This window comes from Panicum virgatum, chromosome 5N (genome assembly GCF_016808335.1).
Source record: "Panicum virgatum strain AP13 chromosome 5N, P.virgatum_v5, whole genome shotgun sequence".
Classification (NCBI taxonomy): domain Eukaryota; kingdom Viridiplantae; phylum Streptophyta; class Magnoliopsida; order Poales; family Poaceae; genus Panicum; species Panicum virgatum.
The window spans coordinates 24,787,516-24,848,463 of record NC_053149.1 but is presented as its reverse complement, the minus strand read 5'-3'; the positions used below and the strand labels follow the sequence as shown (position 1 = coordinate 24,848,463).

General features: G+C 46.1%; 1 protein-coding gene across 1 annotated transcript; it reads left to right on the top strand.

The window, feature by feature from the left end:
* Nucleotides 1-17,958: 17,958 nt before the first annotated feature.
* On the top strand, nucleotides 17,959-31,267 carry LOC120673603 (probable chromatin-remodeling complex ATPase chain). Its single transcript, XM_039954528.1, has 25 exons — nucleotides 17,959-18,472; nucleotides 18,884-19,000; nucleotides 19,148-19,251; nucleotides 19,849-19,961; nucleotides 20,579-20,676; nucleotides 25,976-26,155; nucleotides 26,236-26,457; nucleotides 26,554-26,688; nucleotides 26,770-27,052; nucleotides 27,146-27,219; nucleotides 27,538-27,758; nucleotides 27,857-27,944; nucleotides 28,029-28,122; nucleotides 28,209-28,397; nucleotides 28,480-28,511; nucleotides 28,609-28,685; nucleotides 28,775-28,864; nucleotides 28,949-29,018; nucleotides 29,203-29,245; nucleotides 29,331-29,389; nucleotides 29,506-29,671; nucleotides 29,960-30,138; nucleotides 30,214-30,429; nucleotides 30,544-30,654; nucleotides 30,753-31,267. Exons 1-25 carry the CDS (start codon nucleotides 18,170-18,172, stop codon nucleotides 30,771-30,773), a joined length of 3,285 nt encoding a protein of 1,094 aa, XP_039810462.1. The 5' UTR covers nucleotides 17,959-18,169; the 3' UTR covers nucleotides 30,774-31,267.
* Nucleotides 31,268-60,948: the final 29,681 nt, after the last annotated feature.

Here is a 60,948-nt window from a genome sequence, read left to right as displayed (position 1 = left end):
AAGTTCGACCAAATCTATACAATAAAGTACTAGCATATGATTCCAGATAAGTATCATTAGATTCTTCATTAAATATAGTTTCATAGTATATCTATTTGGTGATACAAATCTTTGTAATATTTTCTATAATTTTGGTCAAACATTAAAATAGTTTGACTCACCAAGAAAGTTGGAATGACTTACAATTTGAAACGGGGAGTAATGGGGATCTTATAGCTAGTAGAAGTGCTTTGAAAAAGGAAGCATGTTATGCCTAAAAATTTATGCCATCATTGTTAATTGATAATTAAAGACTAGTTTCTTAGCACTTATAGATTGTACTAGTGCAAAACAAGGGTCTGCATGCTCCCCCTCTCCATACATTTTGAGATTTATTATTGAGTACTTCCTCTATTCATAATAAATTAAAGGATACTTCTGAAATTTATAGGACAGGCTAAGGAGCAATGAAATTGACTATCATGCCCCCTCAATCGAAATGAAGACTACAAAGATGCAATTAATGTCTTCCTTTTTAACTTACCAACCACTACGAGTAAATAACTGATGAGAGAGGAGAGCAATGAATTATGCTAGAATTGCTTGAGTTTGTGGATAAATTTTGAATGCAAGTAATGTTTAGGCCCTGTTTAGTTCCCAAAAATTTTCTTACAGTACCCATCACATCAAATCTTCGGACACATGCATGGAGCATTAAATGCTGTCGAAAAAAATAACTAATTACACAGTTCAACTGTAAATGGCGAGATGAATCTGTTAAATCTAATTAATCTATGATTGGACATTAATTGCCAAATAACAACGAAAGTGCTATAGTATCCTAACCCAAAAATTTTCACAAACTAAACACAACCTTATATTTGTAGACGGGGTACTTCTTAGTGCTCAATTAAGCAATATACCTTGAGTTTAGTACTAATGGCCCTCACATGATGTCAGACCCGGGACAGCGGGACTGCTTATAGGCATAGAATGTTCTAAAGTATAGCTCATGGATATACCTTACCCTTCTTGTAACTACCCAAATAGGCGTAGAACTAGCTGCAGTACAAAGGAAACTACCCGATCTTGCTGTAGAAGGACTCCAACTGTACTCGGTTAGGACTTTCCATGTAACCCTATCCCCCCGGATATATAAGGGCGGGTAGGGACCCCCTCAAAATACATCAACACCTAAGGCAATACAAACAACTACACAGGACGCAGGGTATTACGCAACTCGCGGCCCGAACCTGTCTAAACCTTTGTGTTCCTTGCACCATCGAGTTCGAGAGCAGTCGATCCCTACCTACAAACCTTACTGCTAAGGGTATCTCTGAGCAGGGTTAGCGGTAAACACCGACAGCTGGCGCGCCAGGTAGGGGACTCGGCGAGTTCATCGGCGATGTCGATGGCCACCTTCGCTTTCAGCATCACGGCGCCTCCTCAAGGCGCCACCTTCGTCTTCGGCTCATGGGTCTGCGTCGCCAATGGTTCGGGCGGCTTTGACAGCCACTTAACTAGTTCACCCAGGCTGTGGGCAACCACGTCGGAAGGCTCCCACAAGCTCGCCGGACCAAGCGATCATGGCATCATGCTGGTTCCCGCCCTCGCCAAGGAGATCGAGATGAAACTCGAAGACAACTCGGGTTCCACTCGGACTCAGATTACTCTTGATCTGAGTTCTACTCCGATTGGGACTCCTCTTGCTCAACCCATCTTTGGGTTGCGCAACACATCATCTACTTACAAATAGATGATCGGATCCATCTATGAAAATAGCTTGGATCATCTTCTCTACGTCAAAAACCACTCAGTCACTGCTGGCCGGGAGGCACCCGTTTTAGATGTATACCCCGATCCAGTCGAGTCGTATCACGACAGCCTGGACTTCATCACCAATGCACTGGCAAAAATTCAACTAAAGTCCTACCAGGATCATACACTTGCAGAACTACTCGACAACCTTCGAGAAGTTGCCAGCATTGATGATCTTCCGTTTCAACATGGTACTCCCCTCACAACTGAGAGGGAAACTAGGTCTGGAGAAACTGTCCTAGCAGATTATGAATCAAATCTGGAAAGTTTCTCCCCCGAACGTCTGGTTTCGGTGATCAACCAACAAGGTGGAGTGCTCCTAGTCACCACGATCCTAATGAGGCCTTGGATCAGATTTTAGAAGACAATTTGACCCAAGACGCTCCACAAGATGAGGATGAAGCTACTCGCACAGCTCGTAGGGCAAGAAATCAACGAAAAGGAGAATGCAGGGCTCGAGCTGCTGAGCGTGATCGCCTTCCCCCGCGCAACCTCAACAACGAATTCAACAATGTCGCAGATCCAGTCTTCACTACCCCAATTGCCGCGATGACAGAAGCAACCCTGCGGCTCATGCAGATGCCTCAAAACCCGGAGATGGAATGTGTCATACACCTTGCCAAAAATGTTGTTGTACAGCTCGAGAAACAAAACCCGTTGTCCTCACTTCATCGCACCCGGTCGAGGGCCACCGCAACAGTCATACCTCAAGCAAGTCGTACCCCCGGAGGACATCACCGACAACAATAGCTGGAGCATCAAAATCAAAGAAACCAAGAGGATCAAGAAGTCGCAAGTACCCATCGCCCCAGGGGTGGCCAACCACCGGCAAATCAAGCTCCTTGGCCTCAGCCAAGCCGCAACAACAACAACCACAGGCACAACAGGGAGGAAGTAGCCAATTCTATAGTGGACGCATGGGACATGATCAACGCAAGACGCAAATCACAACTTGCAGATAATTGCGACCGCTTCCCAGCCCTCAGTAGCGTCTTCGACAACGTCGAGTACCCGAAGGATTTCAAGCCAACGAACATCCAAAAGTACGACGGTAAGCAAGACCCTGCTCAATGGTTACGTTTATACTCGACCGCTGTTAGTGTTGCGGGAGGAGACACCAACACCAAGGTCCTCTACTTCCCGATGGCCCTGGAGCCCGCACCCCTCACGTGGCTCGAGAGCTTAGCACGCGAGTCCATACACTCATGGGATGAGCTCAAGAAAGCCTTCATCGACAACTTCCAAGAGTCGCTACATCGAGTAGCTACTCAACACGCCTTGTCTATGTGCAAGCAGGACCAAGACGAATCCATCAGATCCTACGTCAAGCGCTTCTTCGTCACAAGAGCCACCATCCCCAACGTCGCCGACGACGACGTCATCGACTACTTCTAGAGCGGCATTACTGTCCAATCTCTATACCGCGATTTCGGGCGCAATCGCCCCAAAACGGTAGTAGAGCTACGCGACATGATGCAGCGCTGGGCAGACGAAGAGGAGCAAGAGCGCAGCCGCTTCCCACGTCGTAACAATGACAACAATGGAAAGCGCCACAATGACCGTGGAGGCCCCAGTAACCAGCGGGATTCCGTGCGTAAGCGCAAACCTGACGATACTATCGGTACTATGGATCGCACCCCGCGTGGTAAGAAGAATGATAAGCCGCAGGATCAGTTCGACGAGATCCTTCACAACAAAAGGTGCCCAATCAACCCCAAGAGCAACCACTCGATGTGGGAGTGCACGATCCTGCGCAAATCCTTCCAGTCGGCTCCTCCAGATGCTCCTAAGAAAAAGTAGAATAAGGATGATGAAGACGACAAGAAAGACCCTGATGGGTTCCAATAGCCTCAAAACATCATCAACGTCATATTCGGTGGAGATCCCAGCTTCTCAAAGCGAGCCCAGAAGCTTCTACTCAGAGAAATCCTTTCAGTTGAGCCAGCAATTTAGAGGCCACTAAAATACAGCGAGGTCCCCATATCCTTCTCTAGGGAGGACCAATGGACCAGCTTCTCTGAACTTGGAAAGTTCCCGCTAGTACTCGACACAGTTGTCCAAGGATCAAAGCTTACTCGAGTACTCATTGATGGCAGCAGCGGGCACAACTTGATCTTCGCGAGTACATTGGCCTAGATGGGTCTCAACTATATGAGCCTACTCACTCCAAGCAAGGCCCCATTCTATGACATTGTTCCTGGAAATTCTTCTACACCGATTGGCTCGATCACCCTTCCAGTCACATTCGGTACAAAACAAAACTTCCGGACGGAGTACATCAAGTTCGAAGTAGCAGACTTCGAATCTTCCTACCATGCAATTCTGGGAAGACCTGCACTTGCCAAGTTCATGGCAGTACCACATTATATATACCTGCTCCTCAAGATGCCGGGCAATACAGGAGTACTTTCCCTCCATGGAGACCTCCTCAAGTCCTTCGAGTGCGACAAGGAAGCGATAGATCATGCTGCCACAATTCGAGTTCCTAGCTCTGTCAGTGAAATACTTACTGCTGCTAAGGAACTCTCACTCAACAAGGACTCAGTGCCATCCAAGAAGCCAAGCCAGTCGTCGGTTAAGCCAATTGGGGACGTGGGCACCAAGACTATTCAGCTACAAGAAGGAAATGACTCCAAAACTGCCGTCATCGGATCTGGTTTGGGCGACAAATAGGAACTCGAACTCGTCAACTTCCTTAGGGCCAATTGAGACGTATTTGCGTGGAAAGCAGCGGATATGCCAGGGGTGCCCAAGGAGTTGATCGAGCATGCCTTGAAAGTCGACCCCAAAGCCACTCCAAAGAAGCAACGGCTATGGTGTTTTTCCCCGGACAAGCGAGAAGCCATCAAGAAAGAGCTGGCGAAACTACTCGCAGCAGGGTTCATCAAAGAAGTCTACCATCCCGAATGGTTGGCCAACCCTGTGCTTGTCCAGAAGAAGAACAACAATGAGTGGAGGATGTGCGTCGACTACACCGATTTAAACAAGCATTGCCCAAAGGATCCTTTTGGGCTACCTCGCATTGATCAAGTAATCGACTCCATGGCAGGATGTGTCCTGTTATCCTTCCTCGACTGCTATTCAGGCTATCATCAGATCGCCCTGAAAGAAGAAGACCAAATCAAGACGGCATTCATCACCCCTTACGGGGCATATGCCTACAAGACCATGTCCTTTGCGTTGAAGAACGCTGGTGCTACTTACCAGCGTGCGATACAGCTGTGCTTCGCTGATCAGCTGCATCGCAATGTCGAAGCTTATGCCAACGATGTTGTCATCAAAACCAAGACCCAGGATCAATTCATTGCTGACCTGGAAGAAACCTTCAATAGCCTCCGAAAATTTCGTTGGAAACTCAACCCAACCAAGTGTGTCTTCGGTGTACCCTCTAGAAAACTACTCGGATTCATCGTCAGCAACCGAGGAATCAAGGCAAACCCAGAGAAGATCAATGCCATCATGGCATGGACGCCCCAGCTACTATCAAGGACGTCCAGAAGCTTATAGGCTGCATGGCAGCTTTAAATCAGTTCTTGTCTAGGCTTGGCGAACGGGACCTACCCTTCTTCAAGCTCCTCAAGCGACAAGACAAATTTGAGTGGACTACAGAAGCTGCGGAAGCACTCGAGAACCTCAAGCATCATCTCCAGTCACCGCCAATTCTTACAGCTCCACTATCAGGCGAGGAATTACTCCTCTATATCGCTGCGACTACTCATGTGGTCAGTACGGCAATATTAGTCGAACGTCCGGAAGAAGGCCATGCTTACGGCGTTCAGAGACTAGTCTACTTCATCAGCGAAGTACTCTCTGAATCAAAGGTCAGATACCCATCAATCCAGAAAGTTCTATATGGAATTCTAATCACCTCCAGGAAGCTTCGACACTATTTCGACGAGTACAAGATCAGTGATAACTGACTTCCCATTGGCGGATATACTCCACAATCGGGATGCCACTGGACGAATCTCAAAGTGGGCAGTTGAACTGGGAGCCTTGGAAGTCAACTTCAAGCCAAGGACAGCAATCAAGTCACAAGCACTAGTTGACTTCTTAGCTGAATGGCGGGAAAATCAAATCCCAGCACCTCATAACGTCCCTGAGCAATGGGAAATGTACTTTGATGGCTCACTCAAGCTCGACGGAGGCGGCGCGGGAGTTCTGCTCATCTTCCCCAAGGGAGAACAGTTAAAGTATGTGTTCCAAATCTTGTTCAAAGTCTCCAACAATGAAGCAAAATATGAGGCACTGCTACACGGGCTTCGCCTAGCAGTTTCTCTCGGCATCAAGCGACTACTTGTCTACCGAGATTCTCTACTCGTCGTCAAGCATGTAAATAAAGAATGGGACATCAACAAGGATACAATAGACGCATACGTCGAAGAAATCAGAAACCTCGAGAACAAGTTCGTAGGATTGGAAATCCACCACGTGGACCGTGACAATAACGTGGGAGCCAATCTCCTTTCCAAACTTGGATCTACTCGAGCAGCCATTCCACCTGGAGTCTTTGTTCATGAACTTCATCATCCATCAGAAAAAGTACAAAGCCATCAAGCTGCTGACGCGGAGGCCCTGGCCACAGTCAGAGAAGTACTGATGATCGAATAAGACTGGCGGATTCAGTTCATCGACTTCATCAAGGAGTTCAAACTTCCATCACACATTGATGCCAAGAGCGCCAAAGCTGCTCGCATCATCAGGCGAAGCAAGGGTTTCGTTCTTGTCGGCGACAAACTCTACAAACGCTCTGCCTTCGGCATCCTCATGAAGTGTGTTACCCTTGAAGAAGGCAAAGACATCCTCAGGGAGATACATGAAGGAATTTGCGGCAACCATGCCGCATCAATGACACTAGTCGGCAAGGCTTACAGGTCAGGGTTTTTCTGGCCAATAGCTGTTTCAGACGCAGAAGACCTTGTCAGATGATGCCCCGGCTGCCAATTCTTCGGCAAAAAGATTAACATTCTAGCACATAATCTGATAACAATCCCCCCATCATGGTCGTTCGCTTGTTGGAGTCTGGATATGATCGGACCACTAACCGTAGCTCCAGGAGGATTTAATCTTGTGCTGGTGGCAGTCTAACAAATTCACCAAGTGGATCAAGTTAAGTCTATCATCAAGATCTCATTAGATAGAGCAGTGGATTTCATCTCCGACATCATTCACCAGTTCGGATTTCCTCATACCATCATCACAGATCTTGGCTCTAACTTTACATTGCAGTCCTTCTGGGACTTCTGTGACAATTCTTGCATCGAAGTCAAGTATGCTTCAGTAGCTCACCCTAGAGCAAATGGTCAAGTAGAGCGCATTAATGGCTTAGTACTCGATGGCTTGAAGAAGAGACTCTATGACGCCAACACTAAGAAAGGTGGCAAGTGGATTCAAGAACTACCCCATGTAGTCTGGGGGTTGGGAACACAGCCTAGCAAAGCAACTGGACAGTCTCCTTTCTTCCTCACCTATGGGTCAGAGGCTATACTACCCGTAGATATCATGTGGAAATCTCCAAGAGTAGAAGCCTATCAAGAAGGAGAGGCAGATGAAGCTCAACAACTTGAGTTAGATTCAGTCGAAGAGGTCAGGATCAATGCTTTGACCCAATCGGCTAGATATCTTCAAGGAGTCAGACGTTATCATGATCGCAATGTCCAGCAAAGATCTTTCAATATTGGAGACCTAGTTCTACCAAGGATTCAAGATGAGACTGGATTGCACAAGTTAAATTCTAGATGGGAGGGACCTTTCATCGTATCAAAGGTCACAAGACCCGGATCATATAGAATTACTGATGCAGATGGCAATAAGGTACCAAATTCCTAGAATATTGAACACTTGCGTAGATTTTATCCTTGATCCAAGTAGCATGGTAATGTCAGTCGACCTTTTTAATAAAGCAAGAGATTTCATCAGCTTTTCGACTACATTAAAGGTAGTTTTTAGTCTGGCAGCATCATCTCTGACTACTCTCCAAAAGGTTTTCCAACCAGGATAATCTCTATAGATTCATACTGACTGGATAACCCGTTCAGGATAGCTTACACAGTTCTCCATCGGGATAACTATACAAGCCACGTCCTTGTCCTCGATATAAGGGCACAACCTACTCGCTAGCTCGAGAAGGAATATGGATACCTTTACTAGTTTGTCCATCTTGGGTAACTCGACGGAGTGCATCCTAACAGGTCAATTATGAGGAACTCCAGCCTTGCTTTAAAGGCAAAACTACTCGCTTGCTTGAGTATGGTATGGATACTACTGTTGATGCTCCTTAGAGCGCCAATTTACGTACCGCAAGCGCACGGATCGTGGTAGCTTTTCCCTTAGAGTACTCCCCCAAGGTTTATCAATTCGTGGATCGGAAGCGAACCGACTAGGGTTTACCATCTAATCTATCGAACCTATCCTAAACATGAAGCAAAGATTGCATATAAACTGAACAGTTGATAGATATGAATGAAGCATAAGTGTTCATCACACCCACAACCGTAGATGAGATAACACAACCAAGGAGCTAGGGCCTATCGTCTCTAGGTACAGTTCTAGTAAAAAAGGTGATCAAAACATAGATTGCATCTCAACTAAAGGTACACAAAATCATCTCTCAGAAAGGCGGCTCGCAAGCGGCCTACTTTCCCATGGTCGCCGGTGCGAGGTGCGTGTTAATGCCTAAGGTTTCCCAAAGCTTTACCCCAAATGCCCACCACATACTCTTACTCGAAGCTCTCCTCTTGGTGGCCGCGCCACGACTCCCATGATACTCGACATCGATCCTATTCCACATCATGTCGTCGCTAGGGCTTTTCCCTCCGCCATGCTGTCACCACACCGGGGTAATCAACCAACTAGCAAAAACACACTACCTCAACGTATCCGCAAGATATAGACTAATCACCACGAATAGATCTAATCTTACTATGAACATATGGATGCATCACATATGAGAAAGAAAGCATGCATTGAAGTAGACCAAAGTCGAGACAACTAGAATAAAGAGTAGATTGATATCACCATCGTGTGTGTACATACCCCGACGAATGTTGGGGTGACTCCCGAACTCCACCATGGCACAACCTCGCAGGGAGGCCATGGTGGCTAGGGGTGGCCTAAGCCATCTCCTAGGTACCCTCGAAGACTCGCGGCGGCCGTCAACCTCCTCCGGTCTTGGCCCTAGGTTTTCGTCGAGTTCTGGGTGGATTTATTCTCCGAGTTGAATAAGGTGTGAGCTATTTATAAGCCGAGGAAGCCACCGGTCGAAAGGGAGGCCAAATCGCCTCGAAAACGGGCTAGGCCGGCCGGCCCCATGGGCCTAGGCCGGCCAGCCTACCCCCTTTCGGGCTCGCCTCGGTCTCATCTTTCGCGTGTAGACTCCTCGCATCTTCTAGAGTTTATGTCCTTCACGATTGCACCCCTTTGGACGTCGTTATCTTGGAGATATCTTCGAGGAAAGGATAGGATAGGAAATCCTTACTTAAATCTTCATTTGTTTTTCTTAATCCCAAAGTATCTTGATCTCATATTTGTGGGCTCGGTCCTTTGGGCTCTCTTGGAGGATGGATGTGCGTGAATGGGCTTCGAATCAACATGGGCTTTGGTCCTCCCTTTGGGCTTTGGCCTTCGTCTTTCTCCATGTTAGCGCTCGATCACGGGCCTCGTCATTTCATGCTCCAAAATAGGCCAAAAACCTGCAAAAAGTTCCTCCAAAATATATGTGCAAGTGTGAAAATGATCAATAATTAGGCCGGGATTAGGACGGTTAGTGATTTTGATATTAAATTCATGCCATTATCAAGGATAAATAAGGGATAAAAGGGGTACTTAAGGAGCGCCAACAACTACTAAATTTTGTCCTTCTGGGGTAACCCGACGGGGTTCATCCTAACCGGTCAATCTTAGTAGTAACTCCAGTCTATAAGTTAGACACCCTATTCGCTAGCTCGAATAGGCATTGGATATTTCTAAGATGTGAAAGCATCTAGGCCCCTAGTGGGTTTTGGAGCATTGATTGACAATACGATTAAAGGACTAACTTATTTGCATAAGATTATGAGCAGGAATTTGATTAAGAAATTGGTATTAAATAAGATGGCTCATGTGTTGCAAGCAAGTGTGCTTATCCCATTGGCATAATGTATATGTTACAAGCAAAACAAGAAAAGGAAAAATAGAGCAAGGTATTCATGGTTGATATAAAGGCTCTAATATTTGTGAAGGCTTGTTAGACTTATGATGGGATTCCAAATGACAAGTAAAGGTTTTGTGAATGAGATGTGATATGCTTATGCATAGTCTCAAAAATGAAAGAACTTGTCACTCATGATAAAAGGTTGTTAACAAAAGAAGCAAGCAAGGCAAAAGAGAATGAGACATGAGTTTATGCAAAGATAACATCTCAAAACAGAAATCTTGCATATGTGATTGAATTAGGAATTCAAATTGATAAAAAAGATTTCATGCATGACATAAATCAACATGAGTTCAAGATGGACAGTTAGGATAAAGGTAGAGGACCGAGAGATGTGTTTCAAGAGGCTACGCAAGCGATGGCTTGGGGGAGCAAAGAAACCGATATGGGTCAAAGGCCGGAGATCCTAGAGTCATGGATAGCTCTATTTTGAAGAGTGTCATTATTCAAGTGAAGAAGGTGACTTGTGAATCAAAGTTGGATTTCATTCCTATGCAAATCGAAGATTCAAAGTCACTAGCTCAAAGCGGGCATGCTCAAAGAATGAAGATGTTGATGCCCTCACGGTATTGCTCGAAGAAAGGATGGCATCATCATAATATGAAGCTCAAGTGGTGATTGTGATAATTGTATATTTTGTTTTATGCACTTGAGTATAGATATGCCGTACTATCAAGAGGGATGCAACATCAGTGGATTTAGACAACACCAAAAGTGCTCAAAATAGTCCCTAGAGAGATTAGCCAAAGTGAGAGAGAGTTAACTGCAAAACCACTGAGGGACCGGTCTGACCAGTCTAGGTCTGAGCTGGCAGAGCCTCCAACGGCTAGTTTTCAAAAGTGACCGGTCTAACACAGACAGGGGCAACGACTAGTTTTTGAGAGAGGGGTATTTATACCCCATGACTTCACCCATTTGTGGGTGCTGATGCCTTGACTTCCAGAACACATTTGAGAGCCTTGTGAGCACTTGAGAAATCCTCCCCAACCTCTCTTTGCGAGAGTTACTTGATTCAAGTTGAATCCTTGAGTTGGGTTGAGTGAATCCATTCTTTGAGAGTCATTTGAGCAAGAGAGATTGAGCCCTAGCTTTTGAGCACTTGAGGTTGCGTCGGCCAACTCAATTGAAGCATTTGTTACTCTTGGAGCATCGGCTCCTTGACGGCTTGGCATCGCCGGCTAGCTCCCAAGGTTGTGGTGAGCAGCGGCAAGTTTGTTGCAGCGGCGATCGTGTGCCACAAAGGCGCATGGTTATATAGTGGAGAAGAGGAGATAGCTTGACCTTGGGGTCACTACAAGCTTCCTCAACAGAGAGTAGGATTCACACGTGGGTGCACGGGGTGAATCCGAACTTCGGTAAAACAAATCACCGTGTCTCCTTTGCATCATCTTCATTTCGGTTTGTTTTACGTACCTTGCATTTATAGTTTTGAGTTTGAATTGTGCTTCCGCTCGATCTACTTGGGTGTGCTCTACTTGTGTGTAGGGATCTATTTATATTGATAGAAATAATCTGCAAAATATATCTCTCAAGTTTCATATAGGTTCAAGCTTGAGAGGGGATTTAATCCCTGTTGTGGACTATCTGCCTGATTAGACCGGTCTGACCGTTCCAAGCAGAGTCAGCAGGGGTTAAGTGCTGAATTTTGAAGAAAAGCCTATTCACCCCCCTCTAGGCTTCGACATCGTGTGATCAAGGTCCTTTCAAGATGGTTTCATCTTGGATAACTCGACGGGGTTCATCCTAACAGATCTATCTTAAAAATTACTCCAGTCTGTGGTCAGGACAACCTACTCGCTCGCTCGAGTAGTTTATGGATATCTTTACAGTTGTTTCTATCTGGATAGTCCGACGGGAATCATCCTAACTGATCAACTACACAGATTACTCCATGCGAGCATTCTACTCGATTACTCGAGTATTTCATATTTATCCTACGGTATCAGATCATACTTCTGAAGATACACCAACAGGATAAAAGCAATATATACAAAGACAAGATCTTACAGAAGATGTCAGGAGTTGTTACAAGCAGATCATTCTGCCAAGTTGTTCTAAATCTCCTCAGCAATTACTTCTGACTCTTTACAATAGCTCTGGAATTTCTTATCAGAACAGTCAAGAGCTATTCCTTTAGCAATGGGAGCTAAATTACACTGAGGCTAGTAAGACTTGACAACTCCAATCATATGAGTCAAATAATTTTTGGAGGTGGCCGTCATGACATCGAAGAGTTTCTTGGGAGCCTCCTCTAGACGCTCTACCAAAGACTTACTACTCGACGACCCCTTTTCAGAATCTACCATATCTACAATAACCTGAGCTGCTGCTACTAGTCGATTATGGTCGCTTGGAGAGCTTGATGAAAGCATATTTTAGTAATTATTCAAATCATCGGTGAAACAATGTCAAGACAAGGGTCAAAATACTTATAGGCTTGAGCAGTCTGTAGTTGTTCTTGGAGTTTGGCTTTCTCTTCTTGAAGGCTCTTGATCTGCTGCCTCATATCACAAAGCTCTAGATGTTGCTTTCGGTTTGCTGCATAAAGCTTATTCCGTGCAGCAAGAGACTCATCAAGGCGTTTGGCAATTAGAGCATTCTGCTGCTCCAAGATCTTCCGATTGTCAACAGTCTTATACAAAGCATGTGACTTCAAGAAGGACCGATTGGCAACTTCCTACAAAGCAAGATTGGTCAGGCGCCACCAACTACTCGACATAAGCAAGTAGCAGCAAAAAAAGGTTTACCTTGGTATATTTAAAACTCCACTGCATATAGTCTGTGAGTTTCTTCACGTTGTCTATAGACAACAACGGATCATCAAAGAGCTCTTGACCCAATTCCTCCTGGGTAGATTGTGGCATAGACTGGAAGGGTACTACTCGAACAGCAGGATCTCTCGATCCTTTAGCTCTACCATTGTTAGTTCCACAGCACTTGAGGTACCTTCAGTCGCTGTAGGAGTAAGCTTGGGTGCTTCAGGATTTGGCTCATTTGATGTTCCCGGCATGTCTGTATTCAGTAAGTTGGCAGATGAGTTCTCGATCAACCTCATCACTGGTGACTCGGGGGGTTGATCGAGTAGTTCTTTCTGAATCACTCTGCATCCAGTTACAGAAATCTTGGATCTGATCCTTCTCATGCGCTGGGAGATATTGGATCCTAGCCAAGCGAAATTTGAAATAAGAAAGCTGAGGTAAACAAGATCTAATTAAAAAATGTCAGATTCTTACTGGCCACTGTCGAGACGGTGTATTTTCTGCTGCAACAAAGCTCCAGGAGCTACCTTTCGCTTCTTGCTATCATTAGAAGGAGCAACATCTTCTGGAGATGGAGGCATGCAATACCATGTCTTATAATTTTTCTGCACAGGATGCAAGGATTCATCAGAAGATTAAAAACTTTATCTACAAGTACTCGCTAGTATTCCTCAAACTCTTACCCAGGTCTTTTCGGGAGGATTGGCTGCCGAGAAGAGTGCTGGCAGTTTCAGAGACTTGTCGAAGTTATCGAGTACTTTACAACATCTCTTGACGCTTCAGAATGAGCCATTGCTTCTGGCAAAAGTCTGGTAGGATCCTTTGTACCTTCATATCGGAAGGCAGGGTGTTTCCGGTGCTGGAGAGGTTGGATCCGACGACTCACAAAGGAGAAGACCACATGATCACCAGTGACCCCTTTGTTCTTGAAATTGCCAATGGCACGAAGGATGCACTTGACCTGTTTGCCACCAGGTCCTGTACTTGACCAGCTTGCTTGGATTTGGGGCCCCAGCAACTCTTTTTGGAAGTGGAGATTCAAAGTTCACGACATGAAACCAGAAACTTTTCCATTCGACTCCTTTACCTGCTGGATTATAAGCTAAGTACTCGTCTCGGGTCTCGGGACAAAGTACTAATTCACATCCGCCGCCGACGGCGGGTTTGGCGGCATTTAGAACGGGTACAAGGGTGAAGAAATGTTGAAAAAGATGGAAATGGGGGAAGTATACCAAAGAATGCTTCGCAGAAATGAGTAAAAATAGAAAGATGCAAGATGGATTGGGGAGTAAGATGATGCAATTGGATTCCCCAGAATTGCAGAAGAACTCAGATACAGGAAGTGCAAGACCGCATTCCACAAAGTCACGAAACACAACGGTTTCAAGAGTACCTTCAAATGGATAATGTTCTCCTTCACCCGCATGCCATTGGATTACGGCTTGACTCTGGAGAAGACCCATATTCCCCAATTCTTGCACAGCCGCTTGAGACATTTTGCACTTGCACCAGCCCGTTGAAAGATTTGCAACCGCCTCCTCTTCAATCTTGGACTTGTTCATCTTGGGAGCCATCTCAGTGTCACGAGTTTAGCCTCGGGGGCTACGAGAGGGGTTAACGGATGCCACAAGCACTGGGAAAATATAAATCTGAATTTGACGACGGTCAGGAGTCAAAGAGGGTAAAACCCTAGAAGTTACTGCACGGATTTATATGGTCTCTGATGGCAATCTCGTGAATACCTGGAAGATCAACAGATGGTTTTCTCTTCTGGGAGGGTTTTGTCATATATTTTGCCACGAGTTTTTTATTCTTAAATCTAAATTGCGAGATTTAAATTCAAGACTCGGGGGCTGCGGGATATATGTATCAGAGATTTATTTTTCAAATCTTTCGGAAAATAATGAAGAAAAAAGACTGAAGTGACCCTCAACATGATTCTGCGATTCAACCTAAGGCTCGGGGGCTACTCCATATGGAGCGCGAGTACTTCGCGCACCATATATGATAAAGATTTCGGGGCTTGAACACCTCACAGCCTCAAAGCAACCGGAAGTACTTGGAGAACTACTCGATGTATCCGAAGGAAGGCTCAGAAACAACCATGAGGATGTTCTGACTACTTGAAGTACTCAACGACGCCCAGCCAAGTACTCGATGCCTGCAGGACTCGGCTATGAAGAGCTCGGGGACTTGTCAGACCCAGGGCAGCGGGACTGCTTATAGGCATAGAATGTTCTAGAGTAAGGGATAGCTCATGGATGTACCTTACCCTTCTTGTAACTACCCAAATGGGTGTAGAACTAGCTACAGTACAAAAGAAACTACCTGATCGTGCTGTAGAAGGACTCCAACTGTACTCGATTAGGACTTTCCATGTAACCCTGTCCCCCCGGATATATAAGGGCGGGTAGGGACTCCCTCAAAACACATCAACACTTAAGGCAATACAAACAACCACACAGGACGTAGGGTATTACGCAACTCGCGGCCCAAACCTGTCTAAATCTTTGTGTTCCTTGCACCATCGAGTTCCAGAACAGTCGATCCCTACCTACGAACCTTACTGCTAAGGGTATCGTTGAGCAGGCTTGGCGGTAAACACCGGCACACGATTCACCTGATGCTCCAATATGAATGTTCCCTGTATGCAGGGGCGGATCTAACGGTGGGTCTAGGTGGGATCCACAAACAATGGAGCCCCCCTTGAGCCTCCTCCCTCCTCCATTTTTTATGAGAAAGGAGGAGAAAGGAGAAAGAAATGAAGAGGAAGAAAAAAAAATCAGCTTCCCTTTAATCTATTCTTGGATCCGCCACTATCTGTATGGCACTGGCGCATAAACTGTGTTCCCTCACTAAGCATCATAAAAATTACAAATTATTTTTCGCTATCTCGATAATGTACCAATCCATTTTTCCAGCTGATTCTTACCACAAATCCAATCTTTAATTTGCATGGTGATCACATTCAGAATGATGTATTTCGAATGTCGACTGCTGAATAGTCTAAAGTTGCGAACTGCGGTGAAACAAGTCACTGACTATTCGGCATCACAACAAATTGTGGAAGTAGACGCTTTGAATTTGGTGACCTAAACAAAAGTCAGACACAAAAGGCAAAGAATGAATGCCAATGCTGAGTGGCTTTTTTTTATCTGTTTTCTCTTTCATACTTTTATCATTTATTTTGTCATCTATTCATAGCATCTATAAGTCATATGGCCACGCCTGTCCTTTGGGTTAGTGAAGAGCTAGGGGACACTTGTGTGGACTAACCTTCATGAACGGATAGTTCACAAAGCATATATCCAGAAGTCCCGTCAAGAACATTTGTAGATGATAGCTTTCCTGAACCTCTTATATGTAGAATTGCTGTGGATGAAGGAAGTTGCAAAGTTCATGAACGCCCAACCGATCGGAGGAACACTCGCACCCACGATTCACACCGGAGACTTGGGACCCCACTCTATCTCTCGCCTGTTTGTAACCCCCTACTGCAAACAAGTACAAGATACACGAGCTACCGTGAACTGGACATAGAGACATTCTGTCGAACTAGTATAATCCTTGAGTCTTCTTTGCAAACCATTAGAACCAGACATGCAAAAGCACAAGACACTACTACAGAACATGTCTTTGTTCCAGGCCATTTGTCCCGACTGCCTTTGGACCCGTGACAAAAGATGGCTTTTGTCCCGAGTCCAACGGCTAGCCGGGCCAGCAGGGGGGAGGGGGATAGGGACTTTTGTCCCAGTTGAAGTCACCAACTGGAACCAAAGACCCCCTTTTGTCCCGGTTGGAGCCACCAACCGGGACAAAAGGGGCGCCTTTGGTCCCGGTTGGTGGTTCCAACCGGGACAAAAGGGTTTGGCCTCCTTATCCCCTTCCCTCTCCTTCCGGCCGAGCCATTCAGCTCACTTGTTTTTGCTGTTCTTGGCTCGGGAGAGGGGAGTTCTTGCTCATTTCTTCACCACATTTCTGAAGATCTTTGATTCCCCCGTGCATCCATTGGCTCTAAAGGTTTGGGGCTTGTTTCTCTCTTCTTCCATTGCTTGTGTAGCTCATTTCATGCTTTAGAAATAGAGAAAATGTGTAGCTCATTTCTTGAACATTTAGATTGCATATATAGGTGTGTTTTACTTGTTTTAATTGATCCAAAGGAGTGTAGTATACTTGTTTTAGTTGATCCAAAGTGTTGATGTGATTTTACTCGTATAAATGGCTATATATTATAAATGAGTGTAGTATATTTTCTTTTAGATTTAGATGAGCACTGGCGGAGCTTTGTTAGGGCCAAAGGGGGCCACAACCCCCTGACTTTGATAATTTTGCACTATATAAACAGTGATTTTGACACTGTTCATCACTGTAGCAAAAGGGTGCCCCCTCATTCTTCTGAGATCAGAGATTAGGCTCTGCCAGTGTAGATGAGTATGTGGATAGTAGAAATTTTTAGAATGAGTGTAGACACTTCATGTGATTTACTTGTATATATGACCATATTGTGGATTGTTGATTTTTGTATTAATGAATGAATTAATGAAATAATAGAATTTTTTGTATTATGAATGGATTATTTTGACACTCTAGTGATGTATTTATTCAGGTCCACATTGAAACCATCTAGAAAATTAAAAAATCTTTATTTCGAAATAAGTATACGTCGTTAATCTTCATCCAATGTGGAGTGCCGGGGAGTGCATCCTCACCGTGGTCACCATGGTGGACAAGGCCCTCGAGGGAGGTCACCATGGGCGACGTGCACATCGGCCTCAGCTACGTCTACGTCCGCAACCGCATTGTGCAGGTCGATGCAGTCGACCTGCAGTGATATGTGCGCCGGGGACTGTCGGTGGAGGGGCGCGGGGAGGAAGGGCGGCGAGTGTACAATAGTGGCACAAGGAGAGATGAGGGAGGGAGAGAGAGGGAGGGGAAGGGGACGGGGAGGTAAAAAGAGAGAAAAAAATATCAGATGTGTGGGTTTCACCCGCGGTCGTTGGTATAGAGGGAGATATAAAATATGATGAGTGCAGAAAAACTATTTAGAGGAGAGAATTTTGATGACTATATAATTTTTTTTAGAGGATGAATATAGAGAAGATGAGCGGGGATAGCCTGACGCAAGCCAAATGAAACACATTCAAACCCAACAACGTTTCTTCTGTCAGGCCCAAATTCCAGGATGGCGGGAGGGCTCAAACCCAACCCTGAAGTTGGCGGGAACAAACCCCTCCCACTACCCGCGAAAAATTCCCCTGCAACCCGCGAAAAATCAGCCACTCCCGCCCTTTTTCACCCCCGAATCCATTTCACTCCTGAAACTCGCTCGATCAAACGATTCGAGACCATTCCGCACTAGAAATCCAAATCGCCACGCTCCGAAACCCTAACCCTATCTTCCCTCCCGCCACCGCCCGCCCCAATGGCGAAGCCGGTGAAGTACGACGACGAGGAGGAGGAGATCTCGTCCTCCGCCGAGGAGGAGGAAGACCAGTCCGACGCCGCTGGCTCCGGATCTGGCGAAGAGGGGGAAGAGGACGAGGAGGACGCCGCGGCACCTCCCTCGGGGGAGGAGGAGGTCGATGAGGAGGAGATCGAGGCCGTCACTACCGGCGCCGGCGCCGAGAAGGAGGAAGACGCCGGTGCCGCGGTCCCTGTGGAAGGCGACGACGAGTCCCAGTCCACCGAGGACGACGAGTCCGCCCCGGGTGACAACGGCGACGAGGTGGGCGAGCGGTTAGAGTTGGGTGCTTCCATCGAGTTTACAGAGGATTCAATTTATTACCCCCCCCCTGCCGCCGCCTTCGAATAAAATTTAGAATGAGATCTGCTTGTCGTCCATTGCTACATGTGTGTTGCACCTTCTGCATTCTCTGTAAATTTTATTTGCTTGTAGCGGTGCTTCTAATGTGTTGGACCTTCTGCGTCCTCTATTTTGTTTGCTTGCAGCGGTACTTCTAATTTTCTTTCATAGATGTGGCGGTCACTTTTTTATTGTCTCCACTCCATAATCCGCAGATAACTAGTAATATTGACAAATATATCTAATTTTGAGCTAGTTGTATCTTCTATTATTGTCCTATGGTTCAGGAGTGAGAATGTTGCATGGCATTGGCGCTAACTATTTCTGTTGCAGATTGATGCAGTGGTCGGGAAGCGTGAGAAATCCAGGCTAAAGGAGCTCCAGAAGATGAAGAGGCAAAAAATCCAAGAAATATTGGATACTCAAAATGCTGCCATTGATGCTGACATGGTATGTACCATCTTTAAAGGAATACCTTTATGCAAATGCATGGTTTGCATGGGATTAGTCATGTGCACATCATGTATTTTATTATTCATTTGATGCCAATATGTAAAGATTCTGTCACTGTTCGCTGATCTTTATATTCTTTGACAGAACAATAAAGGGAAGGGACGATTGAAATACCTTCTTCAGCAGACGGAAATATTTGCTCACTTTGCAAAAGGAAGTCAATCTAAAGAGAAAAAACCACGTGGGCGGTAAGATTGGTTTTGTTTGTGCCATCATTGTACTGTACAATTACTGGTCATCTGGCAAGACTAGTGGAGGTTGCTGTGTCCTTTGTTAAGCATAACATTTTTGAAGTTAAAATGTCAATATGCTTGTACCCAACTTTGATTGTGACCACATTATGAAAATTTTTTTGATACCACAAAAGGTTTTGACTAGCACTTAAAGCATGATTATAATCTGATGGAACTTTACACATTGCATGAACTCAAATTATGACCAATTTTCGATGTTCAAGCCTTGTATTTGAATCTTGTTGTAGTTTCTTTGTTGTCCTCTTGATCTGGTTAATTTTATTAAATTGTCAGTATTGTGTATGACATCTAATGTACAACTTGTTTCATATTATCATTTATCTGTGGAGTTAAGGAAAGTTCACATAGCAGTTGTAATTTCGAGTAGTTTATCCTGTGTAGTAATAGCTGTCAGTGTCACGATATTATAAGGAGCTGCTCGTTATTCTATGGAGGACAATAATAGGATTTACTTCCATTTACTTCAGGGACATTTTGTCTCAGGGTCAGTGCTTGCTTAATTTATGTGTTGATAAGTTAGTCAATCTGTAGGGGACGACATGCATCAAAGATGACAGAAGAAGAGGAAGATAAAGAATACCTTAAGGAGGAGGAAGATGCCCTTGCTGGTGCAGGGGGAACACGATTAGTTTCTCAGCCTTCATGTGAGCCCTTCTTTGCCGACTATTTGTGTCTACTTTACAAATGTTATTTTCTTGGTATGATAACCATCATAAGTTGATTGAACGCTTTTCTTTCTATGTAGATTTATGTTTTTTCCTTTGTTGTCATAAAAGTATTTAATGCTGTTCATAAGATGAGGAATGGAACCTGGCATTAATGTTGAAAGGGCATAAATGAAATTTGGCATTGATTCTTTCTGGTGAGGTGCAAACTGAACCAGCATTATCAATGACTGATTGTTGATAATTCTATTTTTGCAACTAAGATAAAATATCAGGAACCTTAAGCGAATGCATACCGTTTTTATCTGACAACTTCCTCTATACACTTAAGTGGTGTGTTAGCTTGTGTTGATTCTTATGAAATATGGAATATCTACTGATGCAATTGACATCTGTTTTCTGTTTCATTTCCACCAATGCCTTTTTTGTTTTATTCATTGTGGCGGCTGACTATTTCCCTAATTTTCCTAGTAATAGAATTGATCTGCATTCTCATAAAATCAGTCAATACTGTTAGGCTTTAATATCCTTGGGTTTACAATTCTCATTTCTGTCATATGTAAACTTCTAAATGGTTGAATCCTTACGCTTTGCAGGCATTAAAGGAAAAATGCGAGACTACCAGTTGGCTGGGCTTAATTGGCTCATACGGTTGTATGAGAATGGTATCAATGGGATTTTGGCTGATGAGATGGTATGTTTAATGTGTTAGATGTGTTGGTGTATATGTGAGCCCATGTATAGAGGCCCATGTATAGGATCTATATATCCCACCCTTCTAGGGTTTGGAGGAATACAAGGCAATTATTCTCTCCTACATGGTATCATTAGCCTAGTCTCTCTCTCCTCCCCCTCCAGCCGCCGTCGCCGGCCCTCTCCTCCTTCCCTTCCCTCTCCTTCCCTCCTCTCTCCCCTGCTTCTAGATCTGAGGCCGCCGGCCCCTGGCGCGCCTCCCCTGCCTCTGTTTCTACGGCCGGGCCCTGGCGCGACCTGGAACCCGTGCCAGCCGCCGCTGCGAGCGCCGCCGCTGCGGGCGCCGAGGGTGCCTCCGGCTCTGCTCAGACCGCCGGCCCCTGGTGCGCCCCGGCCGCCGCCGGCCCCTGCTCTGCTCTAGGCGGGGCCCCTCCTCCTAAACCTCCTTTGCCTGCTGCCGTCGCGGCCCTGGGCATGCGCGCGCCCCAAGACGCCGCCGCTGCCCTGGGTACGGGGGGCGCGGGCGCGAGCGTGCCCAGCGTCGCCGCCGTCGCCGGGCCCCTGCAGTAGGGCCTCCTGCCCGACGCCGCCGCCGGCCCCTGCTCTGCTCTAGGCGGGGCCCCTCCTCCTCCACCTCCTTTGCCCGCCGCCGTCGTGGCCCTGGGCGCGCGCGGCCCACGACGCAGCCGCTGCCGCTGCCCAGGGTGCGGGGGGTGCGGGCGTGAGCGTGCCCAATGCCGCTGCGGCCCTCGCTGCTCCCACGGCCGGTGCAGCCGCCGCTGCCGCTGCTGCCCACGCGGGCACGGCTGGCGCGGCCCTTCCTCCTCTGGCCCCGGCCTCTGCACGCGTGTGGCCCTTCCAGGCTGCTGCCGCCGCTGCGAGTGGCACGGGCGCCCCCGGTGCGTGCGCATGGCCGCCCCAGGGCGTCGGTGTCACCCCACCCGCCGTTCCCGGCACGCGTGTGTGGCCCTGGCCGCCCGCTCCTCATGCCGCCCTTGCCGCTGTCCCCGGGCAGGACGCGCGTGTGGGCGTGGCCCCTGCTGCTGGCCACTGCCCTGCCGCCCATTAGCGCGCGCCTGCGCCTTGTGCGGCCGGCGCCGCCTTGCTGCGGCCGGAATCGGGCGTCTAGCTGGCGCCCGTGCACGCGCCGCGTGAACCCTCTAGGGCCGGTGTGCCGCCGCCGCCGCCCTAGCGCCTCTCGCGGCCCCGGTGCCGCCCCTGCTACCGCGCATGAGCGCCCACAGGAGATACTGCGGGACCTTGAGGCCAAGCTCGTCCAGGCCGCGCAGGCCGTTGTGTCCACCGCGCACGCCGCGCGGGCCGCAGCCTCCCTCGCCGCCGCGTGCGCCGCGCAGGCTGCGGCCCCCGGCGCGTGGGTGCCCCAGGGCGCCGCTGCGCCCGCGATGGCCGCGCTGGCCATGGCGCGCGTGCCCGCACCCGCGCCCGCGTTACCTCCCGCTGTTGCGCCGTTCTGGACCCCACCCGCTTAGCCCAGCCAGCAGCCGACCTGGCCTGTGGGGTGGGACCAGGCCGCACTGGCGCAGTCCTTCAGCGCCATAGGGCTGACGCCGCCGGTCAGCACCGAGTGGATCGCCGACTCGGGTGCCTCCTTCCATACCACCCTAGATGCTGGTATCCTCTCTTCTGTTCGGCCCACACACCCCTCTTGTCGTTCGTCCATCATGGTTGATGATGGGTCTTGCCTTCTTGTCACCGCCGTGAATTCTGCTCCTGGTTCTTTTCGTCTTGTCAATGTTTTTGTTGCTCCTCAGATGGTTCATAACCTTCTTTCCATTCGTTAGTTTACAGCTGACAACTCTTGTTCCATCGAGTTTGACTCTTTTGGTCTCACTGTAAAGGATTCGGCCTCTCGGCATTCGCTCCTCCGGTGTGACATCATGGGGCCTTTTTACACCCTTCGCCTTCCGTCTTCCGCTGCACCACTCTTGCCTTCTTTGTCTGCTGCTTTTGCCGCGACGCCGTCTTCCACCACCTGCCACCGCCGTCTTGGTCATCCTGGCCGCGACGTTCTAGCTCAGCTCAGTCGTAGTACCGATGCTCCTGGTACTAGGGTTCCTGCTGAGCACCTCTGCCATGCGTGCCAGCTTGGTCGTCATGTTCGGCTTTCTTTTTCCTCTTCTTCGCATGCGACGCATGCCTTCGATCTTGTTCACTGTGACCTGTGGACCTCTCCTGTTCTCAGCCTCTCTGGCTACAAATACTATCTGGTGGTGGTCGATGATTTCTCACACTACTCTTGGACTTTCGCTTTGCGCGCCAAGTCTGAGACCTTCCCTACCCTCCTCCACTTCTTTGCCTAGGTGTCCATTCAGTTTGGCCTCACCATTAAGGCCGTCCAGTGTGACAACGGGCGTGAGTTCGACAACTCCACCTCCCGTTCTTTCTTCCTCTCTCGGGGTGTTCAGCTGCGTATGTCTTGTCTGTATACCTCTCCTCAGAACGGCAAGGCTGAGCGGATGATTCGCATGACGAACGACGTTGTGCGCACCCTTCTGATCCAGGCCTCTCTGCCCCCGCGCTTCTGGGCCGAGGGCCTCCACACCGCCACCTACTTGATTAACTGTCTTCCGTCCACTGGTTCTACTCCCACTCCACACCATACTCTCTTCGGGACCCCTCCTCGCTACGACCACCTTCGGGTCTTCGGGTGTGCGTGTTACCCTAACACCTCCGCCACTTCTCCTCACAAGCTAGCACCCCGCTCGACTCGTGTGTTTCTTGGGTACTATCCTGACCACAAGGGGTACCGATGTTTTGACCTCACCTCTCGGCGCGTCCTGATCTCCCGACACGTCGTGTTTGACGAGTTGGACTTCTCCTACTCCATTTCCTCCACACCTTCTCCTGACCCCGAGTTGGAGTCCTTGTTTTCGACTGACCCGGTGGTTCAGCCACCTTTATCTGTCTGCGATTTCCCTGCACGTTTTCCCGGCACACCGGCACCGCTTCCGATGATCCCTGTTGCGCCACGCGCGGCCCCGGTGCCCGCTGTCGCGCCACGCGCGGCCCTAGGAACTTCTGTCGTGCCGTGCGCGTCCCCGGGGTCTCCTGTTGTGCCACGCGCGGCCCGGTGCCTCCTCCTGCACCTGTACTGTACGCTCAACCGGTGCAGGTGTACCGGCATCGTTCGGCGCCGACACCGGCGCCGCTACGGTACGCTTAGCCGGTGCAGGTGTACCGGCGTCGGTCGGTGCCGACGTCGGCGCCGCCTCCGGCTCCGGAGGCTCCTGCGACGCCTACACCGGTGCCGTCGCCGCCACCGCCTCCGCCGACTCGCTCTCGAGTCGAGCCGGAGGTGTACCACCCGCCAGTCGTCTACCGGGATCCTCGGCATATCCATCCCATGGTGACTCTGGATGGCATCTCAGGCCGTGACTCCGCCACCGAGGGGGAGCCGCGGGTCTCTTCGGTACCCTCCTCTGTCCGCGACGCCTTGGCGGATCCTCACTGGCGTCGCGCGATGGAAGAGGAGTACGCGGCTTTTCTCGCCAACTAGACGTGGGACCTCGTGTCGCGTCCGTCTGGTTGCAATGTGGTCATAGGCAAGTGGATCTGGACGCACAAGCGTCGGGCTGACGGCACACTGGAGCGCTACAAGGCTCGCTGGGTTTTCCGGGGTTTTACCCAGCGGCCTGGAGTGGACTATGATGAGACCTTCAGTCCAGTGGTGAAGCCCGCTACGGTGCGCACGGTCCTCTCGCTTGCGCTCTCTCGCTCTTGGCCTGTGCACTAGTTGGATATGAAGAATGCGTTTCTTCACGGCACTCTGTCAGAGACTGTCTACTGCTCAGCCAGTAGGATTTGTGGATTCCAGTCGTCCGGATATGGTCTGTCGGCTCAACAAGTCCTTCTATGGTCTGAAGCAGGCTCCTCGGGCTTGGTACTCTCGGTTCGCCACGTTCTTGTTGACTTTGGGGTTCACCGAGGTCAAGGCTGACACTTCTCTGTTCATCTACCGCTGTGGGGATAAGACTGTCTACCTGCTGCTCTATGTTGATGATATTGTGATCACCGCCTCCAGTCAGCAGTTGCTTGAGCGCGTCATCTCCTCTCTGCAGCAGGAGTTTGCTATGAAGGATCTTGGTAAGCTCCACCACTTCTTGGGCGTTACTGTTGAGACTCGCCCGTCTGGCCTGTTTCTTCGCCAGCGGCAGTATGTACTCGACATTCTGGAGCGGGCTGGAATGACTGATTGCAAGCCATGCTCCACTCCTGTCGATACTCAGGCGAAGCTGTCTGCTGATCTGGGTGATCCCGTGGCTGATTCTACTGCCTACCGGAGCCTCGCCGGTGCCTTGCAGTACCTGACCTTCACTCGGCCAGATCTCACATATGCCGTTCAGCAGGTATGTCTTCACATGCATGATCCCCGAGAGTCTCACCTTGCTGCACTGAAGCGTCTCCTCCGCTACGTCTGTGGCACTGCTGGCTTTGGTTTGGTTCTTCATCGCTCTCCCACCTCTGAGCTGGTGGTCTACACCGACGCTGATTGGCCTGGCTGCCCGTACACTCGCCGCTCCACCTCCAGCTACGCTGTCTTCCTGGGCGGCAACCTGGTCTCCTGGTCATCCAAGCGGCAGCCGGTTGTCTCCCGCTCCAGTGCCGAGGCGGAGTACCGGGCTGTCGCTAACAGCGTGGCGGAGGTGTCCTGACTACGACAGCTCTTGGCGGAGCTCTACAGCCCGCTCGCCAAGAGTACGCTCGTCTACTGCGACAACGTAAGCGCCGTGTATCTCTCCATCAATCCCGTTCAGCATCAGCGGACGAAGCATGTGGAGATCGACCTACACTTCGTGCGCGACAGGGTCGCCGTCGGCGATGTTCGGGTACTTCATGTCCCGACTACCTCCCAATTTGCCAATATCTTCACCAAGGGACTACCCTTCTCGACCTTCTCGGAGTTTCGCTCTAGCCTCAACGTAGCAGGTGTCTAGTTGTGGCTGCGGTGGGTATTTGCCCTTTGTACTATCTTTTTGTCCAGTCTTGAATACCGCTGCGCCGGTTGTTCAGACCGCGGGGGGGGGGGGGGGTGTTGGCTTTCTTGTTGTCCAGTCTTGAACACCACTGTGCCGGTAGTTCAGACTGCGGGGGGTGTTGGTGTATATGTGAGCCCATGTATAGAGGCCGATCTAGAGGCCTATGTATAGGATCTATATATCCCACCCTTTTAGGGTTTGGAGGAATAAGGCAATTATTCTCTCCTACAAGATGTAATTAAGATCTTATTTCTGTTAATGTGGTTTTGTTTGACATGGAATGTCTATTATTCTATTATTCAGGGCCTTGGGAAAACTCTTCAAACCATTTCACTGCTGGGCTACCTGCATGAATTCAGAGGTATAACTGGTCCTCACATGGTTGTTGCACCGAAGTCCACACTTGGCAACTGGATGAAGGAAATCCAGCGTTTTTGCCCTGTCCTTCGTGCTGTGAAGTTCTTGGGAAATCCAGAAGAGAGGGTTAGTCTCAAGTCCAATCTTTAGTCATTGCTGAAAATATGCTGTCATGTTACTGATCTTCTCTTATTCTTTTGTGTCAGAACCATATAAGGGACAATTTGCTACAGCCTGGGAAATTTGATGTGTGCGTGACTAGCTTTGAAATGGCAATCAAAGAAAAAACTGCATTAAGGCGTTTCAGCTGGCGCTACATTATTATTGATGAAGCTCACCGGATAAAAAATGAGAATTCTCTTCTATCAAAGACTATGAGGATTTACAATACTAATTATCGTCTCCTCATCACAGGCACTCCACTGCAGGTAGGTTTCACTTTCCAGTACTGTTCTTTGATTTTTTTCTTGTTTCATATTCATTTCTGGTTAAATCTGATTTTTGACTGGTTTGCTATATGGCAGAATAATCTCCACGAGCTTTGGGCTCTCCTCAACTTCTTGCTACCTGAAATATTTAGCTCCGCTGAGACCTTTGATGAATGGTTTCAAATTTCTGGAGAAAATGACCAACAGGAGGTGGTCCAGCAGCTCCATAAGGTTGGGATACACCCATGATCAAACAATGTCAATGCCTTATTATTAACCCTATATAAATTCTCACTTACAATTTTTGTGAAGGTCCTTCGCCCATTTCTTCTTCGGAGGCTTAAGTCTGATGTAGAAAAGGGTTTACCTCCAAAGAAGGAAACCATTCTTAAAGTTGGAATGTCTCAAATGCAAAAGCAGTACTATCGTGCTCTGCTTCAGAAAGATTTAGAGGTTATTAATGCTGGTGGTGAACGCAAGCGATTGCTTAATATCGCCATGCAATTGCGCAAATGTTGCAACCATCCATATCTATTCCAAGGAGCTGAACCTGGCCCGCCCTACACAACTGGTGAACATCTAATTGAGAATGCAGGTATAGCACATTATATTCTTATTGCACAATTGTAATATGTTTTTTAGCATTATCTTATGGTTTCTATTAACCATTCTTTTGATATTTATGTAGGAAAAGTGGTGCTGTTAGATAAATTGCTGCCCAAGCTAAAGGAACGTGATTCCAGAGTCCTTATTTTTTCACAGGTGATTGTTTGCCACTACCTTGCAGATTTGAATGGAATTATGATAGCGAATTGCATATTAGGAAAAAACCATCATCCCATTAAAGCTCACTAAGTATGAAACTCTGTTTCAAATACTTGATGCTCTTGACCACTTAATTTCTTTTCAAATACTTGGCTCTTTACGTTTTCTGAAATGTAGTTTCCTATTCTTTCCCTCATAAAATACTACGAGAATGTCTAGACACATTTTTGGTCAAAGCTGCGAGTATTTAGAAACAAAGATTGGTACTGCTTCCACAGAATTTTGCATATTTTAACATATATTACCATACTGCAGATGACCAGGCTTTTGGATATCTTGGAAGATTATCTCATGTACAGAGGGTATCAGTATTGCCGCATTGATGGAAATACAGGCGGAGAAGATCGTGATGCATCCATTGAAGCTTTTAACAGGCCAGGAAGTGAGAAGTTTGTTTTCTTGCTTTCAACTAGGGCAGGTGGCCTTGGAATCAACTTGGCCACTGCTGATGTTGTGGTTCTTTATGACAGTGATTGGTACACCAGTTTCTATGTTAAAATCATATTGTGTTATTTACCCTCAAAGATAATTAGATAAATGTGATGTTATGTCTCTGATGCTCCTATGCCTTCAGGAATCCACAAGCTGATCTGCAAGCTCAAGACCGTGCACATAGGATTGGCCAGAAGAAAGAGGTTCAAGTTTTTCGCTTTTGCACAGAGGTTTGTTGATTCTAGATCAATAATTATTCTAGTTCCATATTTATATTGCTACCTGACATGAAAATGATGCAAACAAAATTACAGTATACTATTGAGGAAAAAGTGATTGAGAGAGCGTATAAGAAGCTTGCGTTGGATGCTTTGGTTATTCAGCAAGGACGTTTGGCAGAGCAGAAAAGTAGGATTTTAATACTTTATATTTGTCAAACCATTTTCTGTATTAGTTGGATATGTATTATTCTGATCACATTCTCATTTATTCAGCTGTCAATAAGGATGATCTTCTGCAAATGGTGAGGTTTGGTGCTGAAATGGTTTTCAGTTCTAAAGACAGTACAATAACAGATGAGGATATAGACCGTATTATAGCTAAAGGAGAGGAGACAACTGCAGAACTTGATGCGAAAATGAAAAAGTTCACTGAGGATGCCATTAAATTTAAGATGGATGATAGTATGTGCCTGTCCACTTTCTCCTGTGACCCTCACTGTTCCTATGTATTTTTCTTTCTGTTAACACTATTTTTCTGATGCAGATGCTGAATTGTATGATTTTGATGATGAGAAGGTAATAATTGATACATTTAATTTGTGATATCAATTGGAAATTTTGTTTGTAGTATTTGCTCACCACCAACTAAACCTTCTTTCTTGATTGATTGCAGGATGAAAACAAGGTTGATTTCAAGAAACTCGTCAGTGATAACTGGATCGAGCCACCTAGAAGAGAAAGGAAGAGGAAGTAAGGCACAACTTTTGTTTTTTATTGTTTGGGTTGTGGAGAACTTTACCTATACTTGTTTTGACATTATATTAACTTCTTTCTGGTAGCTACTCTGAGTCTGAGTACTTTAAGCAAGCGCTTCGCCAAGGTGCACCAGCAAAGCCTAGGGAACCAAGGATTCCAAGAATGCCGCACTTGTAAGTTCCTTCTATTTCGAAAATTCTCAATGATCGCAGCTTTGTTGCATCATATTACCAGCTCATCTTTGATTTGCATGTCAGGCATGATTTCCAGTTCTTCAACAACCAAAGGCTAAATGAATTGTATGAAAAGGAAGTGCGATACCTCATGGTAATTTGTCAACTAGATTGTTCTTTTGCAATTTCAGCTATCCTTTAAGCAACTTGTTAGGTCAACTTTGCTTCATTTTGTGCCTAGTTTGCCATTCCATTAGCCATTACTTTCCTTCACTGTGTAATAGTTTCGCCATTGTCACTGGTAATCTTGGTGCTTAACATCAGAGACTTTAATGCAGCAAGCGAACCAGAAGAAAGATACCATAGATGGTGAAGACGAAGGTATTATAAGCTTTTGCTTTTCCAGGTTTGTGTTACAGCATCCACGCGAGTTATGCTAACCATGTTATTCTAATGGAACCCTCAGATCAGTTGGAGCCTTTGACTGCAGAGGAACAGGAAGAGAAGGAGCAGTTACTAGAAGAGGTTAATATCACATGCAACACGAGTTCATCAATTTTTCATTGTTGCTACCTATCTGCTTATTCTTTTTACATGCTTGTGTCTAAGTCTGTTTATTGTTTCCATGGTCCAAATCTCAGGGTTTTGCATCATGGACAAGGAGAGACTTCAACACCTTTATTCGTGCATGTGAGAAATATGGTCGAAATGACATAAAAAGCATAGCCTCTGAAATGGAAGGGAAAACAGAAGAGGAGGTTCAGCGATATGCTAAAGTTTTCAAGGAGCGATACAAGGAATTGAGTGGTAAGGCAATAACTTGACATAGATATATAATTTTAACTCAATTTGTATATATATTTTAGAAACTGCACATTCACACCTCTAATCTGGCCTCTAATTTAATAAGAACTATTTTGATGGTCATGTTGAAGTAGTGTAATTATTTTTGGCATGATAATATTTCAGAACATAAAGTTTTACTATTTATCGCCATATTTTTTGTAAGTGCATATCAAAGATCAGCTGTGAATTGAGAAATGAGTACTTGTTTATACTACTGACTGTTTATGTTTCGATCCATTGTCCAACCAGATTATGATAGAATTATCAAGAATATTGAAAGGGGAGAAGCAAGAATATCCCGTAAGGATGAGATTATGAGAGCCATTGGGAAGAAGCTCGACCGCTACAAGAACCCATGGCTAGAGTTGAAAATCCAGTATGGCCAAAATAAAGGGAAGTTTTATAATGAGGAATGTGACCGTTTTATGGTATGTTCTCCCACTTTATTTTATATAGTTTATTCGAGTATATGGCATGATTAATAAGCTGCTGCTGTATTACAGCTTTGTATGGTGCATAAACTTGGCTATGGGAACTGGGATGAACTGAAAGCTGCCTTCCGCATGTCTCCCTTGTTCCGATTCGATTGGTTTGTGAAGTCCAGAACTACACAAGAGTTGGCTAGGCGTTGTGACACCCTTATTCGACTGGTTGAGAAGGAGAATCAAGAATATGATGAGCAAGAAAGGCAGGCAAGGAAGGAGAAAAGGCTTGCTAAGGTAAATTGTAAACTTTGCATTCCTCTTTCATGTAACTCTGCATTCTGTCATCCGTAATGTATGTATGGCTTGTAGGCAGTGATGCTAATTGTTTTACTGTTTTATTATTGACAGAACATGACTCCAATGAAGCGAGGGGCATCAAGAAATTCGGAGGGTGAGACAAGTCCATCAAATTCATTCAAGAGGCGGCGGCAGTCCCTTATGGATGATTACGTGGGCGCGGTAAGTCATTGTTAAAAATTTGTACTTGCTGATAACCCTTGTACATCTTGCCAAAGAGAACTGTGTATCCCACGGCTCACCAAATCTGACTGTTTCAGGGGAGGCGTAAGAGAGAGTGATGTGATGTTTGGATCCTGCTTTTGGAGTTTGCCAGGAGATGAGCAGATGCAGCATCTGCAATGCGCTTAAAGCCCATCCCTGGAGGCCTGGAGTGCTCAATTCCTCTAGCACCTGAGCTCAAAGCCTAGAACGCAGGCTTGACTTTGTAGTGTAACTTCTGCAATGACATAGGTTAGTTTATTCCGAAATTAAGTGGTATGTAAATGCTGTTGGGTCATTTAATGACCGCGTGGGTCGGTAGTCAACACATGATGTAGAGTGTTGCTGCCGTTTTGAAGTGGCTCGCCTTGGACCGAAGTTAAAATGCAACTGTTACTTTGCTCAGCAGGCTGAGAAGTATGGCACCTATGGCAGTAGTTGTGGACCATACCATTGTCTAGCAGTAGTAGTAGCAAAAGTGAACTGCCTGTGGCCACAGTATGGCACCAACTTTTGTAGTTGTGTGACTGCATATTTCAGTTCTATTGCAAGTTTGGAAATCGAAAATTGAACTGGAGCTTGCTTGCAAATCAATTGGGATCCGCATTGCATTCCTAATTTGAATTATATGCAAATCCCATCCAAAATTGTTCATGGCACTTCATTACCCAAACGATATACGGAATATTGCAGCAGCTCGTCTGTGTGATAGGATATAATCCTTTCGTCTCAAAAACAAGTTATTCTAAAAATTTTATGATAGATTAACAAGATATAAAATGATTTTATTTAGGTAAAATTAGATCCATACCACTAATAAAACCAAACTGTAGACATATATCATCAAAAGATTCAACTATAGATATATACCATCAAAAAATTGAATGTTACAGCAATTTATCATTCTGTTTGCTTCCGTTAGCTTCGCTTGTTACTTCATCGTTACAGCTACAATCCTGCGACTAGCCGGGCGGGGGGGAGGGGGGGGGCACTGTGGCCGACGCCGAGGACCTCCTGGACCACCTCCACCGCCGGCGCATGGCCGGTCCCGCGATCTCCAGCTGCGTCAGTGCCGCCCTCCGTGGCCCTGACATGAAGATGCAGTAGCTGCCGCGAGGCTCGACTGCGTCCGGTGACCAGGGTTAACAATTTCGGTGAAATTTCGGAAAATTTTCTGTTTCCGCTAGTTACCGGGAAAAGAAATTTCGGTATTTTCCGTTTTGAATTTGGAAAATTCAAAAAAATTTATAAAAAATTGGAAAAAAATATGATAAAAAACTAGGTGTTTTTCTAAGCAAATAGGATTAGAACACACTCAAATCTAAGATCATTTGCTAGGCTAAAATTAACATTTGAAACCATAATTTGAATGACTCGTCATTTCATGTGCAAAAATTTGTTTTCTCCCCTCGACTTCAACTAGACTTTGGTTTATCATGATGTTGGTGAGGTACCTATTCAATTTCATATGCATACCTACATCGGTTTAAAAGTTATTTCAATTGCTTGCTGCCTGTGTGGATATATCGGTCGGCCATGGATGGAGTCGTCACGGAGAGGAGCGAGGCTTCTTGTGGGTTTTTTTACAAGGGAGTGGCCTTGTTACAGCCCTGCAAAGAAAGGTTGGAAGGATGATGATCCATCGGTCGGCCCGGGTGGACTATACTCTCATCAGTAGACTAGTAGATCTGGTTTCCTCGTACTGTCTAATTAGGCTCGTCGTCAATCTTGCTTCGCTTTTGCCTTTTGCATCTGCTTTTATATTATCATCTAGCAGCTCTTTTCTTTTGTAAATAGCGGTGAGATCGAATGAGATGGCAGCTAATGCCCTCTGTCTGCTGTAGTCTATTATTCTTAACCAGGCCCTCGATCCGGCTCTTCTAGCTTTGTAGCCGGTAACTGTGGAGACTTGGGAGTTTTTCACTCAGTTAAATTGGAACCGTGAGTATAACATACCCAGATGAATTTGGTGTGCTGCAATATACTGTCGTTATAACTGTTTTGCTTTGCTTTTCCTTTTTTTTTTGAAGTTGTGGCCATTGCTGATACGTGTTAAATTCCATTGGCAATTCTTCTCCATTGGCAACTGCAGATTAAATCAGTTGTGGCCTTTGATCTGCCCCACTTCGTGGAAGAAAGCTTTGCATTGCAATAGTAGGTCGGTGACTGTAACCTTGATTCCAGTGAATTTATAGGCATATCCGCAATAACAAGAATAATAAAAGTCCGGTTTAGGCCTAAGAGAGAAAATGGAAGTTGTCACATGAAATGACAAGATTTTTAATTGGTAGTTTTTGAAATAATTAAATAACTTTCAAACCATTGCTCAAATGAAAAAGTTTGTAAAACAAAAGTTGTAGATCTCGAAAAACTGAACAAAGTTGGTATTCAAAAGTTTTTCATTTGACCTCGGGAACAGTAGGGAAATCACAAATTACATAATTTTCCGGTCGAAAATCACCGAATTTCGGTCGAAATCACCGAAATTTCGGTCGGAATTCACCGAAATTTCGTTTTTTGAATTTGAATTCCCTTTCCGTTCGGAATTAGCGAATTTCGGTGAAATTTCGGTCGAAATTTCATTTCCGGCAAACGGTGGGATTCGGAAAAAAAAACGAAAAGGTAAACCCTGCCGGTGACGACTCGGAGCGGCCGCAGCTTGGTAGTGCAGCGGGATGCGGCTTGGTCGTCACGCGCCTGCTTGCCTGCTCGCGCCTTGCCGCCAACAGTCCCGCGCGGGGGCGCCGCCGCCCCTCCCGCGCGCGATAGCCGTCTCCTGCCCGCTCCAGTCCGATCAAAGCCGCGAGCCGCCGAACGTTGACTGGCCGGAACTCGTTGGTGGCGAACCCAACGACCGTGGAAACAATGGGAACGCGCAAGAACATGAAGAGCATGAGTTTTAGAGCATCCTCTAGGTTCGATTTGAGCCGTTGGTGGGCGGAAATGGTGGCCGGAGGTAGGAGATCACGCCGACAGCAATGGCGGCTCGGGAAACTCCAGTCCCGAGCCGGCCGGTGGCCAGGGCCCATGCTAGAGCTGCCGAAGAGGAAGCTGGGAAGGTGAAGAAGGTGCACTTGAAGTTAATTTAGATTTGATGAAGATTTTATGCCGGATGTTTTGCTTGCCAGCTCGGCTGTTTGGGCAAGTTTCTCGTGTCCTCTCGAAAGGGGGCGCAGGAGAGAGCGAGAAGAGGAGGGAGCTGAGCAGGTGGTCCGGAGAGGATAAGGCCGACTGGCTGAGCTCGGCATGGGCCCGAGGATGGCCGGGGCTGCGCTGCCGGAGGCTGTGCGTGGCCGGAGCTGACGCTGATGTCCTGATTAGTCTCGTGGGTAGAGCCCAACCATGTTCAGGATCTGCGCCCACGGAGCCAACAGAGTAACGATGCAAGTAGAAGCAAACATAATGCTAAATAGTTATAACGTTCAATCTTTTAATGATATATATTAATAGTGGGTTCTTTTGATGGTATATATCTAAAGTTTGGTTGTTTTAATGGTATGATCCAATTTGGCCTTTTATTTATCTCTATAGTCATATTCAGGATCAGTTGACTTGACTGTTGCTTGCCATACACATCATTATCATGTTCGAGTCAGACGGAATCATCTTTGAAATGATTAGAGTCTAGAATTTATCAGTGCGTTGCGCAGCTGTCATTTGGATCGTGTATTGTGTTGGAGTCCATTAGAGACGTATCTAGGGTTTCTCGGATGACCCTAAACCTTTATATTCAATAACCATCGCTTAAGGTTAGGGTTGAATTTTCTTATATTAATCTATCAAAAAATATTTTTGCCGTTATCGGTTTATAAGACTCAAATTCTAGCGCTTAATCTACTTTTAGCAATCTTGTTGCGTATTTTTCTTGTTCTTGCTTGTATTCTTCGATTCATGGGCAAAGGATTAGCCTTCATGGTGAGGTCAAGCATACAGTCGATAACCAAGAGATGGCATGGTGCATCGGAAGCCAGATCAGTTGTGTCGTGCCGTCAGCCTAGTTATTCTCATGATGAAAGTCAGGCACCCTTGCCTACCCATCAGGTGGTAATCAAAGACTTAGGTATATCATTAGGTTTGCACTTCCACCATCCTTATTTTCGCCTTCGTCTCATTGTTCACAATCAGCCCTAATTTGTCGCCTTCGATTTCGCCACTGTTTTTAATCTTTTTCCTATCCTATAACCATCCTCTTTAGCCTTTGCATAGTTTAGTTCAAACTTCGAGTGTTGACTTCGTGTCCTAGGTTGAGTTTGGTTGCTGGTTTAGATTTTTTTTTCATCCATCAATTCATTGATCCATACATATGTCCTATCCCATTACTCAAACCCTAATTGTAATTGGAACTTGTTTGCTCAAAACTCAAACCTCATGGCCGAATTTTGGAGTTTTAATTTTTTTGTTGAAATGACAATATCAGTCACAAACTGGAGGAAAATTTTCTGAAAATGTTCGTGAAAAAGTTGCCAAATTTCAAGCCCGTATGCTAAAGTTATGACTCTTTTATAGAAGGACTTCCAAATCAAAATTTTGAGCCCGTATACAAAAGCTATGACTGTTTTATAGACCAGAGCTTACATCCAAATAGTAAATGCGCGCGGAGAAAATAGTGGTAACTGAAATACGAAAGCAATGGGGACTGAAATGCATGTATCACATCATGACTGTACATATATTACAACATGCGATGGTGTACACGAGGATTAGTTTATAGCTGCATACAGTAGTATAAGATGTAATGAAAGTGAGTTGCATTTGCCTTCTCTTTTTATGTGATATTACGTGCATGTAATCACTTGATATATCTGTAGCAGACTCTGTGATGTCTACTAAGGCGGGGTTGGCAATGCACAAAATGTCGGCGGTTCACTTGGAGTCTGGCAAGTCGGAGGCAGTACATTCGGCTGGATGTACGACACCAATCAACAACATTGCGTATGTGGAATTGGCTCATGTTTCAGAGGGTGGGTCAGTTCGCTCGTGCTAACTACTCGTATTCTACCGATGGAATTTCTACACCAGATGAGTTAGTGATGGACAAGGCCAAGAGGCATGCTGCTACTAGGAATCTGGACAGCTCGACAGCAACTATGCACAGGACTGCAGGGATACCTCCTTCGGCAGGTAATCTTTCTCAAATTTCTGCTGTCAAGTTACCAATGGATGCTTGTGTTGCAAATTTAAATTTGATCGGGATTTCTTTGGGTAGCATCTCCAATGCGATAAATGTCTCTTTTAATGCTCTCAAACGAATCGAGGTTGATAGGGATGCAGTCCAGCCAAAAAACAGGCGAGTTGGTTTTGAGGTCAATCCTTTTGATGTAAGTGATGAGGAAGACCCTGAAAATGATAGCGGCCTTCTTTCTCACTTGGTCAAGGATTTACCTCATGTGGATTTGGATAATACGGATCTGGTCACAAGAATTTGTGATCTTAAGGTATCCGGTCGTAAGTCTAAATCATCGTCTAAAAAAAGATAAGGCACGAAAAAGATCCCAAAAAACCAAGTGTGTTTCCTCATGAAAGGATTCTACTGGAATAGTAGAGGTCTTTCAGACTTGGCTAAATACCGTTATATATCAGAAGCGATCAGGGATCACAAGCTCGACTTTGTCGCCATCATGGAAACTAGGAAACAAGACATGTCTAGATCGAATCTTAACCGTCTCTCAGGGGGCACAGACTTCTTCTGGCACTGTCTTCCCCCAAGGCGGCGGTCGGGTGGTATACTCTTGGGAGTTAATGCCACTGTCCTTGATTTATTCATCGTAATAGAAAGGGAATTTTTTATTAAATTCCATCTCCGCAATAAAAATGATGATTTCAAGTGGTACTCATGATGGCAATATATGGTCCAGCACAAGATGATTAAAAATCTGCTTTCTTGTCGGAACTCATTCGTACTTGTCAACATAATCCATTGCCAACCTTAATTGGGGGAGACTTTAACACTATGAGACATAGTAAGGAAAAGAACAAAAATAATTTTAATCCCCGATGGCCATTCCTGTTCAACGCCGTCATTGATAGCTTTGATCTTTGGCAGATTGATTTGGAAGGGAGACAATTTACTTGGGCAAACTCTTTATCGGATCCAACCTTTGAGAAACTTGATAGAGTTCTAATGACAACAGAATGAGAATTTAAATATCCGATAGTAACAATACATGCGCTGGACAGAGGAGTCTCATATCATACACCGCTAATATTGGACACTAGTGACCCATCCTATACAGGGCATGCAAAACAGTTGAAAATGAAACTTAGTTGTCTAGCTCATGAGGATCAAAAGGAGAACCTCCAATCAGTAGTAACAAACTTAGACACCCTAGCTGAAACTAGATTGCTCACCAATGGGGAAAGGGAACAGCTTGAAGCTCCTCACGATGACTTGACACAACTCCCGCGAGAAGAGGAACTCAGGTACTATCAACGGACCAAAGCGAGTGATGTTCTCTTGGGGGGACAATAATACTAGGTACTTTCAGATGATTCCTAATGGTAAACATTGAAAGAAACGTATCTTCTCCCTAGAACATGAAGGGGCAAAAATTGAGGGGCAGCCTAACGACCTTAAGGGTTATATCACCCAATTCTATAAAGAATTATTTGGACCGCCGGAGGATAACCATTTTACCCTAAGCAATAGGACGGATGATATTCCTCAAGTCAGTCAGCTCAAAAATGAATTCCTCATGGCTCCATTCACTGAAAAGGAGATTCGAGATGCAATTTTTGACATGGAACATAACAAAGTGCCAGGCCCAGATGGCTTCCCGGCTGAATTCTATCAGCAGTTTCAGGAAGTGATCAAAGGAGACCTGATGCCCATGTTTCATGATCTACACAAAGGTGACCTTCCCCTCTTCGGTCTGAATTTTGGTGTCATAATGTTATTGCCAAAAACACAAGAAGCCACCAAAATACAGCAATACATACCCATTTGCTTACGTAATGTGAGCTTCATGATCTTTATGAAAGTGGCGACAATCCGTATCAACTCGATCGCAGACCACTTAATTAGCCCTACACAGACAGGGTTTATGCGAGATCGAAATATTTTAGAAGGGATTGTAATTCTACAAGAAACAGTACACGAGCAACATCGCAAAAACCAGAGTGGGGTAATTATTAGAATAGATTTCGAAAAGACTTACAAAAAAGTGAGATGGAATTTCCTATTGCAAATGCTTCGGTCGAAAGGCTTCTCACCCAAGTGGATTAAGTGGATTCAGTCTTCCATTTCAGGCGGGAGCATAGCTGTAAACGTGAATGATGAGGTTGGTCCTTTTTTTCCAAACAAAGAAAGGACCGAGGCAGGGTGATCCACTTTCACCCATCCTTTTCAACATAGTTGATGACATGCTCACACTGTTCATTAACAAAGCAAAAGCATAGGATTGGTTGAGTAGTGTGGTGCCCCACCTTGTTGATGGTGGGCTCTCCATACTACAATATGCTGATGATATAATTATCTTCCTACATCATAACTTGGAGCAGGCTCAAAACATGAAAATCATTCTTTGTGCTTTTGAGCAGCTATCGGGTCTCAAAATTAATTTCCATATGAGCGAAATCTTCTGCTTTGGTAGCAAAGAACTGTGAAAGTCATTACCTAGAGTTGTTTAGATGCAATCCAGGCACTTCCTAATACGATATCTAGGCATTCCGATACACTATAGGAAGTTGTGTAATAACGATTGGATGAGGGTCCAACAAATGTTTGAAAAGCGCCTTAGTAGTTGGAAATGCAAAAATATTTCAACTGGAGGTCATTTGATGCTTATCAACTCTATTCTTAGCAGTCTATCCATGTACATGATGTCCTTCTTCGATATCCCAAAAGGTGTTCGCAAAAAAGTTGGATTACTTCAGTTCTAGATTTTGTTGGCAGTGTGATGAACACAAAAGAAAATATCGGCTAGCCAAGTGGGATATCCTGTGTCAACCAAAAGATAAAGGGGGATTAGGGATACACAATTTAGAACTAAAAAATATAGCCCTGCTCAGTAAATTGCTATACCATCTATTAATGACAGACGATACATGGCAGCAGACCATACGCAACAAATATCTAGGACTAAGACTCTAGTGCAAGTCCAATGGAAGAGCGGAGACTGTCATTTCTGGGCAAGTCTAATGAAGGTAAAACATGATTTCCTAAAGTTTGGAGCTTTTATCATAAATGATGGGTCATAAGTGAGATTCTAGGTGGATATATGGTTAGGCAATAGATCTCTACGTGAACAATACCCTCAACTTTATAACATAGTTAGGAAGAAACAATATACGGTGGCTGAGGTACTACGTACACAGGCTCCAAATCTATCTTGGCGTAGAGATCAAATTGGTCTTGCAACTGTTGTGCTAAGCCAAGAAAGGGATGAATTTAAATGGAATCTAGACCAGACATGTGTTTTCTCGGTGAAATCACATTATCTGGGATTAATTAATCAAAATACCACAAACTTCAACAAGAGATTATGGAAGCTGAAAACCCCACTTAAGATTAAAATATTCCGTTGGTACCTTAGGCGAGGTGTCATTCTAGCAAAAGACAATCCAGCAAAATGGAACTGACAAGGAAATCAACAGTGTTGTTTCTGTAAAATGAAACAATACAACATTTGTTTTTTGATTGCCGATTCACGTAAATGGCATGGGCTACGATGTATGCAGCTTGGGGAATACCCAAACCTCGCAGCATGTCCAGTATGTTCAGGAGCTAGCTTAATGGAATACCTAAAGAGTATAACTCATTAGTACTTGTGGGCGCGACAGCCTTATGTTGGTCTTTTTGGCTCTGCAGAAATGCGGTGGTGTTCGATAACAAACAATCTTCCTTTTTGCATGTTATCTACTCGACTACGTATTGGCTCCGTACGTGGCTATCCTTCAGTGGCCTACTTCTCGGGACATGCTTGTAGTGGCGTCTCATTTATTTTGGCACTTGTGGCCAAGGACTTTTTTGCACGAGCACATGGGTGGCGGTCTAGTCTTAGGATCGACAGTCATTAGTGTGTCAGGATCTATATCAGACTTTTGTTAGGCTATGTGTCGATTAGGCTGGGAAAATTTCAAGATGATGATGATCCAAATGATGAGGATCAGGGCCGACCCTGACTATTTGGTGGCCCGGTGCGAAAAAATGGAGGCCCTCATTCACCATAAAAATACAAAATACTCCCTCCATTCAGTTAGGATAGCTATATTTCCAATAGTGAAAAGTTCAAAATGGATCACTATATTAAGTCTTTGCCTCGAGAGTCCGCAAGTATAGCCCATTCGGTATCCCCGCAGTAACTCCGGTGCACATGCATGCCTCGGGAAAGAGAAAAATTGGACCTGTTAGTTTTCGACATGGATCGCGGCAGTTTATAATCACAGGAAACAAGGTGTCTCGTCAAGAAGAAATTGCAGGAACTAGAAGAGGATGGTTAACATGATTAATGGATTGATAAGCATACTTAGTTCTCTTGGCCACTGTGACATGTGAAAATATAGTTATCGTAACTGAATGGAGGGAGCAATATTGAAAAATTCATTGTCATTAATGAATTGGGCTATGTAACTGCACATCCTAGACTATGTAGCTGCACACACTAAGATTTGTTGGCACTTGAAACTTGACGAGCCTATTAGCATAGCAATTTTTGGAGACCCATAGTTTTTGGAGGCTCGGTGCGGTCGGACCGCCGGCACTGCCTCAGGCCGGCCCTGATGAGGATTATAATCCCAATCCTAGTGATCTCGCTGCAGAGTCCTCAATTGCTAGTGTTGGTGATGACTCTTCTATGGAAGAAGATAATAGAAGTGATCAGGACGAAATTCTTGATATGCAAACTCTCAACTTCCCTGGCAGAGAGTGGACAGCTGAATCATATTCAAATGCAAGATCAATGAACCAATACAATCTTGCCAGAGATACAAATGTCCTCTTCTTCCATTCCAGGTACAACATGATGCATTCTTTGGGCACTTAGTCAAGAAAACAGTTTTCAGGCATCAAACCATTGACCTAGCATACATGAGTACTCATCCTGTGATGGCTAATTTAGTAGCTAGATTCGCTGATACGGGTTTATCAGATTTTTTTGTGCATAAATATGATTGGAATGAAACCATCATTAGACAGTTCTATCCTACTTTGAAAATTGATGTGGTTGAGGAAATCTTAATTTGGATGACTGGAAAAGGCCTTTATCATGCTACATTTACCGAGTTTGCTGCTGCTATTGAATTATAATTTTCTCAAAGATGAGCATAGTATCAAAATGGTAATGGAAAATCCTCTATATAATAATGACTATCCTACTTATTATGAGCATTCTCATCATGGACTTAGGCATCATCCTATTGTGATCAACAAAATTGCTAGAGTTACCTTCATGTCCAAGAGTGGTAACAAGGACAAGGTTAGAGGCCTTTATTGGAACCTGATTTCTCATGCGATGCATGGTAACAAAGTGGATATTATTGTTCTCATTATGGATCAATTGGCCGATTTGATGGTCAACCTTGAGATGAACTTATATTTTGCACCATATATCATGTCATTGATCAAGGCAAAGACCAGATTCAAAGGCACTTGTGAGTGCAAGCATAATCCTTTTAGGCCATTCGAAAATGACATTGCCTTTCTTCAGAGACCTTTCACCCCATTTCCTGATGTTGAAGTTGAACAGAAAGCCAGTGATAGTGACAATGAGGGTGCTGCTGGAGATCAAGCTCCAAATTTTGAGTAGCAAGCTATGCCTCCACCTCCACCTCCTATGCAGCCACAATGGGTTCCTCCAGCTGGTTATTTTGATCCATATTTTCCAAATATGCAGCTAGGCATGAGCACTCAGGTTGAGGGCTTAGCTAATCAAATGCAGTAGTAGATGTCCTTGGGGTTTCAAAACATGTAACAATAGTTTCAAAGTAAGATGAATGCCGTGTTTCAGGCTTTTGGGCAACAACTTCATGAAACCATGTATCGGCCTATCATGGCTCAGATGAAGAGTGTTCAAGAGGGTCTACATTTTGATACTGCAGCCTTGGAATCTCAATTTGATGACTTTCCACCTCAGAGGACCACCAACAGCTTATGAAGCGATAGCAGAAGTTGTAGCAGGACTTTGACACTTTCAACACCACCTTCACGGGCTTCACAGATCACTTCTACTCGGTATATCCAGCTCAGTGCCTTCTCCACAGTTTTATCCACATCAGCCTTTCTACCCTCCACCACCGCCTCTGCCCCTGATGTATGACTGACATCCTTGGCAGTTGATGCCAAAGGGGGAGAGAAACTATTGAAGATCATGGAGGAGTGGTTTAGGGGGAGCTCATGGTGTTCATTTGCTTTATGTTGGATTTGTGTTCATGTTGCATGAACTTGATTTGAACTAGAACTTCGGTTTGTATGTGTAATGAACTATGTTGGCTTGCTTAAATTCTTTTGGTTTGTGGCTATTCTAGTTCTTGTGGTGGTTTTGAGGTTGTGCTAACCATGTTGAGCGTAAATTCTTTATTATCTTGTATAGTTATATGCCTCGATTTTCACTTGTAAGGGAAACTCTGTCAAAATTTCCAATTCATGGGTATGTGCTCCTAGATTTCATTCATATCTATACAGGTATCAAGGGGAAGTTCTCTCTACTCATCGAACTTGGGTGAAATTTATCCATACTATATTCTGAAATTTTTAAAGAAAATGGGTAGCTTCAACCGAAGTTCAATTCCAAGTCTACCTTATGCTTTATGTATAAAGTTGACTTGAACCATTTATCACTCATTTTGAAAGTGTCATCATCAATTACTAAAAAGGGGAGATTGAAAGCATCTAGGCCCCTAATTCGAGTTTTGGTAATCAATGACAACATTGGTGGACTAACAAATTTCTTGAGAGAAATGAGTATAGGCTAGTCCATGGAAAAATGCGCATGTGTTGATGCCGTGACATGATTTGGAGATGATATGGATGGAAATTCTCAAGTTAAAGGTATATTATATGGATTTTTTATTTTTGCTGATCATAAGGTGCTTGTTGAATGCAAAATAACCGGATTAATTGGATAGATAGGTCCTGTTTGTTTCCGATTAGAATCAACTTATCGGTGGAAATAAGCGATAATCCCACCAAACGCCTCACTTATTTTCGCTTCTATGGTAATCCGCTTCAGAGATTTGAACTATGAGAAGCGATAATCGAGAAGTGAGAAAATCTTCGCTTCTCTCGGCCACGCTTAGATTATAAGCTAAGCGTAAACAAACAGGGCCTAGTCATACTATCTAGTAACGGCTCTATGGAATCTATGGTAAGCCTTTGCTTGACTGTTCTATAATGCCATTTTACTTAAACATTTGTAAGCAACATTGCCCCATTAGGCCATTATTTGTGATTTTGGTGATTGTGTGACAACATAATCAATGGGACTAACAAGTTTGTGAGATCACATTTATAGGATTTTTAGATTCCATGGATGATGTCCAAACCATCTCCAAGATGTCCAATTCACCGTTGAGATGTGTCCAATCCACTGCTGAGACGCCAAACCATAGTGAAAAAGCAGAGATAGAATATATTTGAAGTGTCCAAATGACCGCAGCGACGATTTGGACAAGTGGATGCAGAAGCAGTAGCACCGGTTTAACCGATGCCAATGCACCGGTCTAACCGGTAAGCACTGGATAAACCGATGAAGGAGCACCGGTGCATTGGATAGAGCGCGTGAGGACGAAGCCAGGAAAACTCAGTTGCACCGGTTGAACCGGTGGTGCCAAGTTGAGGCATCGGTGCATTCACCGTGCTATCCTTTAGAGACGATGTCAAGCGGCCGAGAAGTAGGTCTTCAGCACCAGTTGAACCGATGGGTCATCGGAGCAATGCACCAGTGCAAAGACGTCAGCGTTGCAGAAGAACCAGGGCAGAATTCTTCAGGACCGGTTGAACTGGTGCTCCACCGGTGCAACGCATCGGTCTAACCGGTGGCATTGTCAGACGGCAAACGGCTAGCTCAGAGCTGTGAGTGACCGGTTACACAGGTGCCCTATCACCGGTGCAACCGGTTCCCTCGCAGAAAAGTGGATAACGGCTAGTAACGGCTCTATGGACTTGGTGGGCTATATATATGCCATCTCCTAGGCATTTCAAGGTTGCTGGAGTTCAGGAACATCATACCCACACCCAAGAACATCTCCTAGCAATCCAAGTGCTTAGTGATCATATCTTTAGTCCTTAGCACATATTTGAGAGTGTTAGTGCTAGGTTAGCTCTTTAGAGAGTGAGAGAGCAAGGCCTTGTGCCCTTGTACTGTGGTTCTTTGTTGAACCTACAAGATATCTTGGTGCGCCGGCCCCTTGGAGCTTTGAGGCTCGCCGGCAACGTCAATGACCCTCCGACTTGGTGTGGAGCGGCGTGGACGACCTTGTGCGGGGGATGTGGAGACCCCCATCCTTTGTGGAGAAGCTCCTTAGTGGAAATCGGGATCAAGGTGACTGTGATTGAGTTCACGGGAGAGACTTGATTGCCAAGAAGCAATACTCTTAGTGAGTGCTTCAACAATGTGGATGTAGGTGTGCCTTTGTGGTTAACCGAACCACGGGATAAACACCCGCGTCAAAAGTTTGCTTCCTCCTATCCCGCTCTTTACGTTTCCGCATTTCATACTAGCAATTCTTGTGCCTTTACTTTCATAGAGTAGTTTCTTGATAGGAAATGCTATAGGTTGCTTAACTCTTTTGGGATAGGAGTTTCACACTAGAAGAACCTTAGTTGCACATCTAGATAGCATGTTTTAGTTTTATATTGTGCAATTTAGTTGGAGCTATAGGTTAAGATTTTAAGTTGCCTAATTCACCTCCTCCCCCTCTTAGGCTAGAGCACCCGATCCGATCTTTCAACATTTGCATTGCGTGCATAAGAGCTAACTGCATTTAAAGAATGACAAACTAAGTTTGAGAAAAAGTGTGCTGACTATATCTAGGAGTGGACAGTCCGGCCCATGGGGCGGACGGTCCGCCACCTTCTTGAAAATTAGAACAGAAAACTTGTTTTCTCTGAGTAGTGTTGATAAGTGAAGGGCGGACGATCCGCCTGCTAACCAGGCGTTTGGACAGAACCAATGTAGTTCTGGGTGCGAGGTTGAGTGGGGGACAGTACCCCTTGTGGTACAAACGGTCCGTCTGTCTGTTCCAAATTTAGTCAGAGATGATTTTTGTCTCCAGTGATTAGAGAATTTATACTGCAGGCAGTCCGCCCATGTGGTGCGGACAATTTGCCTATACTGTAACAGTCATCTCTAACACACATTCATTGCACTATGATCCGCTAATTTCAAATGGCGAACAGTCCATTTTCTATGAGGCGGGCAGTCCGCGTGTAACATCCCGGATTTTTCCAGAATGTTAAAAGTCGAAAAATGTGAATTTCAGAAATTTTTGTGATAATGTTGTAGTTAAGTCGACTTAAAAGTGAATTGTGCCCTTCTAAATTCCTACTAATTAACAGTTATAAATTAAATTAAGGATATTATTGCTAGTGTGAATGTATTTGGAGTTGTTCGGCTTTTATTGAATCTACCTTGTTTAATTAAATTCGATTCAGATTTATTTCTCTTGTTTGAAATTGAGTGGAAGTTAAGTTGAGGTGTGCCCTTCAATTTAAATTCGAAAGCTAACTTGCTAACCCACCAAACCTCCTGACCTGACGACCAGCTAACAAGCCACGACTTGCCACCGTCCTTCTCTATCTCAATCGCTCTCCGAATTCTACTCTCAAATTATGACTTATTGTCCGGCTCACTTAATTTAATTAAATTTATTTGATTGATCCCAAGAAATAGTCTAATTCCTTTAACTGAGTTCCAACGAAATAAATTGATCGATTTATTTTGTGACCTAATTCTATTAGCCCAAATCACAAAGCCCAGCTAAACAAAATCATCTCAACTAACCATAACCCTAACTACTCCCTATAAATACTCTTACTCCTCTCTCCTCCCTATAAATACTCTTACTCCTCTCTCCTCCCCCATCACATTTCTTTCCTTCCAAGCCGCCGCCGCCGCGAGCCTCTCCATTTTCTTTCTTCCACCTCAAGAAGCTACCAGCAACATCTCCACCCCTCTCTGTGTTCTTTTCTTCCCCACGAAGCAAACAAGAGCACCAGCTCTTCTCTTCTTCCTTGTGACGGAATTGCCAAATTAAAACTCTGAATTAAGTGTAATGGTCGTCATTTAAACACATCAGGCACATTTGCTTAATGGTTTAATTTGACGGTCCTTTCTCAACCCACGGGCCGATCGAAACAACACCGGTAGTCCCACGCGAAGGTGGGCGTAGATGGTACAAGCACGACAAATACTTGAAAATACAACAAGTGATACATGAGTTTTACAAACCAGTTCAGATATACATACGATGGTATAATTTACAAAACTTTACCCTATATGTAGCCAAAGTTCGAATAGAAAAGATCCTACAACTACACTAGCCCTCATCAGTCCTGATTTTTCATGACCGGTCAGACCGGTTCACCCAACCGGTCAGACCGGTCGCCAACACCCTGCTGACTCCACCGGTCAGACCGGTCCCAGGGACCGGTCAGACCGGTCTACGCAAAACAGAAGGGCTGCACACTCTGCTCTCAAGTGTGCAACCTGACAACTCCCTAGCCTAGGGGTCTCGCTCCACCACCTCCCACCCCTCTGCATCCCGGCAGATGAACTTGATGCAGCAGGGGCAGAAGTCAACGTCTGAATGGCCTGAAATAATTGTGGCAACAAACCCTAAGCAACTAATACTCAGCAAGACTTACCCGACTATTGGGTATACTTAGCCCACATATCTAGACATGAACGGCTTTCTGGTTAGTGGTTTGTTTTGCAGAAAAACATCTATAGGTGGATCCTTACTTGCAATATTTTAGCTGCATATTTTATATAGATAGACTATCAACTAGGGTTTGCATATCTAAAGCAATCATGGTTGAGCATTCAATGTTAAATTCCAAGTAGTATCCGTCATAGATCGCTAATATTCTAACTCATTTTCTACAAGGTGACAAAGAGATCAAGGCCCTCATATCCGCGAGGCACGGCGAATCGATCCGATTTAACCTTGCAAGGTGGACCTAACCAACACGGCACGCATGAGCCCCGTCGGACCACACGCACCAACCATTCCCCTCCCCACCTCGAACTATAGGAACCAGCCCAACGACATATAGTCAGCCGAGCCCTACGAGAGACCGCCAAAAGTAAAACGTGTAACCCATTTCTCTGCGGCCACTCGACTACCCTAGGAGTTGGGTGCGGGTTCCTGTACTTTCAATGCAAGGAAGTACTAGGCTTACCGGTTTCAACGACCTCCTACTCCCGGCATGCGGTTAGTACATTTCAATCCCCGATCAGCACTACCGACAATGACCGGTCCTTAATTGACACAGACGGGGCTAAGACACCCAGGAACCCTGTCCTGCTGCCATACCTATATATCACCATCATTCCCCGTCCGGTCTCAAGTTTCCATCATTTCCACATTTGCATTCCATATCTCAATTACTGAAGTATATAAAGATAATTATACCTCTCGCGAGTAACCGACAATTACTCGACTTCTATAAAATCCTATATCTCGCGAGTGACAAGAAATCACCCGACTTCTACCGAGACCTATTAAGCATGGCATCACTATCGTCCTATACATACTAGTATAACTCAAGGGAACCTAAGGATCATGGAACTAGGATTCCAAATAATTCCTAAAACTTAGTGCACAAGTAATAAATAAACATATATATAGTGAATCATAATTTAGAATAATAGAACATGCACCGGGGCTTGCCTTCGGGCAGCTACTATGCACTGGGGTGAACTGGGCCTTGGGCCGGAGCCTCACGCCTCTCCTCCTGCTGGGCCTGCTCTAGCGGCTCCTGTGGCTCCGCAACCACCTCGTAGACAACCTCCTCAGCTGCGACTGCTACACGTATGCATATGATATGAGAAATGCATGCATGAATCTAACTCTCTATTTATGCATATAACAAGCTATAAAGACCTTTATTTAGCATAAATAAAATTGCATAGAAGAAGTTGCCAAACCATACCATCCATGGTTCTATCCCATAGAGCATAAAAATACGAAGTTAACAAAACTGATTTTGCATTTTCCCATTTTTCTGCAATTTTCATCGGATGATCCGACCCAACGCCGGATGATCCGACCACCACCAGAAAGTTTTGGCTTCAGATTGCCGTTAAGTCCCCATGGTCGGATGATCTGCCCATAAGTCGGATGATCCAACCGAACAGTACTTTTTGCCACTGGAAGGTGCCGGATGATCCAACCCTAGGCCGGATGATCCAGACCTGGGTATTTTTGGAGTGAGTTTCGTGCACAAAAAGAGGGTTGGGTCAGATAATCCGGTACTAGACCGGATAATCCGAACCTGGGGGGGGGGGGGCGCACATGGCATGTAACGGCGTCCCTGTTGGTATATCTTAACATTCACAGAATAATCCGCAAGCTCACGGAAGATACTGTTGTAGCACTTCACCCGGAAGTATTCAGGGTATCATAATTTCCATAGGGAACGGATGTGTAACGACCTTCTGGCTAGCTTAACCCAGGAGAATAAGAAGTAGGAGAGCTTTGGGTAGCGTGGTTTATCTAAAGATAAGGATCAAGGTAAGGTAGATTTAGGCTTTCACTCGTTTACTTCGGGCACCGGTCTCACCCAGGTACTGTTAGGGACCTCCGGCTTGTTGCTCTACGCCGTACCCATACAGGGGTTAGTGCACTAACCACGAAGCTGCTTCGTAGCGGACCGACAGGGCTGTCACCACCTACGGTCTACCCCTGCAATACTATAGAGTACGAGGCAAACAAAGGCAATCTAGGGCCTAGACACCATGTCTAATCCTTTGATTACTACTCTAGTGGCGTACAGGGTTACCCGTCTTTATCAGGGGCCCTCTACCAGAGCATACGTTACAAGAACGTACGATGAACCCGTAAACGAATAAATAACTTAAGAATACTTAACCAAGAACTTAACAGAAGATGAACTCCGGATACTTACTCAAAGTGATTCGTACCCGTCGAGGTACAAGACAAAGAGAGGCCGACAAGTCTGGCTCTTCTCCGATCCCTCTCCTCGCACACTCCCTACTCTAAAGATACAAGTGGAACACTACTACTACTTCTCCTTCTTGAAGTGTATGAGAATGGAATTGGAATGGTGAATGCCTTGAGAGGGTGTGTGGAGGCCCCTTTCATAGCTCCAAAGGTCGGTTCCTGCCCTCAACAAATATGGGAACATTGACAACCGCCTTCTGGAGGATAAGATCAGCATTCCCACCAAAACTCAGCTGGAGACACCTCCAGGTGGGGTCGGCCGACCCCCTATGGCCGCCTCTGGCCACCGCCTTCGTCTGGGTTGCTGCCTGGTGGGTCCTGATGTCAGATGGTCGGTGCCGGGGCTTGGTTGGTCGGTTTGGTCTGGTTTGTGGGCCTCCTTTGCATGTGTGACGCAGCATTGGATACTCTATGCAATTGTGTTGCGTCTTTTGTCTGTTTTTGCTCTATTCCGGGTATGGGTGTCTGCAATCCAAGAATCACCAAAACTCGTGGAAATGGTTAGCAATAAGCCCTATAACTACTTTTGGTGTTTAATTGTTATGAAAAATTGCAGGAGTTGATGGCTTTATTTCTGACTTAAGGACCGTCAACAGTCCTGCGGCGGGACAGATGGGAAGGGAGGGAAAAAGGTACTGGGGAGGATGAGAGGGCCACAGGAGAGCATACCATGGGCGCGAATCAGGCGGGGGAGGGCCGGAAGGGGAGGCATGCCGTTGGGGGCGGAGCTCAGGGCGGGCAACAATGGCGGCCGAGGTGGAGGAGTCGATTCCCATCGGTGGAAGCTCGAGTGAGGCTCAGGAAGGTGGGGTGGTGGTGTGGGGTGAGGTTGGGGAGGTGCTCGTGAAAGGAATCGGCGAACGACGGCCGTGGATGGCCTGAATCGATGATAATAGCTGCTCCGCTCGAGCTAGGGCATGAGCAGGAGGAAAAAGAAGAAGAAGAAAAAGAGGAACACAGTGCCGGGGAGGATAAGGGCGCTGAGGGATTAGGTGAAATAGGACACGGCCGGATCATCCATCTCTCACTCGAAAGATCCAGCCCAGTTAAACACTGGGGTGTTACAATCCTCCCCCCTAAAAGAAATCTCATCCCGAGATTTAAGGAAGGTGCTAAATTGAAAAGGAAAATGGAAGATGGTGTACCTTGGTGAGTTTGTAGCAACTCGGGATAGTTGGACTGAATAAATTCCTCCGTTTCCCAGGTAGCTTCTCGCTCGGAGTGATTACTCCATTGTACCTTATAGAAATTGCTGGTTTGATTTCGAGTGACCCGAGTCTTGTAATCAACAATTTTTATTGGATGCTCTGGATAGACAAGATCGGGCTCCAACTGCAATTTCTCCATGTCAATCACCTTATCTAGAACACAGAGGCATTTCTAGAGCTGAGAGACATGAAATATATTATGAACCGCGGATAATTGGGCAAGAAGTTCCAGACAATATGCTACTGGCCCACATTGCTCAATGATAGGAAAAGGCCCAACATAGCGAGGTGCAATCTTTCTTTTTACACCGAATCGCTGAACCCCTTTCATTGGAGATACCCGCAAATAGACATGATCTCCCACTTGAAATAGGACAGATCGATGTTTCTTATCCGTGTAAATCTTCTGTCGGGATTTTGCAATCTTTAAATTTTTCTGAATAACCCGAACTTGTTCTTCAGCCTCATAAACAATTTCGGGTCCGAAAAAGTTCCTTTCTCCGGCTTCTGACTAGTTCAATGGGGTCCTACACCTTCGCCCATATAATGCCTCAAAAGGAGCCATTCTGATGCTCTCTTGATAGCTATTGTTATAAGCGAACTCGGCTAAGGGTAGACATTCATCCCATTTCTGGCTGTAGGTAAGTGCACAAGCCCTAAGCATATCCTCCAGAATCTGATTGATTCTTTCTGTCTGGCCATCCGTCTGAGGATGATAGGCTGAACTGCGGATCAGTTGTGTACCAAGGGCGGCGTGGAAGTGTTCCTAGAACCGGGCAATGAATTGAGTACCTCGGTCCGAAATGATTGTTTTTGGAATTTTTTTGAAATTCCGTGGAGACTCACAATACGGTCCATATACAATTGAGCATATTGTTTCGCCGTATGTGTTGTCTTTACCGGCAGAAAATGAGCCAACTTGGTGAGGCGATCCACAATAACCCTCACCGAATCATATCCCTTGGAAGTTTTGGGTAAGCCGACAATGAAATGCATACTGATATCTTCCCACTTCCAGGATGGAATACTCAAGGGCTGAAAAGGACCGGCCGATCTCAAATGGCTCGCTTTAACCCTCCGACAAGTGTCACATTTCGACACATATCTGGCAATTTCCCGCTTCATCCTCGTCCACTAGAACCGTTGTTTCATGTCTTGATACATTTTATTACTGCCTGGGTGGATAGAATACCTAGAGAGATGAGCTTCATCAAGAATTTGCTTCCGTAGCTCCAAATCTTTAGGTACCACCAGGCGATTATTAAACCACAAGACACCCTCACTATCTTGGTGAAAACATGCAGCCTTAGGATCATTTTCCATAAGCCTTTGTCTTATCTTTTCCATGCCTGTATTATTTTTCTGCGCAGCCACAATTTGATTTCGAAGCGTAGGTGTGAGGGTAATATTGGCAATTGTGCCTTCAGATACAATAGCCAGATTTAATTTCTCCATTTCCTGGCATAAAGTTGCACACACCACCATGGCTGAGATGCAACTTCAACTGGCTTTGCGACTCAATACATCGGCTACGACATTTGCTTTGCCCGGGTGATAATGAATCTCCAGGTCATAATCCTTAATTAGTTCCAACCACCGTATCTGGCGCAAATTTAGCTCATTCTGAGTAAAGATATACTTGAGACTCTTGTGGTCTGAGTATATATGCACTGGATTGCCTAGAAGATAATGGCGCCAGATCTTTAATGCATGCACCACTGCTGCTAGTTCCAAATCATGGGTGGCATAATTCTCTTCATGTCGTCTGAGAGCTCTAGAAGCATAAGCAATCACCCGCTGATTTTGCATGAGAACACAGCCGAGTCCCGTGCCTGATGCATCACAATAAACATCAAAAGGCCGAGTAATGTCCGGCTGAGCCAAAACAGGGGCCGACATCAATAGCTTTCTCAAAGTCTAGAAAGCCTGTTCACATTTGTCGTCCCAAACAAACTTCACCCCTTTCTTAAGCACTTCAGTCATGGGCCTAGCAATTTTTGAGAAGTCCGGTACAAACCGCCAGTAGTAACCTGCTAGTCCAAGGAAACTCCGAATCTCGGGGACAGAGGTGGGAGCTTTCCAATTTAGGACATCCTGAATCTTGCTAGGATCAACAGAAATTCCATCCTTCGAAATGATATGGCCCAAGAATTGGACTTCCGTGAGCCAGAAATCACATTTACTGAATTTGGCATACAACTTGTGCTCCCGAAGGCACTGAAGTACAATGCAAAGATGCTCTACATGCTTCTCTTCATTCTTGGAATATATAAGAATCTCGTCAATGAAAACCACGACAAACTTATCTAGTTCAGGCATGAATACCGAGTTCATGAGATACATGAAATGAGCAGGGGTATTTGTTAGCCCAAAAGACATGACCAAATATTCATAGAGCCCGTATCTGGTAGAGAAAGCCGTCTTGGGAACATCCTCAACTCTAATTTTTATCTGATGATAGCCAGAGCGGAGATCAATCTTCGAGAATACTTTAGCCCCGACTAGCTGATCAAATAGGATATCAATGCGGGGAAGAGGATACTTGTTTTTGATTGTGACGACATTTAGAGGTATATAGTCCACACACATCCTGAGGCTCTAATCTTTCTTCTTAACAAAGAGTGCGGGACAGCCTCAAGGTGACGTGCTAGGACGGATATAGCCTTTATCGAGTAATTCCTGCAATTGTTTCTTTAATTCTGCCAGCTCATTGGGTGGCATCCGGTAAGGTCTTCTTGAAATTGGTGCCGTCTCCGGTTGCAATTCAATAGCAAACTCTACACTACGATTAAGTGGCATGCCTGGCAAATCGTCCGGGAAGACATCCGGATACTCACATACCACGGGTATATCAGCCAGATTTTTGCCCTCATCCTGATTCACCGTATGTGCCAAGGACAAATGATCCAAAAAAGTTAAAGTCATAGAACCATGAATAGAGGATTTAATATGCACAGATCGTGAGGTAGTGTCTAGAAGGACTCCTCGAACATCCATCTAGTTCATGCCCAATATAATATCCACCCTTTGAGTTGGTAGAATTATAAGGGCCGTAGGAAAAGTCTTCCCTTGCAACTGTAGGGGTACTTGCTTAACAAATTGATTGGTGATTAATTTTCCCCCAGGTGAGTGAATATGGTACGGCTTGGACATGCTCTCAACTTTCAGTCCCAGTCTAATAGCAAACTCCTTGCTAATAAAAGTATGCGATGCCCCAGAATCGAACAATATAGTGACGGGACGATCGTTTATGGAAAACATACCCGCCATCACTGGAGCTCCCTCTGGAATACCCTCAAGGGTTGTGTAGTGCACCTGCCCCGGCTTGAAGTGAGCAACTTTGCCTTTCTAATTCTGCTGACTTGATTGCTGGCCTTGCTTGGGCGGCATCTGACAGTCACGTGTAAAGTGACCAATCTGTCCATAGTTGTAGCATGGATACAAATTGGGACGTGCCCCCTGCAGTGGCACCCAGACTTTCTACTTAATCTACTGAGGAACAGGAGGCCTGGCTACCCCCTGCGGCTGCGGGTACTGAGGTGGCCGATAGCCCCACTGCTGCTGTGGTGGCCAGGACACAGGCTGGTGCTGGAAGGGGGCTCTCTGTGGTCCAATCTGCACAAGGCGGAATCTCTGTGGGTTGCTGCTAGAGGACCCCGCTGCCGGTGCCTTTCTTTTCTTTTCTGCTTATGAGCTAGGTGGGCGTCCTCCTAAACGATAGCCCCATTGACTAGCTCGCTGAAAGTGTTAAATTTGAACATTGCCAGGCGATCTTGGAGCTTGCTGTTAAGCCCCTGCCTGAAACAAGCCTGCTTCTTCTCATCTGTGTCCTCATGGTACCCAGCATATTGAGAGAGTGTGTTGAAAGCTTGGGCATATTGTGTCACACTGTTGTTGTCCTGCTTCAGAGCCAAGAACTCACTGAACTTACTACGAATGACACCTGCAGGAATATGATGTGCTCTAAAAACTTCTTTGAACTCATTCCAAGAAAACTAAGTGCCAGTTGGGAACATGGCCACGTGATTGTCCCACCATGTGCGTGTAGGGCTCCTGACCTGCTGTGCTGCAAATCCTGCTTTCTCATCATCATTGTACGGGTACAAGGTGAATTTCAACTCAATAGTCATGAGCCAGCTGTCTGCTTCCAGTGGCTCGTCCGCCTTGTGAAAAAGCGGCGGCTGGGTCCCCAGAAACTCCTGGTACCCAAGAACAGGTGGCGGGTGGTGGTGTCCTGGCCGGGGTGCTGCCCCCTGCTCCACAAGCCGACGGAGGAGTGCCATCTACTCGTCACGCCCAGTAAGTATGGCCGCAATGGCCTGAACCAAATCAGGAGGCGGCGGTGGCGCGCCACCACCCTCGTCTGCCATTTTGCATTTGACCACGATCGAATTAGTCACCATATCCCGATTACTAACAATAATCATGATAGTAACTAATATACAAATCATGGAAAAATGCGGAATGTATAACTTTAAATCAAACGACCATAAATTTTTGCAGGGCAAAATCCGGAATGTTCGGATTTTTATCCGGAATGTCCGGATACCACTCCCGGACTATACGGAACCTATATCCGGAGTATCCGGATCTTCATGTAGCGCTCACAATATCGCCACCCTTAACATGCAAAATTTTTTAAATCAATGAATGGCATAATGCATGATCACCCTATGTTAACCTCTCAATCGAAACTAATCATCTAACCACGATTCTAACATTAACTACATAGGGCTATTACGAGTAACCCCACCCACACTAGCGAACTACTTTCATTCTAAGTTTGAAGTTCGTTTTTAATTTGTAATATAAAAAATTAGTCATGCTTGTACCACCCCCGATGCGTTTCGGCTCTGATACCAGCTGTGACGGAACCGCCAAATTAAAACTCTGAATTAAGCGTAATAACCGTCATTTGAACACACCAGGCACATTCGCTTAATGGTATAATTTGACGGTCCTTTCTCAACCCATGGCCCGATCAAAACAACACCGGTAGTCCCATGCGAAGGTGGGCGCAGATGGTACAAGCACAACAAATACTTGAAAATACAACAAGTGATACATGAGTTTTACAAACCAATTCAGTTATACATACGATGGTATAATTTACAAAACTTTACTCTATATGTAGCCGAAGTTAGAATAGAAAAGATCCTACAACTACACTAGCCCTCATCAGTCCTGATTTTTCATGACCCGTCAGACCAGTTCACCCAACCGGTCAGACTGGTCGCCAACACCCTGCTGACTCCACTGGTCAAACCGGTCCCACGGACCAGTCAGACCGGTCTACGCAAAACAGAGGGGCTGCACACTCTACCCTCAAGTGTCCCGACAACTCCCTAGCCTAGGGGTCTCGCTCCACCACCTCCCACCCCTCTGCATCCCGGCAGATGAACTTGACGCAGCAGGGGCAGAAGTCAACATCTGGATGGACTGAAATAATTGTGGCAACAAACCCTGAGCAACTAATACTCAGCAAGACTTACCTGACTATTGGGTATACTTAGCCCACATATCTGGACATGCACGGCTTTCTGGATAGTGATTTGTTTTGCAATATTTTAGCCGCATATTTTATATAGATAGACTATCAACTAGGGTTTGCATATCTAAAGCAATCATGGTTGAGCATTCAATATTAAATTCCAAGTAGTATCCATCATAGATCGCTAATATTCTAACTCATTTTCTACGAGGCGACAAAGAGATCAAGGCCCTCATATCCGCGAGGCACGGCGAATCGATCTGATTTAATCTTGCATGGTGGACCTAACCAACACAGCACACATAAGCCCCATCGGACCACACACACCAACCATTCCCCTCCCCGCCTCGAACTACAGGAACCAGCCCAATGACATATAGTCAACCGAGCCCTACGAGAGACCGCCAAAAGTAAAACGTGCAACCCATTTCTCCACAGCCACTCGACTACCCTAGGAGTTGGGTGCGGGTTCCTGTACTTTCAATGCAAGGCAGTACTAGGCTTACCGGTCTCGACGACCTCCTACTCCCGGTATGCGGTTAGTTCATTTCAATCCCCGATCAGCACTGCCGACAACGACCGGTCCTTAATCGACACAGATGGGGCTAAGACACCCAGGAACCCTGTCCTACTGCCATACCTATATATCACCATCATTCCCCGCCCGGTCTCAAGTTTCCATCATTTCCACATTTGCATTCCATATCTCAATTACTGAAGTATATAAAGATAATTATACCTCTCGCGAGTAACCGGCAATTACTCGACTTCTATAAAATCCTATATCTCGCGAGTGACAAGAAATCACCCGACTTCTACCGAGACCTATTAAGCATGGCATTGCTATAGTCCTATACATACTAGTATAACTCAAGGGAACCTAAGCATCATGCAACTAGGGTTCCAAATCATTACTAAAATTTAATGCACAAGTAATAAATATATATATATAGTGAATCATAATTTAAAATAATAGGACATGCACCGAGGCTTGCCTTCGGGCTGCTGCTCTGCACTGGGGTGAACTGGGCCTTGGGCCGGGGCCTCACGCCTCTCCTCTTGCTGGGCCTGCTCTAGTGGCTCCTGTGGCTCCGCAACCAGCTCGTAGACAACCTCCTCTGCTGCGGCTGCTACACGTATGCACATGATATGAGAAATGCATGCATGAATCTAACTCTCTATTTATGCATATAACAAGCTATAAAGGCCTTTATTTAGCATAAACAAAATTTCATAGAAAAAGTTGTCAAACCATACCATCCATGGCTCTATCGCATAAATCTTAAAAATACGAAGTTAACAAAACTGATTTTGCATTTTCCCATTTTTTGCAATTTTCTACGTATTTTATAAGCACTGAAGGTTTGTGCTGATCGGATGATCCGATCCAACGCCGGATGATCCGACCACCACCACAAAGTTTTGGCTTCGGATTGCCGTTAAGTTCCCATGGTCGGATGATCCGCCCATAAGTCAGATGATCCGGCCAAACAGTACTTTTTGCCACTGGAAGGTGCCGGATGATCCGACCATAGGCCAGATGATCCAGACCTGGGTATTTCTGGAGTGAGTTTCGTGCACAAAAAGAGGGTTGGGTCAGATGATCTGGTACTTGGCCGGATAATTCGAACCTAGGGGGGGCGCGTGCACGACGTGTAACAGCGTCCCGTGGCGGGACGGATGGGATGGGAGGGAAAAAGGGACTGGGGAAGATGAGAGGGCCATAGGAGAGCTTACCGTGGGCGCGAATCGGGCGGGGGAGGGCCGGAAGGGGAGGCACGCCGTTGTGGGCGGAGCTCCGGGCAGGCAACAATGGTGGCCGAGGTGGAGGAGCCGATTCCCGTTGGTGGAAGCTCGAGTGAGGCTCAGGAAGGTGGGGTGGTGGTGCGGGGCGAGGTTGGGGAGGTGCTCATGAAAGGAATCGGCGAACAGCGGCCGGGGATGGCCAGAATTGACGACAACAGCAGCTCCGCTCGAGCTAGGGCATGAGCAGGAGGAAAAGGAAGAAGAAGAAAAAGAGGAACACAGTGCCGGGGAGGATAAGGGCGCCAAGGGATTAGGTGAAATAGGACACGTCCGGATCATCCGGCTATCACTCAGAAGATCCGGCCCAGTTAATCACTGGGGTGTTACACTCCTCTGATTCTCTTGTCGACCGCAAGCACACGAGCTCTCTCTCCACTCGATCTCCCTCCTTTGATTTCTCTGCTCCTCTGCTGCTCTCGGATAGCAAGGAAACTGAGCAGTGAGCTCTCCATCGATCCCTGTAGCAGATCACGGCCATCAACACAAGCGTTCCTCTTTCTTCTTTTCCAATCGGAAACACCACCATCTATAGCACACCGTTCCCTTTCATCCAATCAGAGCCGAGGAAGGAGGAGCAAAAGCAAGATGCCGCCACCACTTATAGATTTCCAAATGGGCCGCCCGGCCCTAGCCCGAAGCGGCCTGGCACGAAGCGGCCCAGCACTATCAGACCATCGGGCCTGATAGTACCGGGTCCATCGGGCCATCGTGCCGAATTGGCAGCCCACGCACGACACTAAGTCCTTTTTATAGGGCCGAGGTGGCCCGACTGACCCATCGGGCTCTGGCGGCCCATCTGGCCATCCGGAGGCAGAGGCGGCGCCGGCCAAGGGCGCACGGGGGGCCGGAGCCAGAGGCGGACGCCGCGCCGGCCATGGGCGTGGGGGGCCCGACACGAAGACGGAGGCGGCACCGGCCGTGGGGGGGCGCCAATAGGCCGTGGGCGCCCGGGAGTCGGAGGTGGGCGGCGGCCATCGCGGGTGCTGCCCTAGGGCAGCGGGCGGCGCGAGCGCTGAACCTGGGCGAGCGCGGGCAGGAGGCGGGCGACGGGCAGATGGTGATGTGGAGGATTCAGGCAGGGGGAGAGGCGGCTGTGTTGGGGAGAAATCAGAGAGGATAGGAATTAGGGTTTGATGATTTTATATATGGGAGGGGACGAGGTAAGGGGAGGTGGGCTGCTGGGCCATTGAATGTCATGGGCTGCTATCGGGCCAGCCCATTATCGTTTCATGTTTTGGGTCGGTACTATGGCCCGGGGTGGCAGCCCAAGCACTAACACCCCATCGTGCCGGGCCAGCTCGTGGCCCGATCGATCGTGCCTAGGGCCGGGCTAGTTCTGTGCTTTTTAGGGCCGGGCCTCGGGCCGCTCATCATGCTCGGCCCATTTGGAAATCTATATCACCACTAGGGAGAGGAGGAGAAGAAGTAGAGTAGAAGAGGAGAAGGAGGACCTGGCGCCGCTGCAACTGGAGTCGAGCACGAGGAGGACGACGACACGGCACTGCTGGACTTCACCGACCCAACGCTTGCACCCCGACATCTACATAGCCGTTCTTCCCGCCTGGCAACGGCTCGCCCCTGTGTCACCTCACACTGAGCGGCCATTTGTCGTCCTCAACCGAGCCGTTAGGTGTCATTGCCCCCGATCCGACCTCGACCTGCTGCCTGCCAAGGCCGATGAAACCTCCATAGCTAGCCCTAGAAACCCCATCCTATCGTCTGTTCAGGAGCCTCGCCGTGTCGCCATGACCCGCAGCCACCGTCGCCAATCGTGCCACGACCCTGGTAGGTACCCCAGGTGCCCGCGAGCGCACGCACACACTGTACCCCAGGTTCCCTAGGACTTTATGTTCTATGCACAACCCTTAACGAAACTACATTGGTTTCAAAAATACCTTGTTGGTCAACTTTATACGGAAATTGATTTTTAAGGTTCCAACACCTCTGGTGTACGCTTGCAGCTCTGATACCAGCTGTGGCAGAACCACCTGAATTATCCCGGCTCAAGTGCGCAGACCATCACCATAAAGGCAACACCGGCTCAAACACACTTCAAACGGAACAATTCTTGGTCTATCGGGTAACGTCCCGATACAACCACCGGTTCTCGGATCGAACAAGCATACCCCGCACGAAGGCGAGTCTAGAGATATTACAACCACATGTTTTACAAACACAAGCTCAGTAGTGATTACAAACCAGTTCAAGACATTATTACAAAACCAAACTTAGTAAAACAGTTATACAAACCATAACTTTAAGTTCAGAGTTTGAAAAGTAGCGGAAAGAGAAAACGACGGCTACAACACGTCGCAAAGGTATACCAAGCTAGCCCAAGCAAGGTATCACTCGTTAGGGTCATTGCCGGCCGAAGACGGATCCCACTCTATGGACCAGCCAGGAGGCAAAGAGCAGGGCCAAGACAAACTAACGATCTGATCCTCAAGACTCATACCTGAAAAAGGGTTTCAACAGTAAGGCTGAGTATTCTAATACTCAGCAAGACTTAACCGTCAACGGGTATACATAGCCCACCTAACTAGACTATGCAGGGTTCTGTGAGGCTCTGGTTTTTCTTTTGCTGAAAAGCAATAAAGAGTAGGTCCTTACTTTCAAATTTTAGTTTCCAAGATTCTAGTTGATTAACCATTCTATGTAAGCAACTACTATTCAACCAGGGTAGAACTTTAAGCAAACCTCAGGATTGATCATAATAATGTTGCTCCTATTACTCTATGTGGCAAAGAGATCAAGTAGTCCCAAACCATGAGAAGCGGACGATTCGAATCGAATTTGTTAACCTGGCCAGGCAGACCTAACACACACGTTTGGAACACAGTCGGGTCGTTCCCAAACAACCATTTGCCTTTCTTTCCGGCTTGTGGATAGGAACACTCTCCCCGACTACAGGGCTTCAAGGTCCAACCTTGTCCCTAGTAGTCGCGGTGTTGATCAACATAAACATATAAAAACCTATCCCTAAAGAGAGAGTGTAAGTATATCCACTCCCCGGTCCAATCGGTTACTAGGCTTACCGCGTACCATATTTACGGCATGTGGCTAGTACGTTCAAAAACTTAACCAGCACTACCACACACCGCGACCTTAGCAAGTTCATCAACACAGACGGGGTCTCACACAAGGTCATGATATCGAACACAACCCCGTCCGTCGTCCTTATATTGATAACAGAAAGTAAACAAGCAATTCCTATAGAGCTCGCGAGTGACAGGCAATCACTCGACTTTTACCGGTCCTATAAGCTTAGCAATTATTCGAACTCAGGTCTAGTGTTTAGTACATAGGTTCCTAGAATCATGCATCTAGGGTTTCAATTCAAATCCTAAGAACTGTAAATGCACAAGTAAGTAATAACAATAAATGGTAATAATTTGAAATATAGGTTATGTCCGGGGCTTGCCTTCTCGGTAGTCACTAACTATTTCAGCCCTGGGCTCTTCCGAACTTTGGTCTGGGGCTTCAGTTAGTACAACAGTGTTCACTTGAGCTTCGAGATCACCTCCTTCGGAATCTGGAATCAGCTCATATGTTCCGTCCGATAGAGCAGTCGTATCTATATGTGATGCAGAAGGTGAAATTACAAACACACTCATTTCACGATAAAGTTGT

What these genes read in the sequence shown, in the direction of transcription:
- LOC120673603 (XM_039954528.1), top strand. Translation starts at nt 18,170, where the DNA reads ATGGCGAAGCCGGTGAAGTACGACGACGAGGAGGAGGAGATCTCGTCC. An exon ending in CGGGTGACAACGGCGACGAG is followed by an intron (nt 18,473 to 18,883) that starts GTGGGCGAGCGG and finishes TTTCTGTTGCAG; the next exon opens with ATTGATGCAGTGGTCGGGAA. An exon ending in GGATTTTGGCTGATGAGATG is followed by an intron (nt 20,677 to 25,975) that starts GTATGTTTAATG and finishes TCTATTATTCAG; the next exon opens with GGCCTTGGGAAAACTCTTCA.